This window comes from Phascolarctos cinereus, unplaced genomic scaffold (assembly GCF_003287225.1).
Source record: "Phascolarctos cinereus isolate Bilbo 61053 unplaced genomic scaffold, phaCin_HiC Scaffold_9;HRSCAF=440, whole genome shotgun sequence".
Lineage (NCBI taxonomy): Eukaryota > Metazoa > Chordata > Mammalia > Diprotodontia > Phascolarctidae > Phascolarctos > Phascolarctos cinereus.
This window is the reverse complement of record NW_027556402.1, coordinates 256188706-256255608: the sequence shown is the minus strand read 5'-3', so window position 1 is coordinate 256255608 and position 66903 is coordinate 256188706. Positions and strand designations below refer to the sequence as shown.

At 54.9% G+C, this 66903-nt stretch overlaps 5 protein-coding genes and 1 long non-coding RNA gene across 21 annotated transcripts; 3 read left to right on the top strand and 3 right to left on the bottom strand.

Annotated features, from left to right (window-relative positions):
• Window positions 1–8938: 8938 nt before the first annotated feature.
• FRMD8 (FERM domain containing 8) lies at window positions 8939–27231 on the bottom strand. 6 transcript variants are annotated; one of them, XM_020968181.2, is made up of 11 exons: window positions 27102–27231; window positions 26310–26403; window positions 21570–21737; window positions 18327–18428; window positions 17717–17775; window positions 17393–17559; window positions 16383–16601; window positions 16185–16308; window positions 15542–15685; window positions 14442–14643; window positions 8939–10922 (listed from the first exon to the last, which is right to left on the bottom strand). In XM_020968181.2, exons 1-11 carry the CDS (start codon window positions 27225–27227, stop codon window positions 10804–10806), a joined length of 1524 nt encoding a protein of 507 aa, XP_020823840.2. In that variant the 5' UTR covers window positions 27228–27231; the 3' UTR covers window positions 8939–10803. The 6 variants fall into 6 exon arrangements, with proteins under 6 accessions (XP_020823840.2, XP_020823839.2, XP_078004548.1 ...); XM_020968180.2 differs by having other exon boundaries at window positions 10829–11519; XM_078148422.1 differs by lacking the exon at window positions 8939–10922 and adding an exon at window positions 11429–13931.
• A 3770-nt stretch (window positions 27232–31001) lies between these two features.
• SLC25A45 (solute carrier family 25 member 45) lies at window positions 31002–46554 on the top strand. Of its 5 annotated transcripts, none has more exons than XM_020968444.2 (7): window positions 31002–31732; window positions 33173–33216; window positions 33499–33570; window positions 34361–34546; window positions 42861–43107; window positions 43516–43655; window positions 46399–46554. In XM_020968444.2, exons 1-7 carry the CDS (start codon window positions 31696–31698, stop codon window positions 46552–46554), a joined length of 882 nt encoding a protein of 293 aa, XP_020824103.2. In that variant the 5' UTR covers window positions 31002–31695. The 5 variants fall into 5 exon arrangements, with proteins under 5 accessions (XP_020824103.2, XP_078004559.1, XP_078004561.1 ...); XM_078148433.1 differs by having other exon boundaries at window positions 42861–43119; XM_078148434.1 differs by lacking the exon at window positions 33173–33216 and having other exon boundaries at window positions 31003–31732; window positions 42861–43119.
• On the bottom strand, window positions 44830–49454 carry TIGD3 (tigger transposable element derived 3). Its single transcript, XM_020968438.2, has 2 exons — window positions 49373–49454; window positions 44830–48441 (listed from the first exon to the last, which is right to left on the bottom strand). The coding sequence occupies exon 2, from the start codon at window positions 48423–48425 to the stop codon at window positions 47010–47012; it is 1416 nt and encodes a 471-aa protein (XP_020824097.1). The 5' UTR covers window positions 48426–48441; window positions 49373–49454; the 3' UTR covers window positions 44830–47009.
• LOC110195511 (uncharacterized) lies at window positions 49179–53074 on the top strand. Of its 6 annotated transcripts, none has more exons than XM_078148443.1 (3): window positions 49179–51671; window positions 51756–51817; window positions 52567–53074. In XM_078148443.1, exon 1 carries the CDS (start codon window positions 49218–49220, stop codon window positions 49899–49901), a length of 684 nt encoding a protein of 227 aa, XP_078004569.1. In that variant the 5' UTR covers window positions 49179–49217; the 3' UTR covers window positions 49902–51671; window positions 51756–51817; window positions 52567–53074. The 6 variants fall into 6 exon arrangements, with proteins under 6 accessions (XP_078004569.1, XP_078004568.1, XP_078004564.1 ...); XM_078148442.1 differs by having other exon boundaries at window positions 52387–53074; XM_078148438.1 differs by having other exon boundaries at window positions 49179–50289; window positions 51073–53074.
• Window positions 53075–53172: 98 nt separating this feature from the next.
• On the bottom strand, window positions 53173–64614 carry DPF2 (double PHD fingers 2). 2 transcript variants are annotated; one of them, XM_020968439.2, is made up of 12 exons: window positions 64528–64614; window positions 60936–61096; window positions 60540–60647; window positions 60177–60340; window positions 59703–59795; window positions 59396–59474; window positions 58828–58869; window positions 57545–57682; window positions 57321–57449; window positions 57008–57120; window positions 56741–56822; window positions 53173–54436 (listed from the first exon to the last, which is right to left on the bottom strand). In XM_020968439.2, the coding sequence occupies exons 1-12, from the start codon at window positions 64557–64559 to the stop codon at window positions 54360–54362; spliced, it is 1218 nt and encodes a 405-aa protein (XP_020824098.1). In that variant the 5' UTR covers window positions 64560–64614; the 3' UTR covers window positions 53173–54359. The 2 variants fall into 2 exon arrangements, with proteins under 2 accessions (XP_020824098.1, XP_020824099.1); XM_020968440.2 differs by lacking the exon at window positions 58828–58869.
• Window positions 64615–64825: 211 nt separating this feature from the next.
• LOC144455287 (uncharacterized) lies at window positions 64826–65506 on the top strand. Its single transcript, XR_013484015.1, has 2 exons — window positions 64826–64917; window positions 65294–65506. It is a non-coding gene; the product is annotated as an uncharacterized LOC144455287 (long non-coding RNA).
• Window positions 65507–66903: the final 1397 nt, after the last annotated feature.

Sequence of the window (66903 nt, the reverse complement as noted above, 5' to 3'; positions counted from 1 at the left end):
GTCTCTGTCTCTCTGTCTTCTCTGTCTCTGTCTCTCTCTCTGTCTTCTCTCTCTCTGTCTCTCTTCTCTGTCTCTCTCTTCTCTCTGTGTGTGTGTCTCTCTCTGTCTCTCTCTCTTCTCTGTCTCTCTGTCTCTGTCTTCTCTCTCTGTCCTCTTCTTTCTCTTTCCCTCTCTCTCTTCTCTCTCTCTGTCTCTCTTCTCTGTCTCTCTCTTCTTTCTCTCTGTGTGTGTCTCTCTCTCTGTCTCTTCTCTGTCTCTGTCTCTCTGTGTGTTCTCTCTCTCTCTTTCTCCTCTGTCTCTGTCTCTGTCTCTCTGTCTTCTCTCTCTCTGTTTCTCTCCTCTCTTTCCCTCTCTCTCTTCTCTCTCTCTCTTTGTCTCTCTCTCTGTCTGTCTCTCTTTTCTATCTCTCCTCTGTCTCTATCTCTCTCTTCTCTGTCTCTGTCTCTCTTCTCTGTCTCTGTCTCTGTCTTCTCTCTCTCTCTCTCTCTCTCTCTCTCTCTCTGTCTCTCTCTCTCCTTTCTCTTTTCCTCTCTCTCTTCTCTGTCTCTCTCTTCTCTCTCTGTCTCTCTCTTCTCTGTCTCTGTCTCTCTGTCTCTCTTTCACTCAGCTGTTGTGGGGAAGTCACTTTGTAAACTGCAAACTGATGACAATGTGACTTGCTCTGGGATACTCAGCTCCCCAACTTACTATGCCTCCAAACCTTATGCCCAACATCACAAATGTGCAGAAGGCCTGGCACACAGTAGGCACTTAATAAATGTTTGTAAATTGACTAATGTGTAAGCAAAACTGGGAACCCTTTGGGGGTACTCCAGCATTATGGAACAAGAGTTTTCCTCTGCTGGAATCACAGTCCGTCGGGATCTAAGCCTTGACATCGACCCAGCTCCCAGAACACTGAGATCACCAGCCCCATACAGCCTGGGGCCCGGAGCTCTCAGAAAACCCCTCTTCTCTGCCCCCCCCCAATGGCAGGTGGGATATTCTGGGGGAATTAGTCAGAGGCCTTGGAAAAAGAAGGCATCTGTGTCCCGGATTGCAGACTTAGTCTCCTTGCCTCAAATAACGCTCTGTCCCCTGGTTAAAAATAGACCTGTTCCAGGGGAGGGGGGTGCGGGGGGGGGGCAGGAAGAGGACAGAGGCAGAGACTGGCCAAGAGGGACAAATGAGGGCTCCAGATGCTTTAGGAGTAGGATCTCATTTGGTCCTCGTGACAACTCTGGGAGGTAGGTGTTATGCTCATTTTACAGATGAAGAAACTGAGGCAAACTTGCCCAGGGTCACACAGCTAGGATGTCTGAGGCTGGATTTGAAGTTAGGTCTTTGCAACTCCAGGTGTGTCCCCCATAAACCCTGACATCAACTCTGCACCTGGAAAAGCCACAGAGCCCCAGTGTTAGTGGGCAGGGTAGTAGAAGGCCCGGCCTCGGACGTCCAGGCCACTGACCCACGGTCCTGCCCCGGTCCCCTCTGCTGCCCTTCTGCTGCCCCCCACCCAGGGTCAGCGCAGGGCAGGAAGCCCCCCCGGCGCCTCCGTCCTGCCCCGGACCAGGGCTCAGGGACTGCCTCCAACGCTCAACCCAACTCCCCCAGCCTCAGTTTCCTCTTTTGTAAAACGAGGGGCGTGGACTCGCCGCTCCCAGAGGCCCCTTGCTGGCTCCAGGACTTTGGTCGTGGTTCTTTTTTGGTCCCCACGGGCCCCTCCCCCCACCTTGCTGCATTGCAGAGGAAAGGGAAGCCGGAGAAAGGAGAGTGGGGCTCACCCGCCATCTGCTGGTCAGACGCAGCGTAGCAAGCCCTGCTGCTCGCTCCTGTTCTAGTCTACCTTGAACTGACCTCTGGGCCAGTCTCATGCAGGGAGGGTCTCTCTGTGTGCCAGGCGTCACAAAACTCATCTGCGCAGAAAGCCCTCCATGCCTCCCTTTCCCCTCAGAGACTCAGGAAGGGGCCGAACCATGCAGCCCAGCCTGTCCTTGGATCAGGGGCTCCTCACCTGGGGTGGGGCCATGAACTTGTTTTTAAAAGATTCTGACCCCTGTGCCTCAATATTTCTGGTTTCCTCAGTCATCCTGGGGCTTTTGTCTCCTGCTTTTAAAAACCCGGTTCTGAGAAGGAGTCCCTAGGCTGCCCCAGAGCACCCACACTGAAAGGTAAACACCCCTTGGTCTCCACTTCTCACCATGGGTATGTTTGGAGCAAAGCCTCTATTATCCTGCCAGGGTATTGAGAACGATTGATCTATCCACCCCCGCTGAGTTCCAGGCACACTGCAGCACCCAGCAGAGGCAAAGAAAGAAAGGCACAAACACAGACCCTGGCCATAGGGAGCTCTCATTCTAGTGGGGGAGCCCAGAGGTAAACAACTGGATGTGTACGAGATAGAAGCAGTGGAGGGAAGGTCATCTTGGAGGGTGGAAGGCTGTGTTTGACCTGAGTCTTGAAGGAATCTGGGAGGCCAGTGAGGGGAGGGAGGGCGTTCTAGGTGGCAGAAACAGCCGGTGTGAAGGTATGGAATTGTGAGATGGAGGGTCGTGTGGGAGGAATAGGCGGGAAGCCAGCATCACCAGATCGCAGAGCATATGGAAAGGATTAAGGTGAAAGAAGACAGGGAAAGGTAGAAAGGGACCAGGTTATTGTTTTTGTTTTTGTTTTTTGTTCAGTCATTTTTCAGTCCTGTCTGACTCTCTATGACCCCCTTTGGGGTTTTCTTGACAAAGGTACTGGAGTGGTTTTGCCATTTCATTCTCCAGTTCCTTTCACAGGTGAGGAAACTGAGGCAAACAGGCTGAAGTGACTTGCCCAGAGTCACACAGCTAGGAAGGGTCTGAGGCCAGATTTGAACTCAGATCCTCCTCACTTCAGGCCAGGCCTTAAAAGCTAAGCCCAGGCTTTTGTGTCTGATCCTAGAAAAGGTAGGGGTTACCTACCTGCCTATGGAGGTTATCCAGGGTGTGGGCCCTTACACTCGCACATGTGATCTCTCTCTGGCCTTGGAACTTGAGGCGCTGTCCGTGTTTCGGGAAGCGTGTTCCTTTTCTTGCACTGACCTCTGTCTGTAACTTCACGGCAGCCGAGATCTCCGGAGTGGGGCTAAGCTGCCTCGGTGGGCCACACAGGGGCCCGCTCACCTCAGAGAGTCGCAGACCAGGGCGCTGGCTGGGGGGAGCAGAGCTGCCTTGCCCGGAGGAAGGGTAGCGAGAGAGGTCACGGAGGATCCTGGGAGAGCTGGAATGGGCCTCAGAGACCACAAGGCCACCTCCCTCATTTTACAGATGGGGAAAATGAGGCCCAGTGATTCACCCAAGGCCACATGGGTAGCATGAGTAGCAGAGGCATGATTTGAACTCAGGTCTTTTGACTCTAGAACTGGGGCCCTTTGTGCCATACTATTATAGGAGGTTCTGGGTGAGGGAGGCCCCTCTTGTTTTCCCATGGGCTGCCTCTGGTTTTGTTCTCTGGGGCCAGACAGGACAAATCAAACATATCAGGGAGGCGGCGTAGGACGGTTTTGGAGTCTTAGGCCCTGAGTTCAAATCTTCACTATTAGTTTAGTTAAGCTAAAACTAAGCTTTACCTAAGCTTCCCATCTATAAAATGAAGAGAATGACCTCTCCATTCCCTTCCAGCTCTGTGTCCAGATTGTATACATCTCATTTCATCAGCCCTTCCCATGACATTCCTTTGGATAATCGCAGATGAGCAGCAGGTTCTACAGCCCCCAGCCCCCTCCAATCATGGCATTTCTTGTCTAACTGTTATTAAAGAGGGGCCCCCTTAGGCCTCTAGTCCTGCGGGAGCTATGTCTGTAGCTTCTTCTATGCCTACATAGCTCTTGTGGTTAGGAAGGCCCTTCTGCCCCATCCCAAGAAAATGGCGGCCAGGGAGGGGAATCTTGGTCTGGAAAGTTATAGGGATGGTAAGTGGGAGCCTTTGGGGAGTAGACTGACCCATCCCATCCAGGAACAATAGTAGTGTCGATTCAATTTTAGGTCATGGTTCATGGGCCCAGAGCTTGGAAGGGGGTGGGGAGGAGGCAGGGAGAAGGATGGTAAGGAGGCTGTGGAGGAGGGGGGTAGGAAGAGGGGAGAAAGTGAAGCGTGATGGGGCCTTCCAGAAGAGGCACTGAATGACCAGGAGAACCAGCCCTTCCCCCACCTCCTCCAGGAAGCCTGGCCTGGGTAATTCAGCCAACCCAAACCCCTCTCCTCTCTCAATGAGGGTATTGTCTGGAGTAGGCCTTTGGGAGCCTGGGAATGGTGGAAGCTTTGAGTCAGTAGGTGTGTTGTGGTCATCTGGTCCATCCCGGAGGCATGAGTCATCCCAGCAACATTCTGGACAAACACCCCCGGTATACACCAGAGCCATCTCGGCCTGCTCTGCAGCAGCCCACCTTGTTGGGAAGTTTAATGTAATTTGGCAAAGCTTTATTAAGCACCTTGCGCTGGGTGCTGGCCACTGCCCTCAGCCCAAACCCCACCCTCCTAGGACATCTTTCCCGGGCCCCCTCCCCAAACCCCCCAGGGCCTTCCCTCGGACTAGCTCCTATCTGCACTGTACAGATGTTGTGTGTGAATGTGTGTATTCATACATACGCACATACGTATGTCTTTGCACGTTACCTCTCCCGTTAGAACATGAGCTCTGAGGGTGAGCATTGTGTTCTGTGCCAGCACTAGGTCAGCTCTTGGGTGTTCACTGAGGGAAAGAGCTGAACAGCTGGGGATTGGGAGGGCCAAGGAAGGCTCTGTGTGGAAGAGGAGGGCGCTATGGCCATGAGCAGGAGGGGACTCCTATATAAAGTCACTGAGGCACCGGTGGAATGTCAAGGCTGAGGGGAAAGGAGAATGGTGGGCAATCAGGCTGGAAAGGCACGTGGAGGGCCTTCAAAGCCAGGCTTTGGAACTCGGACCTTACCCAGGGGAGTCACCCAACCTTGCTGAATGAGGAATGAGAAGGCGCGAGGCGGCTTGGAAGCCATCCTGAACCCTGGGGTCCAGAAGACGTAGAGGATGGACCCGGCAGTCAAGGGGCTTAGGAAAGGATGGGGATACTTAGAAGGATCCAGGTATTGAAGCTTGGGACTGTTTGCTGCTGACAGAGGGAAATGTGGCTTCTGGTTGGTGGGGAGATAGCTGAGTGGGATGCTGCCTGTCTGTGTGAGGTTCTGCCCTTCTTGGGGGAATCAGAGAACACACTGGGGAGCTGGAGGCTCTCCTCCAAGCTTGGAAATAGTAGACATCTAGGCACTCAGTGGCACAGTGCCCACCCTGGAGTCAGGAAGACCTGAGTTCAAATCCCACCTCCACCCCTTCCTAGCTGTGTGACTCTGGGCAAGTCACTTTACCCTAGTTGCCTCAGTTTCCTCATCTGTTAAGTGAGAGGGTAGGCTTAGATGTTCTCTGAGGCTCTCCCTGGCTCTGAGTCTTTGTGGTCTGGGTGTGTGTGATCGCATCAACACCAGCCTCCGTGTTTCTAAAGGAGCGCCTCAGAGGACCCCCTCAGTGGGCTCTGTGGACCGGAGCTGGTGTTTGGAGCCAGAAAGGGTGGGCTGATGGCTGGCACCTTTCCTCATGATTCCAAGATGCTTTTTTCCAAACCCTCCACAGTATGAGCTCATCCCTCAGATAAAAAACAAAGGCCCAGCTGCTGCTGCCCCCTCAGCTTCCTGCTCTGAGCATGTGGGGGTTCTTAACTGGGCCTCGACTCCGGTGTGTGAGGATAAGCATGAGCTCAGAGACTCAGAATAAATCTGCCTCCTCCCCCAGAAAATGGGAGCTAGCTCCAGGCTTCCCAAGGGCTCAGCCTCCAATGCATAGAATTCAAGCCCTCCCTCCCTCCCTAGTCCCTTCTCTGTCAGATCGCCTTCCATCTGCTCTGTCTAGATTCCACAAGTAAACTCCTCTTTGTGCGTGCCCCCATTAGAACATGAGCTCCTCGGGGGAGTTTCTGCCTCTCTTTGTTGGCCCTTAGCTGAGGGCCTGGAACACAGTAAACACTTAATAAATAGTTACTGAGACAAAGATGAGATTGTCCCTGGGGCTTCAGAAGAAGAATAAGGGCGTGGACACAACTGGTCAGTGATTCAGGAAGGAAGCTGACCCTTGACTCTAGGGTCTGAGCAGTAACTGTAGCTAGGGTGGGGCCTGAAGGAAGCCCAGCGTGTGTGTGTGTGTGTGTGTGTGTGTGTGTGTGTGTGTGTGTGTGTGTGTGTGTGTGTACATACATACATGCTCGAAGGGGAGAGCCGGTGTTGGCGTGGACGGGAATCCCAGACCTGACCAGCACTCAGCTTGAGGGGCAGCCTGGGAAAGGACCGTAGAAGCCACTGAGAGCAAAGGAGAAGACTGAGGTGCAGAGCACGTGAAAGTCTTGGTCAAGGCCACTGGTTGTCCACAGAAGAGGCAGACCTGGACTCTAGGTTTTCTGATGACTCCAGCAGTCTCTTCGATGGACCACACTGCCTCTGGGAGGCACAGTTGTCAGGCAGGGAAAGAACGTAGCTGCCAGTCTCCTTCTGCCAAGACACAAGCTTTTTTCTAGGCTTAGCCTCATGAGGTCTATCTGCCCCCCAAACCAACATCCCATAGTGCACTTCCCACCCCAAATTTGCATGTATTTTATGTATATTTTGACAATAATAGATGGAACTCACACACTGCTGGCAAGGTTTGCAAAGTGCTTTCCACAACCAGAGATTAGGCTCTCTACTTAGCAAGTGAAAAAAGGGACTCAGAGGTTGTGGGGTACTAAGTGTGGGTGGATAAGCATCAAGCATTTGCTCTGAGGCCAGATTTGAACTCAGGTCCATCGTGGATCTGGGGCTGGTGCTCTATCCACTGCACCACCTAGCTATCCAGGGTTTCTTGATCCTAGGACCAATGTTCTATCCACTAGATGGTGCTGCCCCATTTCCAAGCTTGCATTCCCAGCAGCCTTTCAGACATCTTGAATGGGATATCCAGTAGAGATTGTAACCCAACCTATCCCAAACCCAACTCATGATCTTTCCCTTTTAATCCCCCCCTCCCCTTGCCCCCCCTTCTGTTACTATAGAGGGCACACCCTCCCCCGGCCCCTCAGGCTCACAACCCAGGAGTCACCCCTGACTCCTCCCCATCTCCCCCGCCATCCAATGTGGTGCCATCTTTGTAGCATCTCTCGAATATGCCCCCTCTTGCCTCCCCACTGGTGTGCGTCTGGACTATTGCAATAGTCTCTCCCCATTCTAATCTATCCTTCACCCAGTCTAATCTTGTCGCCCCTGCCCCCCACCCCACCCCATTCCATAAACTTGTGACCTCCAGGATCAAAAAGAGAATCCTTTGGCTTTTGAAGCCCTTTATACCTCGGCCTCCTCTTGTCTTTGCAGTCTTCCTATAATTGATGCCCTCCACATCCTTCGCCACTCAGTCACACTGACTTCTTTGTTGTGTCTTGCTCAACCCTCTCCATCTTTCCCCTCTGTTCATTTTCCCTGGATGGCCCCCCAGGGCTGGAACTCGCTCCCTCCTCTGTCTCTGACTCCTGGCTTCCTTCAAGTATCAGCCAAGATCCCACTTCTGCAAGAAGCCTCTGCCGATTGACAGCACGCACACTTAGCCCGGTGTCTGGCACAGCAGGCGCCCCGTAAATCTCTGCTGATTTGACTTATTCCCTCCTAGCACCTAAGCTTGAAGGCAGGGGCTGGTCCCTGTGCCTAACAGATAGCTTGTTGAACGAGTACCTCACCTGTCAATTGACCGAAAATACCCATTTTAGAAGTGAATGCCTGTTACTGGCAATTTGGTTCAACAAGCATGACTCGATGGGCAGGACTTCCAGCATAGAGAAATCAGAGACGGCCACATTCTGGAGCGACTGGCTTCCAACAGGGCTGAGCTTCTAGGGCTCTGGAAATTGTGGGGAGTTTCCTTGGTCCTGAACAAACACATTCTCTTTTGTTCATTTTTAATTTTTAGGCAATTGGGGTTAAGCGACTTGGCCAGGGTCACACAGTTAGTGTCAATCAAGCGTTTGGTCTGAGGCTGGATTTCAACTCAGGTCTGCCTGACTCCAGGGCCGGTGCTCTATCCGCTGTGCCACCTCACTGCCCCTCCACAAACATGTTCTAATCCAGTACCCAGTAGCTGTGTGATTGGGACCAAAGTCCGAGATTTCCTCATCCACAAAATGGGTACAAGACCCAGCTCACTGGGCTTCACGGGTAAGAGGGCTCCGGAATCCTGGGCCTTCTTCGTCTTGAGGACTTGAGGATTTAGAGCTGGACCGCTCTTAAATTTTGTAGACAAGTAAACCAAGGCCCAGATTTAAGACGACCATGCAGTCCTCTCATTGTTCAAGGCCTCATGTGTCACGGACCTATGCTTGGAAGGCACTTCAGCACCATCCAGCTTACATGAAAGGACTCTCTGTGAGAAGCTCCAACGGGATTCTGGCCGGGGGCGGCAGAGCCCCGATTCAAAGCCAGTCTTAACACAGTTTAGGAGTGTGAGCTGTCATTACTGATGCTATGAGGAGGTGAAGGGTCTTAGCAAGGAACAGGACTGGCAGGCCCTAGACTTGGAGGCCCGTTTGGGAGAGGCCACAGCGGCTCCAGCCTCCACACTGGCCCTGGGCTATAACACATTCCTTCCTCCTTGGGCCTGGTCCAGACGGGCAGAGCCCTCTTCTCCACTCAGGCCTCAGGCACAGTCTTCTTCAACCTCTAGCCAAAAAAAAAAAGGGGGGGGATGGGGTGGGGTGGAGGGTGGGATAATTCTGTGACTCCAGCCACACACCAAGGATATATCATTTTGGTTTTTAAACTGGCAAATGTCTGAGCTACCCAAGGATCACCGCACCTTGGATTTCTACTTAATAAAAATTCTATCAACAGCCTCTAATAAGTTCCCAGAAGTACAATACTCTCATATTTTGTGTCACAAACCACTCCGAAATGTGCTAGAAATAATCTTTATTATTATTAATGGTTATTTATAGAATACAAAAAATTAGTATGTCCATTTAAAAAAGAGTAACAATAATTAGTAAAAACATCACTTGTTGTCTTAAGAACAGGAAGGAGAGAATACAGAAAAACACACAAAATGATTAAGAGAGTTATATCACTGACCTGCATCCCTCCCTCTGCCCAGGAAAAGACCCAGAGAATCCCCTCACTCATTTACAGCATCTTGGCTCCAAGCTGCCGGGCAGCTTTTGCCCACAGGCAGCTCAGTACGAGGGATCTCTTGGTACGCTCCCTGCTTAGAGCATGACAGCTGCCACCGGTGCCACCGAGGGTGGGCACCAGGTCCTGCCGGCTCATGAAGATCTCGACATCCTTCATTCATTTTTTAATAAAGAAAGCTCCCACTCAGAGAAGGCAGCACAATGCCAAACATCTGGGAGAGGCTGAGAGAGCACCGGACAGCTTACATCGGGTCACCTTTCCCAGCAGCATGAAGGGAATGCAAAGTAAATTCCAGTGATGACACTTGTCCCTTTCCCTTAAGACACATTTCCTTTAAAATATGAGACTAGTAGTGACAGTAAAGTCTTGAAAGAAATCCCAAACCCAGTTCTGACTGCAACAGGGACATGTTCTCCCCTGTTGAAAGGTTTGGGCTGTTGGCCATTTTTCGGGGGGGGGGGAGGAATCAAACAAAATGTGACTAGAAAACAAGTGTTTTCCTTAAATTAAAATTTCCATTCAAATTGTGCTTAAAAGAGTTATGGTGTGGCGTTAAGGCCTTAAGTGACAGTGAATTCCTCCAGCTGTCCAGTTTGAATACAGGGTGGCAGGGAAAGCTCTTTGCTGACCAGCCAACCACACCAGCTGGACCCCCAACCTAAGGGAGGTCCCTGAACCAGCCTGGGGAATCCCAATGCTCTCGGCTCTGTGGGGCCCTGGTGCCACTGATGTAGGCCCTGGCTAAAGTGCTGGAGATCCTGGTGTTCCCAGAAGCCTCTGGTAGACCAGGCGGGTACGTGGGCCTAGGGCCCATGGGTGGTACAGGCTCAACCCAGAAAGCGAAACCTCCTTAGGGTTGAAAAGGAAATTGCCTCTTGGTTGACAACAGGAATTCCAAGCCCACCTGAATCTGCCCACCAGAGTTCCATCAACCCACCCTTGTCCCAGTCTTCTGTCACACAACAGCTGGCAAGCAGAAACTTGCCCGAGGAAAGGCTGTGGCATCCTGGAGGAGCTGATGGAGAGCATATGTGCGGGGGACTGCTCTCCCCAGCCATCCGGCAGCGGCAGCGAGGGCAAGCGGGGCGTGAGCTGAGAGCATCCAGCAGCAGCCTGGGGGCCTGGTTCCTCCCCTTCCAGGAGCCCCAAGAGGGAGTGTGACAATGTGTTTAGCAGAAGGAATGTGGATGATGTAGATGCCAAGCCCGCTGGGGTCAGAGAGGGGGATCTGAACCAGCTCTACTGCTCTGATCCCCCCCTGGAGGATTCTTTGGAGGCTGCTTCTCTCAGCTGGCTTGTTCAGACGGTAGCAGGCACTTTGGGGAGGCACAGAGGCCCGGGGCACAGGACAGCAGACGACACTGGCGGAGACCCTTACCCTGCCCAAGCCAACCCGGGTGGTGAGGCCCCACAATCACCCAAGGTATTGAACACCAAGTCCCAAGTCACCCGGCCACAGACGCACAGAAGAGGGAATCACATACATAAATTAGAGGAATAACTTAGCAGAGCATGGGGCTGTCCGTGCGTCTCTTGGCTGCTTCCCCAGCCAAGGGTGGGACAGACAGGAGCCGGGCCCCAAACACAGTGCTGGCTTCGCTTCAGGCAGGGTGCTCTGTTCTCTCTCCCCTTCAGCCCTGCTCCAGACTGTCCGTGGGCTGGACCGCAGCATATGCTGCTGGGCCCAGGGACAGCTGGCGACTGAAGAAGGAAGTTGTACGTTTGGGTTTCACACGCTTGATCTCCTTGCCTGGAAATTGAGAGGCAGGAAGAGATTTGGCTCAGCGGGGGCCCAGGATGGAAGAGCATTTGCATGGGGCCGCTGGCAAGGTGCCAGACCGCTGTAAGCAGGAGGAGCAGGAGTGGTCTGAAGGTCATTGTCACAGAGCACTGCGCTCAGACAGAACTGCCTTGGACCAATAGCTTAGCTCAGTGCTACTCCACGGGAACACGCCGCCCCATCCCCCTTTCCTGTCTCAGCTTGGGGAGAGGGTCCACAGAGGACTGGAGGTGACAAGCTTTAAAAAGGAGAGGAGACAGGTGTGGAACTGAGGTTTGGCTGAGAGCAGGGATTTGGAATATTCTGATAAAATCCAGTCAAGAACGGTACATTGTCCCTGCACCGGCCTGGGTATGCTGAGACTGGGGTGAAATCAAACCGAGAAGCCTTTCCACTGGTGAGGGCTAATTAGAGCAGCAGCCATGGGGGACTGTGGCGTCTACTTCCCTTCCATGGGTTCGGTGGAAACCAAGGTTACTGCAGCGGGCGTCTGAGAATGAGATGGGCTTTCTAGAACACACCTCAAAATCCAGGAACAACAGGCACCTGACCAGGGATGGAGTGTACCTGACAAGGGGCAGTTAGAATATGACTGCCGGGGGTGTCCCACCAAAGATAATTAAAAGAGACTTAAAATGAAAGGGAAGGAGAAGGGAGAAAACTGACATACCCAGACCCCACCCGGCCCCAAGAGCCCGGGGGGGGGGGAGAAAGCAGGAAGCCCTTCTCCTTTCTCCGCCCCAGATGGACACTGACCCCCTCCACGCCCCACACTTGTAGGAGGGGAAGCCGATCAGAGGCCCTGGTCTCCTATGACACTCTAGCCCAATGGGCCTCCCAATGGGTGGGAGTCAGGAAGACTAGAGCTCAAATCCAGCCCCAGGTACTGTCTGTGTGACCCTGGGCAAGTCACTTGACCTGTATCTGCCTCTGATTCCTCAAATGTAAAATGGAGATGACAGCAGCACCCAGATGAGAAAACATCTGTAAAGCGCTCAGCACAGTGCCTGGCACACAGCAGGTGCTTCATAAATGCTCGCCGACTGACTGTTCTCACCCATACAGAGGACCTGGTGGCTGGAGCCCTGGGATCGAATGACTAATCACTCCATCTTAAGACTCTGGGATGGGGGAGAGGACAAGCAGGCCCTGCCCCCCCAGACCTAGCCTGGAGAAGGGAGGCCTGGGAACGGAATTAGGGAAAGGGGAGGGTGCGGACCGGCCCAGGCTTCTTAGAAGGCAGGATCAGGAAATTTCTTAGGGGAAATTGTGCCTTGTTCCTGTTAAGTGAAAGGGGAGTCCTTGAGCACCAGGCGGCCGAGGCTGAGGCTGGTACGGGGACTGAGAGCTGGCAGAAGACTCGGCAGCAGTGATGGGGGCAGGAGCAGTCAGGTGACAGAAGGCTTCAGCTCAGATTCCCCAAAGAGGATTGCCACACAAGCAAATGGCATGGTATGGAGCAGCAAAGTGGCACCATGGATAGAGCACCAGCCCTGGAGTCAGGAGGACCTGAGTTCAAATCCGGCCTCAGACACTTGATACTAGCTGTGTGACTCTGGGCAAGTCACTTAACCCCAACTGCCTCACCAACAAACAAAACCAATCAAAGAAAAATATGAATGTGAATAGCATAGCACCTTTCCAAGGCCCCTTTTAAGGGTGACCAACTGTCAGTTCGAAGTGCCTGTGAATGATGTGGGGCTCCAAGTAATAGGCACAGAAGCTGTGTGTGTGTGTCCCCGTGTCCATTCTCCCCCTCAGATGCTGCGGCCACTGGTTAGAAAGTGACCCAGAGGGGCAGTGAGGTGGTGCAGTGGATAGAGCGCCGGCCCTGAAGTCAGGAGGACCTGAGTTCAAATCCGGCCTCAGACCAAACACTTGACACTTACTACCTGTGTGACCCTGGGCAAGTCACTTAACCCCAATTGACTTAAAAAAAAAAGTGACCCAGGCTTGGGTGGACTGTTAGGTCCTTCTCATTACTGCACTGGCTTTAGTGAGTGCCTAGGACATCACTACTTATTTTGTATTTCATAAGAGCAGCTAGAAGCCCAGGGCAGGTGACAGAGGATGAAGATGAAAGCACGGCCAGGCTCAGTAAAAGCGATCTGAAGTGTGAAGACCCAGAGGTACCGGGGGAGTGAAGAGAAGGTCCGCCAAAGCAGAGATTTTGTTTGAGCGCCAAGAGGTGTGTGGAAGGGCTAGAGCGGCTCAGGGTGGAGGGCACGAAGAGGAGGCGAGCCGAGCGGCCTGAGGCCCACTTTGCTGCCAAGAATAATTTTCACACTGAACAGAACAGAACAAAAATGGCCAGTTAGGAGATGCTCCCCAAGACAAGTATGGCGATGGGAAGAGAGCCCAGCAGCCCTCGAAGATGGCTAGGCAGGGATAGTGGACAGGCAGGGATGGACCACATCCTCAGATCCTGAAAGAAGTGACCAAGGGGACCGCGGAGCCACTGTCTGCGAGACCGTTACGTCTAGGCGACGCGCCACAAACACTGCATGCAGGTGACCAGTGAGAATGGAGGCTGCTGGTGGTAGACCGGCGAGCTCTGCCCACCTCTGGGATTGGGAGGGTGGAGGGGCTGTGGGCATGACAGAGAGACAGAGAGAAAGGAGAGAGAGGAAGGAGAGGAGCAAGGCCGGTGTGGTCAGGCTCATCTGGAAGAGGCCGAAGGGCCCGGCTTAATGGGGGGAGGGATGTGAGCATGGCCCAATGCTGTTCATCAATGGCTCAGACAGAAGCTGGGGGGCAGGTGCGCTCCTCAAATTTGCAGATGCCACAAAGCTTGGGGGGGAATGGCGACCCTACCAGATGACAGTCAGAATTCAAGAAGATCTCGTAAGGCCAGAATATTGGGCAGCATCTACTCGAATGCAGTTGAATAAAGGCACATGGATAGCCTTCGACTTGGGCTCAAAAAGTCAAGCTCCCCAGCAGAGGATGGAGGTGGGATGGCAGTCCAGGACCCTACGCCTGTGTTGGACAAAATCTGGACATTGCCCTCTCCCCGCCAGTGCCAGGCATCCTACTTTAGAAAGGCCACTGGTGGATGAGGAAGAGCAGATGGGGAACATGCTGGGGACCCCTTTGACGGTGCCACTGGAGAACTGGGAAAGGCCTGGGGACATTTACCTGGGAGAAGAGAAGACTCTGGGGGGGACACAAGGAGGTGAGGGTGTCAGAGGGAGGGGGCAGCTCTGTGTGGTCACCAGAGGGCAGAGCTCGTGGCAAGGGAGGCAAGTCGTGAAGAGGGAGTCCTGGCCTTGGCCCATTGGCCAACCCCAAGTGGAAGGGGCTGCTTTGGTAGGTCAAGACTGACCCTTTACATGGAGCTAACAAAAGCTGAAGAGGATGTGTGCCTGTCCAGCTCCCTCCCCCCACTGCCCTGGATGCCCACGTGGCTTGGCTGCGGTTCACTGGTCTCTGTCATCCTCTTTCCTCCTGGTGGTGGGAAGCCCACCCCCCACCCCTCCTCCCGCTCACCGTCATCCACATAATCGATGGTGGCCAGGTGCTGGGTCCGGCTGCAGACTACACTGCTCTGCCTCTGGAGCTTATGGCGCTGAGAGGCGGTGGGTGGCTGGGGGCTGGCGGCGGGGCTGACCTTTGTCTCCTGTGCCAGGGTGGGCTCCTTGGCTAGGCTCAGCTCGATGCAGTACTCGATGAGGCCACTCATCAGCTCTGCCTAGGAAAGCCGAGGAAAGGAGAGGGCAGAGCAGGCTGGGAGACCATGGGAGGTGGAGGCCTGGGCTAAGGACACCGAGCCAGGTGGGACTTGGGAGGCACAGAGGAGACCCTGCACCATTCACAGCTCTCCGAGCCTGTCCCCATCCCTGCCCACAGGGACTCAGAGGAGCCTGCTCTGTGACAGGAGCCAAGTCAGCTCATGGCCTCTTCCGTAAAATGGGCCCGATCACAGTTTCACTGTCTACTTCACAGGGTTATAAAGCTATGCAATCTTGGTTATAAACCCAAGTGTAAGTTAGTATGATTACCACCTTTTACAGGGAGGGGGACTGAGGTGAAACACAGAATAAACAAGATCATGAAAGGAGGGAAAAAAACTCACAAAACCTCCCAAACTGCCGCAGACCAAAGTGGTCTCCCATTGGGCCAAGGCTTCCTCCCCTGGCTCTGATGGAGCCTCCTCCAAGCTGGCAAAACAGCCAAGAGGCCGGAGAAGGGCGAGGAGCAGGACCTGAGCCCTTCAACACCCCAGGGCTCCAGAGGCAGGAGCCACTGTGAGCGCCAAGGTGACCCAGAGCCCTGGCTCGGCCCGACTTTCCTCTGGGTACATGTGAGCAGGCCCCCAGAAGCGGAGCCCCAGACATCACAGCTGCCAGGCTGGGCTCCTGGCCCCAGAACCCCAGGCCACCTTCGAGTTCCGGGTAGCCTTGCCCTGACCCTTCCAACGCTCTCCTGGAGCGGGGCTGATGCCACCCAGTGAGAGGCAGCCTGGCCCTGGCAAAGAGCCAGAGGCCCTGAGTTCCAATCCTGGCCGGGGGAGGGGGACTTTGCTGTGGGCCTGCCGGAGGTTTAGCTACAGAGTGCCGTGGCTCTGCCCCCTCCGCTGAGGCCGCTACCTGCTTGGAGTAGACCTTCAGGAGCCTGTTGACAGGCGTGCCCTCACTCTCCCCATCGAACTCCAGCCACAGGATGGGCTCCTCATCGCCCGAGCAGGTGTAGTCCCAGGACAGCTCCTGGAAGCGCAGGCCCAGGAGGACGTGCTGGCAACGAGACAGGGAGGGAACGGTCCGAGGTCACGGCCACTGACTGGGGACAGCCCGGGAGGCCTATGAGGAAGTGCTCTCCTTGCCAGTGGCAGGGTGAAATTTTGAGTTAAAAGAGAGGAGAGCCCTGCGGCTCTGGGAGGGCTGTGTCCTTCAGAACCTTCCGCAGGATAGCAAAGAAGAAGGGGGGTAGATGTGCGAGGGGACACAAAAGAAGCCGTGAGGCAAACAACAAAGGCTGGGGAACGGACTGATGCTGCAAAGGGTCACGTGATCTCACCTGAGCCCCACAATCACCCTGGGGGTCAGCAATGCGGCAGTGGGAGGGAATGTCCAAGGCCCGTCAAAGTGTCGGACAGAGCCCAGCACCGTCGGCTGCCGTGGAGCGATGGGCAGAGCACTTTGTAAACTACACCGGGGAGGCTGTCTCCCCGGGCCCACTCCAGATCCTGACAAGATGCAGGGACCCCCAGTGTGGGCCCCAGCAAAAGTGTACCTTCTCCTTGGTATCGATGACGTGGACGCCCTCCAGGTTGATGGCCACGGTCACGGCCTTGCGCCCACCCCGGTGCAGGAAGCCTTGGGCCGGCTTGTCGACCTCGCCACAGAAAAATGCGCACCTAGGGGGCACAGGGGTGGCCAGCATTAGTCTTGGAGCCTCGCCACCTCAGAAAGGCCCCTCCCCGTGACTCACCCATAATAGGGCAGCTCGTGGCACTTGAGTAGGTAGGCCCGGTAATGCCTGGTGAGCAGCTCAGCCTCTGGGCCCTCCGCCTCTTCCTTCACCTCCTGGTAGGCACTCAACAGGCCCTGCTCCCCGGGCACCAGCTGGGGTCCCCGGCTCCGGAAGGCTGTGAAAAGGCTGTGAGGCCGCTTGCAGAGATGGGCAGGCAGGAAGGAGTCAAGCTTCTCTCTAGAGGGCAAGATGGGCACTGTCGGGGTGGGGCCACACCTGCAGCCTTGCCAAGGCAGCAAGCCCCCAAAGCCCTTGTGGGCATCAGGCCACGAGGCTTCCGTCTGCCACAGCAATACTGATATCCTGTGCAGGACAGCTTTTGGCCTCTGGTGGTCAAACTGAGGGCACTGCCCCCAGGCAGGACTCCTTCCCCCCTGGGGAGGTGACCCCCCGGCAGCCCCCAGGAAGAGAAGGCTTTCTGAACATCCTGTTGTCATCAGGGCCGGTCTCTACTTAGAAACTCTGGTAAGCGGGTGGGACATGGCCCAGGCTTCTGCAGGTGGGGAGCAGATGGCTCATCAGAGGGAGAGGGGACAACGTGGAGAAAGGCAGTGGCCCACAACTGGAGAAGGCCAAGGGTTTAGGGAGTACAGGGCTAGGGACAGGCAGGCCGCTGCCGGAGGCCCAAGGTCCCTCACTGAGCTGGCCCGGCCTTGGAGCCTCAGGTGTGCATTAAACTGAGGAGACAGGCAGCCCCTCAGACCGTGAGCGTCCAGACCCCAGCCAGGGCACATCTGATCCTGCCTCCCTCAGAAGATCAGGGTTCAAGTTCCTTGCTGGGGTCTCCTCTGAGCCTCACTACTTCACCTAGGTCAGACCCCTCTGGTGGTCTTTCTGGCGAAGCCTGGGGGCCTCTTTCCTCAGAATGCTTTTAAATACTTGAAGGAAATGCTAAGTGTCAGTTAGAGTGGGTTAAGAGAAAGTATGTACTTCCCCTTCAAGTTCAATGAGCCCTGATCAGTCCTTACTTCACGGCACAGGCCATCTGCTGGCCTTGGCGGTAAGGCCCCAGTTCCAGCCGGCACACCAGGGCCCCGAGCTTCTCACAGTCCTCCACGTCACAGGGATAGCGCACCTCCAACACATTGAACTTGGCCTCTTCATACAACAGCCTCAAGATGTCCTCATTGTTGACCTAAGAAGCAAAGGGTCCTCAGACAGAGGCCTGGCCCGGGAGGCCAGAGCAGGGCCATGGGAACATAGGAAGAGTGGAGGGAGATGGGAGAGAAGGCACAGACAGAAAGCACCTTGGGGAGTCTGTTCTGGGCTCTGTTGGGGCCAGGCAGTCTCACCTGCAACTCCTTCCGCTTTGGGAAAAAGACATTCCTTCGGAACTGTAGCGAAGGCTCATCTGGGGACAGAGACGAGAAAGTCACTGGCTCTGCCCTCTCCCCAGATGCCCCAATTCTTTGTCCAGCCCCGTTTCTCTTGTTCTGCCTTTGCTCCCATCCCACATTCTTGCCTCACGTACCACGATTTATTAAGGGGACTCATTGGGGACACTACGGGTGATCTTTTCCTGAGGCTCACCTCAGGGGGAAGGGACGATGGCTAGCCTTTGAAATCATCTGCCAGCTGCAGGGGCAAAGAGCTTTCTGTTCATCTCAGGCCTGCTCCACCAAGCCTAGCCCGGCTGTGGCCTAGCTAACCAGCTGGCCGCCAGAATGTCCTGGGCTCTGGAAGGTTTGGGGACGAGGCCAGGAGGGACTGTGGGGTTAGGCTCCACAGCTACAGGTCCCATGACGTGGCTTGGGCTTCACTCGGGCTAAAGGCCAACACTCCTGCATTAGCGCATTGGACTTATTTCAAGAGGAAACCTGCCCCTGCTAACCTGAAATGGAAAAAGGAGGAAGGGAGGGCAAAGAGAAGTCCAGGGGTGTGAGGAAGGGAGGTGCTACAGACCCACAGCCATGTCATCCTCTGGGGCGTCCGTGAAGCGAAACAGCAGGTCTGGCCACTGCCGGCACACCTTGTATGGCTGGTGTTTGGGTTTCAGCTGCACCTCTGCCAGAGAAGCAGAGAAGGGTACTTCAGTGGGGTAGCAGCAGTGCCTCCGGAAGGTGCAGACCCCTCCCTCCCCTCCCAGCTCCCTCCTGGCTCCTCAGGATGCCTCCAGCAAGGCTGAGCTGTGAGGAGAACAGGACAGGCCTGGGTGGGGGGTGGGGGGGTGGCTCAGGCCAAGCTGAGCCGAGCCAAACCCTGCAAGGCCCCGCTCTCCAGAAACCAAAGATCAGGCAGGCCTTTGAAGGAGCAGCTCCATGTTAAATGTATTGGCCCAGAACCCCCCTCCTCCGGCACCTGTCTACACTGTCTACATGGGAGGCAGCTGACTCGAAGTCCTGTTGACACCTGGTCAAAGTGATTTTGTCGTCCAGAATTTGGGCGCAGTGGAAAAGGGCTTGGATTTAAAACGAGAGGAACAACAGGGTTCAGATCCCACTGCTGCCTCTTTCCTGCCATGTAAGCTCTCGGGCCTCAGTTTCCTCCTCTGTAAAATGAGGGGCACAGACTCAATGACCCTGGAGGCTCTTCTCCCCAGCACCCCTTCCCCGCAACATTTTACTCTGCGGCACTTCCTCCCCCAGGGGGGCCCTGTTCAGATCCTCAGCTCTGATCCGCTCTCCCCAGCCCTCTTTCACCTCCACCTGCTGCCCTGCTGCAGCTGCCCAGGCACGCACAGCCTTCCTGGGAATCTTCCAGGCCTCCAGCTGGTGGCTGTCCTCTCCTTGGCCTTCAGGGTCCTGCCCCTGCCCCCAATTCCCCCTAACATGTCCCCAACCCCCTTCTTCTTCTTTTTTTTTTTTGCTTTTTAGGCAACTGGGGTTAAGTGACTTGCCCAGGGTCACACAGCTAGTAAGTGTCAAGTGTTTGGTCTGAGGCCGGCTTTGAACTCAGGTCCTCCTGACTTCAGGGCCGGTGCTCTATCCACTGCACCACCTAGCTGCCCACCCCAACCCCCTTCTTCAGTGCTTTCCGATCTCCCCAGCCAAAAACTTCTCTCTAATGGCCTCGCTCCCATATTCCCCAGCTCTAACCTTGTTCCTTTTCCCAGGGGCCCCTAGGGTCAAGCTGCCAGACTTAGTTCTGTGGTTCTGCCACCAGCATCTCCCTGGAGAGGAGGAGCTCCTGGGGGCACAGCCCTGTACACAGTGGGCCCCCTATGGCTGAGTCATCGGGACACCTGGGCCCTATGCTGGCTGCCCTGCCCGGGGCCCGAGGCTAGGAGGTGGCCGGGTCTGATTCCACTGTCATCATCTTTCTGTCTTTGAGTGTTCAGGCTTTCAGGTGCTAGTTCTTTTCTTCCCACCATCCCCAGGGACCTTTGCCCCCGATGCCTCACTTGGCCTCTCTGAGCTGCTGGGCACAGCCAGGGAAGCCTGCTGATGCCACACTGGGCAGTCAGTCTGGGTCTCGGCTTGTCGGGCCATGAAGTTGTCTCAATGCTCGCTGTGAGCCTTCCACTCTCTTTGGTATGCCCAGAGCCAGGGAGGAAAAGGAATTCCAGGGGGAGCAGAGTCAACCCACGCCAGGGTGCCTCAAGTCAGACAAGTGGTGGATTCCCACAGCTGGAGAGTCAGGAATGTGCCCAGAGCTGGGGAGGGGGAGGAAGGCAGAGAGGTGCAAGACAGCAAGGGGAACGTCAGCCAGCGATGGCACGCCCCCACTTTTCCCTCATGGTACTGTCTATGTAGGGGCAGAGCGGAGAGGGGAAGGGGTTGGGCGGCTGGCAGGGGGAAGCCCCACCCCCAGGGCCTGGAAGATGGAGACAGGCCATGGGGCAGGTAAGGATGAGAACTGGGGCTGTTGAGGAGGGCAGACCGGTGGGCAAGGCCCCAAGGAGGGAGCAGGGGGAAGAGAGCGTCTGGCCCGGCTAGCCGCCAGCCAGGCTGCCTGACTCCTCCCAAACGACTTGGTCCCTGACAGACGATGGCCCCCGCAAGGTGGCAGCCCCCCTTTCTAATTCCATGCTGGTCTTTGGGGCAGGGGCCGTCAGCCTCAGAATCAACAAAGATGACCAAAGTTTGAGCTCCAGGGCATGGTATTATGAAGGCCCCTGCGGCCCCTGCTTTGAAATGGGTGGCTTATGCCTGCTCTACCACCTGGAGGGGCTGAGCCCGCCCCCTCAAGGGGAGGGCAGGTCTTCTCTAGTGCTAAGGCTCCATCAGCTCCTGCCCTCCTCCCTCAATGGAAAGAAGGGCAACCTAAGGGTGCCGAGACGGGGGACCTCTGAGATCATCTGGTCCCCCTCTTTGGGTACAGATGGAGAAACTGAGCCTCAAAGAAGTGACGGGAACTGCGCAAGGTCATATATCAAAACAAGAATTTGAACCCACATCCTTGGACACCAAAACCAGAAATAAAGCAGACCTCCGACTTCTAAGGCTCAGGCCTGGCTTCGCCCTCACAACAACCCTGGAGGAAAGGGCTATTGTTATCATCATCCCCATGAGTCAGACAGAGTTCAAGTATCTTGGGCAGTTCTTCCTGCCTCTGGGTCTGTTCTCTGCATAGCCCCAGGACCTTGCAGATCGGGGCTGTGGAGGCAGTAACAGACTTGGGAATATGGCCCTTCCCAGGCTGCTGAGAGGCTCGGAGACAGAAGTCTGGAAAGTGCTTTGCAATCCCTGAAGGGCTCTGTTAGCACCCAAGACCTTCGCTGTATTTCCAGTTCCCACACCTGTGAGTCATCCATGCCCCTACCCTGGGTGCCCGCTCTCTGTCCCACTGTGCCCCTGGAAGTGGGAGTGATTACTTTCGCAGCCACTTTGGGCTTCATTCCTGGGTCCAAAGCACCCTAAGCTCACCTCCAGGCTCCCCACACAACACTGGCAGGGGCCTGGGAAAGGCCTTCCCTGTTAGCTGATTTGCCGAGGTCTCCACCTGAAGCCCGAGAAAATTACATCCAGATACAACACTTTGTTTCCAGAAATAGCCCTTTCCATGTTCCAATTCATAAGATCACAGGTCTAGGGCCTGGGAGACCTCAGAAGCCACAGTCTTCCCCCTCATCTTACAGAGAAGGAAACTGAGGCCCAGAGAGGGGGAGTGACTGGGCCCCACAGGCAGTGAATGCCAGAGGTAGGATTCAAACCCAGGGCCACTGACTCCAAAGCCATCCAGCTGATAATACCCAAGGGTCCTTACCAAGCAAGGGTGAGATAAGCCACAGGGCAAAGGCCTCTACTGCGATGTCAGGGAGCTGCAGGGCCTCACGGATGGTGCGGTGAAGGTCCTGGGCAGTGATGGAGGCCACATTCTCCACGGCCAGGGGCACCACTGTGTCGTCCATGAGGTACACGAGCACGTCAGCCGCTGTAACACAGACCAAGGTCATGCTGCTGCAGCCCCAGCCTCTTGGGGGCAGCCAATCCCTGAAGACACCCGCCCCGCCCCGCACCCTGTCAGCCATGCAGCTTCCAGCTGCACCAGCTTCCAGCTGCACCAGCCTTGGAGACCCGGGGCCTGCTGGGTAGAGAGGGTCTCTGGGCTCTTCCGTGAAACCAGCCCTGCTCCCCAGAATGGGCACCTCTTGCCAAGCACCCCCAGTGTTTAGCATGGTGCCTTGCATATAGTAGGGACCTAATTAATGCTGGCTCACTGATCAAAGGAGCTCAGCCTGTGCCTGCAAAGGCCTGATGTCTGCCAGCCGTGTGAGCCTAGGCAAATCCATGAACCTTCCTGGGCCTCAGTTTACTCATCTGCAAAGTGAAGATCTTTGCAGTCCTGACCACGCAGAGCAAAGAAACTACTCTGTAAGGCTTACAGTAGTACAGCAACGTCTGCATGTTTGGGAGGGCCACAGCCCCACTGTGTGACCTCAGCAAATTCACTAGCGCCCCTGAGCCTTTACCTCTTCCCCCATAAACTACGAGTGATGTCAACAGTCAGTGATGGAGGGGTGCTGGGGAGATAGGCAAACACATGCAGTCTTGAGGGAACTTGGGCCCTGGCCCCTCAATTCTGGCAAACCCCGTGGTGTCGTACTAGAAGCCGCTGAGTTGTGTGGCCTGTCTGCCCCGCTGACGCCAGTCTGAGCCCCCACCCCAAGCGGCCGACAACAAGGGAGCCTTGAGGGCAGGAGAGCAACAGCAGCAAACAGTAAGAGGCAAAGTGGGCTCCGTGGGGGGCAGCTCCACAAACCGTGAGGATGGTACTGGTGATGTAAGAAAATGTAAGTTCAGAAGCCTGAGAGGTGGAGGGAAACCGTGGGTACGGACACCCAGCAATATGGGGAAGGACACAACGGGGAAGCTGCCAGCTGGTCACAAGGAACAGCAGAACTCTGGTCTACATGGTGGCCAGTCTGCCAGGCTGAGGCTTGGCCTGTCCACTCCTCTCCAGGGAGGCTTCTATGGGGGAGGATGGTCACTAGCAAGTGAGCGGGACGGAAAGGAGAGATAAATACTCCCCCTCACCCCAATCATGTCCAGGAGAAAATACGAGCCCTGTGTTTGGGCTTCAAGGCCCTTCATCAGCTGTTCCCTCCCACCTCCCTGCCAGTCTGGCCTCTGAGCTCCCTCTCCCAGCTCCAGGCCTTCTCTCTGGCTGTGCCCTCCCCCAGGCCCTCCTCTCCTCTGCCAACTGACCTCCCCCAGTCTCCGGAAGCCCTCCCCAGCCACTCTCAACTCCAGGGCCTTCCTCTGCTCCTTATTTCCCGCCTGTCCTGTCTGTAGCTGATTTGCATAGGTCAGTTTGCTCATCAGCCCCCTCCTCTGATTCTCAATTTTTACCTTTCTTTGTGCTGCCAAGGCCTGGCACACAGTAGGTGCTTAACTTAATGACCTTTAAGTATCATTTCCATCCAAGCTTTCCTTTTCCTTAATAGCATAGTCCAAGTCTCAGAGATGGGGTGGGGTGGGGGGCAGATGCCCCATCTCCAGCCCCCACTCACCTCAGTGGGAGTTAAGTACCTCCTGCCAGGGGCCACTGCCTGGCCTGTGGGTGGGGATGCAGCACATGGACACCAGATGATTTGGGGGAGACAGCACGAACAGCTGGCAGGCAGGGATACTCAGAAAAGCTTCACAAAGGAAATGGCCCCTGAGCTGACTCACCGAGGAAGCTAGGGATTCTCAAAGCTGGAGGGGAGGAGGGAGGGCATTCCAGGGTTGGGGTTAGCCTGTGCAAAGGTGTGGAGATGGGAGATAGCACCAAATCCAGGGACCAGTAAAGAGGCCAGTTTGGCTGAAGAAGCCACACGTGAAGAAAGTGTGGCCAGACTGGTGGGCGGGAGCTGAGCTGCACGGTCTGCAGTGGAGCCTGGGCCTTGGGCAGTGGGGGAGGATGGAGAAGTCAGAGACTCAAGGCCGGGTGAGGGGTCATCAGGGTTTGGATCCCGAGTGGAGACAACGAGCCAGAGGCAGACAGGCTGAGAGGGAAGGAAGGTGACGGGATGATGGAGGCACTGAAGTGGGATGAACACAGGGATGAAACAGACCCCTGGAGGCCAGGAACAGTGGCCGGGGGAGAGATGTCCATCGGCCCCCAAATCAGCCTGTCCGCCAGCCTTTGGGAGAGGCCTCAGTGGGCTGAGGCTGGGGGTTGGAAGGAGTGCAGGAGCTGGCAGAGATGACACCCTCCTCCTCCTCCATTTTCTGCTTCACTTCTCGAGCTCCTCGGGCCTATTCCAGAGTCTGGCCCTCTGGGGGCAGTGAATAAATGCTTGTCTGGTTCAATTGGTCCTCAGGGCCAGGGGTGGGATTCCAAGCCAGGCTAATGCTCTACTTGGGGTTCATCTGTGGGGAGCAGAGGAGCTCACCAAGACAGAGTGAGTGCAGGAAGAGCAGGGGCCTAGGGGCAGGCATTTAAGACACACGCCCCAGGTGCCTGGGCAGAGCCCCATCCATCAATCCTGGCCAAATGTGGAGTGTCTGAGTGCCGAGTCAGCTCACAGAGGCCCCAGAAGATCATGGAACGAGCCGTGTCGGGAGCCGCACAATGCCCTCCATTCCCCTGGCTGGGCGGGAGACTTCAGCAGCTCAGGGACCTGGGTTCAAACTGCTTGTTATTCACTGCTCACGTGACCTTGGATCAGTCTTTCATCTCTCCGGGCCTCAGGTGCCTCCACAGAATGAGAAGCCTGGATGGCCCTGAAGGCCTCTTCTAGCTCCAGATGTGACCCTATGACTCGTTCCACTAAAAAATTCCCAGTAGCCGATAAAGGGAAAAAAACCTTGGCAAGACAGGAAGGGTCAGGGAAAGAAGGTGCCCTCTTGGAAAGCCAGCTTTCCCTACAAAGGACAGGGCAGGACTGACCAATGACACAGGCCAGCAGAAGCCTTCCAAATCACCACCAAGAGAGGAAAACAAAGGAGGCCCTGGAGAGCTGGCCGCCTGGAGGACACAGAGAACGAGGGGGGAGAAGAGCCAGGCCCAGCTCCCCAGATGCTAAGCCTTGCGATGACTCAAGTTCTCCTGTAAAATGGGGACAATCCCAGCTTTGTGAAGCCCCACTAGGGCCTCTATGTAGACATGCCCACGGCTAAGGGGGGGGGTCAGCCTGGAGGATGCTTGCAAACTGGACTTTTAAAATCTTACCCGACCATGAGATGATGGGTAAGTAACGACGACGATAAATAATGATGAGAGCATGCACCGACACGGCGCGTGAAGGTTTCCCAGGTGTTTTACGTTTTCTCACTGATTCTCACAACCACCCTGGGAAAGAGGTGCTATTACATATATCTGTTACACATAAAGAAACCGAGGCAAGCAGAGGGGGAGTGACTGGCCCAAAGGTCTAAGGCAGGATATAAACTGAGGTCAATCAAGAAATGAACATTTATTAAACACCTCCTATGTGCCAAGCCCTGTGCTAAGCCCCAAGGATACAAAAAGAGGCCAAAGATAGGCCCTGCCCTCAAGGAGCTTACACACACATACGGGACTCCAAGGGCCATCCCACTAGCCCCCCATCCCCAAACTTCCTCCCTAGTCTCTCTTTTTCCAGCAGACGGACCCCACTCCTGGCCTCTGCCTCATCTCCTCTCCCCTCCCTCCCTCACTTCTCACCCGCTGCGGTCACTGGTCAGACCCTGCCCTCTCCCAAGTCGCCCCCCTCAGCCCCTCTGGGGCCTCAGGCACTCCTCTCGGGAGATTTCGTGACCCTGCGTGCCCCTTGTTCTCCTCCCACCTTCTGGGCCAGTTCTCATGCTTCTCTGCAGGCTCCTCGATCATCACAAGACTCTCTCCTGGGCCTTCTCTTCCTCTCTCTGTGACCTCATTAGCACCTGTGGGTTCATTCCCATCCCATGCAGATGACTCCCAGATCTCTGCATCCAGCCCTAACCTCTCCTGAACTCCAGGCCTGCCCATTAATGTGAACTGGATGTTCTAGAATCATCTCAAACTCAACCCGTCCAAAACAATTCGTTATTTCCTTCGTCTGGACTCCTCATCTCCCATCAGCGGCCAAGGCTGGTGGACTCCCTCGCTTCACACTGTCTCTCCTGTCTGCCCCCTTCCCTCGGGTCCCTGGCCTCTCCAATCCCCTCCCCACAGGTGCCAGGCCCTCTTCTGCCCAAGTTGCTCCCTGTAGTCTCTAGAATCAAAAAGAATTCTTCACAACTGGCCTGACCCTCCCAGACCTCCCACGCATCACTCCCGGTCACACACTTCATTGTCCAGCCTGACTGGACACGAGCTCCCATCACTGCCAGGGCACGCGCTCCCCACCCTCCCCTCTCAGGACCCCCAGTCTCTCTCAAAGCTCAAAGATCCCTCCTACCGGCCTTTGCTCATCCTCCCAGCAGCTGGTCCCCACCCCCCACAAGCAGCTCTATTTAGGGACAGGGATGGATTGGGATTTGGAGGTAAAAGGACTTCTGTATGAAGAACTCCCAGAGTGAAGGCTTGATGCCAAAGGAGGAGGGGAAGAGGACCCACCTCGGGCTCCCACGGAGGACACGCTGCTGCGATGGGAGCGCTCTGCTGGTCCGGGCGGCCCCGAGCCCCCCTCGCCTCCTTCGCTTCCCTCCATCTGCAGAGAGAGGAGCGGGTTAACAAAGCTAATGGCCAGCACTTATGCAGCGCCTACTGTGTGCCAGGCTGTCACCGTCCCTTCTCACAGAGGAGGCACGGCCTTGAACCCGGGGCTTCCTGACTCCAGGCCCAGCCTCTAAAGCTACTTCCCAAGCTGGGGGGGGGGCGGGGGAAATGGCCGGTCCAGAAACCGTGGGGGGGGCGGGGGAAGGGCCAGGGCTGGGGCGGGGGGAGGGGGGGCTCAGGACTCAGTCAGCCCAAGCCCCTCATTTGGCGGGGTGGAGCTGAGGTCCACAGAGCACTGGGAGGGAGGAGGGTCAATGCCAGGCTGGGGAAGCTCGAAAGAGCCTTTGGAGAGGATGGGGGGGGGACCAGAGCAAGGCTGAGGGCTGGGGGTGGCGGTGGGACAGATCGAGGCTGAGAACTGGGAGGGGGAAGAGGAGTGGGACCAGAGCGAGGCTACGTAAGAAGTGAGGCGGGGGAAGATGTCAGAGCGAGGCTGCAGAGTGGGAGGGGGACCACCGGGAGGGGGAGAAGAGGGATGTCAGAGAGAGGCTGAGGCGGACCGGGCAGGGAAAAACCAGCTCCCCCACCACGGAAGCGGGCAGTCGACAGTTGAGTTGGAGGTCGGGGGCTCCCACCCCAGGACGCCGGGGATCGGTCTCCCCGTCTGCCCCACTGGCCCCAGAATCTCACCTCAAATCGGACCGGGCGGCTTCGGGTATACGGAAGGGACTGTAGCAGGAAGCGCCAAGCCCAACGGTTCCCGCCCCCTCGGCTTAAGGGAGCCAATCTGAGGCCAGAGATGCAGCGCGTGCGCATCTCGCTGGCGCCTTCGGGAATGTTGGGTCCCACCCCTTAGGCCTCCCACGTGATTCTGCCCGCAGGGCACTTTGGGTGTTTTGAGTGCTGACTCTGGTCTGGAACCTGTGGGAAAAACACCATTAGACTGGGAGCTAGCTCATCCTTTATCGTTCTGGGTTTTCTCAGCACCTCTGGTGCAGTGGATAGAGAGCCTGAGTGTGATAGAGCTGTGTGACCCTGGACAAGTCACTTCACCCTGTTTGGCTCTGTTTCCTCATCTTTAGAATGAACTGGAGGGACAGCTAGGAGGCGCAGTGGGTAGAACGCTGGCCCTGAAGTCAGGAGGACCTGAGTTCAAATCCGCCCTCAGACCAAACACTTGACACTTACTAGCTGTGTGACTCTGGGCAAGTCACTTAAACAAATTGCCTAAAAAAAAAAGAGAATGAAGTAGCAAATCATATGACTTAGGCACAGGTTATATGAAAAGCATACATTTCCTGGTTTATGATCAGAAAAGGAAGTGGACTGATCCTGTACCCATCAGGGTAGGGGATAAGAGATGGATAGCCCACGTGCTGCTTGTATAGCCACAAGATGCTGAAAGACCTGCAGAAGACTTCCAGAGTGCTGGGTAGATCTTTCATGGAAGATTTGTGAGAAGATATGGACAAGACTCACATAAGATTAAAAAAAAAAGAAAGAAAGCATGAATGAGAGCAAAGAGATAAGAAGTCAAAGAAGATGAATGGTTCTCAAAAGAATTGCATACCATCAGCCACCAAATGAAAGACCTCTAAGACACTAATAAAAGAAATTCAAGCTAAAGCAACCTGAAGTTTCATTTCATACATCCCGAGATAGAAAAGACGATCAAAGATGTTAGTAGTCAATGCTAAAGGGCTGTGGGAAGACAGGTACTTAAATATATTGCATGGGTATCATCATTATGGGAAATAATTTTTAATTGTGTGAGAAAAATCACTACAATTGCAAAGGGCCTGGCACACAGAAAGCACTTAATAAAAGTTGACTGATTAATTGACTACTACTGAACTTCTGAAGTGCACCAAGGTATTCAGAGCAGCCGTTTTTGTGGTAGCAAAAAACAAAAAAGAAAATGGGTGTCCATTAATTAGAGGATGGCGAACAGGTAAGCCCATGTCATTTCTATTATTGTTTCTGTTTCCTCACAAGTCACAGAAGAACGTCTTTAGCTGTTCAGGAAGGAGCTGTGCATGGTTCCAGTACAGTTGATAGTCAAGAAACAGGAATTGAGGAAACTTGGGGCAAGAGACAGAGTCACTCCTGCCTGGAAGCTACTGGCTGGACTGGATGAACCTCTGTCCTCCTTCCACAGTACAAGTCATTCTCTCTCCTAGCCTTCCCTAGTGGATGGGTGAAACATCAAAGGAAATACCCGGAGGGAAATACCCTAGTCTTTGTTCTCAGCTCCCTGCCGCCATGAAAGGTCTCAGTGTAGACACTGAGCTATTTCACCAAACAAGCTCTGAGGTAAGTGGTATCTTCAGAGGCAGGATGAAGTCAGTCAGCCCTAAGGGAAGCCAAGCACGGGAAAGTCTTTGATATCAGCCTTCAGCTAAGAGGAGGCTGCAGCTCCCTTAGTGGGACTAAAGCTCTATGGGGGAGAACCTTTGGGGTGAGGATTAGGAGAAGGCTCAGAAGTGGGCCCATTCCTCTACCCATGAATATGAGATCTTTGTCCCTTCCTTCGTGCTTGTCCTCCCATCTGGAAGACACAGTGGCCTAAGAGAAAGTGTGTAGGGGTATGTGAGCAAGGAGAGACTGGTGAGGACAGGGCTGGACCACAGGTTGTAAAATTGGAAGGGACCCCAGAGACCATCCAGGCCAAGGATTTGTAACCTTTGTTTGTGTCATGGACTCCTCTGGCAGCTTGGAGAAACCTGTGGTGAAGCCTTTCTCAGAATCATGGTGTTTTTTAAAAAAATTTTTAAATTAATTTATTTTGATTTATTAACAATCACTTCCATAAGCTTTTGAGTTTTAAATTTTTCTGCCCCTCCCTCCCCACCTTCCCCCCCAAGACCTCGAGCAATCTGATATAGGTTCTACGTATACATTCCTATTAAACGTGTTTTCACATTAGTGATGTTGTAAGGAAGAAGCAGAACCAATAGGAGGAACCACCAGAGAATCATGTTTTTAAATGCATAAAATATACTATATAAGATTACAGAGAAATCTTATTATATTTAAAGTGTTCAAATTATTTTCAGAATACAAGGTCAGGGGTCCTAGCTCAAGAACCCCTGATGTAGTCCAACTTTTTCATTTGTAGATGAGGTAAGAGGCCCAGATTGGCTAAACGGTTCACTCAAAGTCCCAGCTAGTAAGTGGCAGGGTCAGAATTTGAACCCAGATCTTCTAGCTTCCCGTCCAGCCAGTGCTCTGGTCCTCAGGGCCAGTTCAAGCATTCAGCAGAGTTCTGATGGAGAGCTAACTCCCCTCCCTCTTCAGCGTGTTCTAGGCGAATCCGTGGGCCCTGGGAAGATGGGGAAGACAGTGCCCCCTTTTCTCCCCATCTGTGTAGAGCAATAATAATGTTCATAGCTCGTGTTCACAAAGCTGCTTTAAGTTTTCCCCAGCAGTTTACCCACATTAGCTGATTTCAGTCTCATGACACGCTTGACGGTGTCTTATCCTACGGGTGGAATCCTTCATGCCCTTTTTATATCGCACAAAAGTAAGGTTCAGAGTGTGACTTATCATGATCACACAGCAAATGTCAGACAGAGGGTGGACCCAGGTCTTCCTGAGTCCACGTGTAGGGCTTTGTCCCAACACGGCCTCCTTGTTCAGCTCCTCATCCATCCGTGCTATTCTTAAAGCACAGGTCTGACCAGGTCACTCCCCTATCAAGAAGTCTCAGTAGCTCCCTCTTGCCTCTGGGATGAAATATGAACTCTTCACAGTCTGACTCCTGCCTACCTCACAGCGGGGATCCCATTTATCTCTCTTTCACCCCTTCTCCCTTCAGGCCAATGCAGCCTTTTTGCCATTCCACATTCCTGGGGTTCCATCTCTCCGTGTCCCTTGCATCTCCCTCCTAGAATCCTTTGCTTCCTTGGAAGCTGAGCTCAAGGCCACCTTCTCCAGGAGCCCCCCCCCCCGCCCCGGTTGCTAGTGCCCTCCCTCATGAAATGGCTAGTTTGCATTTACTTCTGTGAGTGCCATTGTGCAAAGAACATGGGTACACCAATGTGCACCAGTGTCCTCCAAAGAACAGCCCTAAAAGAGGTCATCCCCAAACCATGTAATCAGAAGAGAAGACAGGTTGACGTGTGGTAAGGGCAAGGGGTGGCAGGTGGAGCTAGGGTCCATTAGGAAAAGCCATGGAAGGCCTGGTTCTGTCCCTTACTACCTGGGTGGCTTAGGACAAGTCTCTTAGCCTTTCTGGGCCTCAGTTTCCCCATCTGTAAAACTAGGGGGTTTGACCAGATGGGCCCTTAGGTCCTTTCCAGCTTCAAAGCTATGACCCTCCAGGCAAGGAAGCAGGCCCAGAAAGGTTTGAGGGAGGTCACATTGGCAGTGGTTGGCAGAGCTGCCTGGCAAACAGGGTCAGGGCTCCTCGTCCAAAGTATCTGGTCCGGGGCTTTTGGGGAAGAGAGGTTCTCTGAGAGCCTACTATCTGGCTACTACTCCTCAAGCTTCTGGGAGGCCCTCCCCCTTGTTTTGGGCTGTGGCTGTGCAAAGGTCAATTGGGGAGCCTCAGCCTCTGCATAGAAGGTCCTTCCCCCTTCCAGGGCCTCCTTTCTTGCACAAGGCCTGTGAGGCAGGCAGGCTTCAGACTCGAGAAAGAAAGGTTGAGTCACTCCGACCTCTGGTGGGTGACTCCAGTGGATGTCCCACCCTCTGTGCCTCCAGTGAGTTGGCATTGCCATCTAGTGGCTCTCTGCTCTCTTGACTGTCCTGGTCAGTCCCCTCGAGGTGAGCCTCCACCAAGCTGCTGATGACCTGAGGGGAGAGCAGGGTGATGTGAATGGGGAAGCGGAGCCTCGGGAGGCAGAGGTCAGCTTCCGGGCTAGCCTGGGATGGGCCTGCCACGTGGCTAACTCCTTAAGGATTTCCCAGGCAGGAGGCAGGATAATGCCGAGCACAATTGTAACCAGATATCCGGTGTGCTTGTGAGGAAGAGGGTTGCTTCCCTCGTGGTTGAGAGCCTGGAGCCAGGAGGCCGCTGGGAAGCCTGATCATCTCTCTGTCCCTGCCTCTGAGAACATCTCAGTTTTTCCTTCTCTTCTTGAACTTTATCCAGGCTTTGTCCCTCCTTTCAAGGTCCCTGGGCCTGGGCAGTGGGCCATTTCTCACCCCCCTCTGCACCTAGGTTTAAACATTAGTGAGAAGCTATCAGCTCAGGCCCAGGGGAGGAGCTGAGTTACACTTGGGCCAGCTTCTCCCCCCTTCGCCAGAGCCCCCTGGTTCCTGGCCCTGTGTGCCTTGGAAAATGCCTGTGGAAGAGTTTGTGGCTGGCTGGATCTCTGGTGAGAAGTTTTTTCTTTCTCGTGTGTCAGAGTACCCTTCAATGGGGCATCACTGTGTGGGGTTTGGGAGAAAGAGAGAGAGAGACAGACAGACAGAGACAGAGACAGAGGAAGAGAGAGAGAGACAGAAGATGAGAGAGGAGAGACAGAGAGAATGAGAGAGAGGAGAGAGAGCAGAGGAAGAGCGACAGAGAAAAAGAGAGAGCAAACGAGAGAGAAAGGAGAGAGAGAGATTGGTGAGGGCTGTGTCCCAAGGCCAGACCTAGTGTGACAAGCGCGATTAGACAGAGTGCTGGCTGGACTCCCTGTGTTAAAAACGGAATCCACCATTAGAGAAAAGGATCGCCCTGTCCTGGGCCCCTGCAGTTCTTCTGTCTCCCCAGCCACCCCCTCGCACCACCTGAAGATGGCCCACAAGAGGCCTTCTGGACAGGTGCCCCTGAGGGCAGGCTGACTTGGGATCTTTCTATGTTAGAGCCACAGCTGTTGGGACAGCAGGAAAAGGTGGCTGCTTTTCCAACTCTGAACTACGTTCATCGTGGCATAGATCGGCTCTCCCCAGTACCTTGGTGAGCCCCCAGGGCTTCTCATTCCACTCTCCTGCTCAGTCTAGATGGACTCTGGGAGATGGGGAAGGTAGATTGGACCTCAGGCTCCTGGCAGCCCTGCCCCCAGAGCTGTGGGCATCATCCGTGAGTGCCAGGGCCCTCCATCCACTTTCCCTGCAGGCCTGTTAGCAGTCTGAACCATTAAGGGATTAATCGAGGGGGGAGACCTGCTCCCGCCCAAGCTGTCCCCTCCTCTTGAGAATCAGAGCTTCTTACTGACTCCCGGCAGTAGGTTTTGATCCCACAGTCCACGATGCCCCCTACGCGGTCTGGGTTGGCAGCCGCACCTGGAGGCAGACGAGTCGCTGGGCTCACCGTTAGGAGGTGAAGGGAGGACAGTTGAATTTGTCAGAGGGAGCCAGTCTCCCCAGGGTCCCAAAGTCAATGCCACTTTCAAAATCTGACTCCCTATGTTTTTAGGAGTCCAGGTGCGCTCCTCAGAATCTCCCTGCCTAAAAGAGCAGCCTCTGGCGGGGAGGAGAGGGTTGGATGGGAGGAAAGTCAAGGTTGGAAAGCTGGGCTTCTTTGCCTACTTGGCGTTTCTTTTTCTCATTCCTTCCAGATCAGGAATTCCATGAAGAAGAAATCCTAGCTGGGGAGGGGTCAGGCAAACCCAAGGTGCTAGAGTCAGAGGCAGCCGAGTGAGAGCACCCAGGAGTGAATTTGTCCTCCCTGGGCTGCAGAAGGGGGGAGATGCACCTCGTTCTTCACGAGGAGGAAGGAGCAGGTTACGGCTTTGCTTGGCTCCCTTCTCTGAGCTCTCAGGAGGGATACTGTCTTTCTGGGTCTGGTCCAATAGTTCTGTGGCCTAGCTCTTTCTCCTTGTCTGCAGGAGCTGCGGGCTTGATACTGGGACACCCCCTAGACACAGTGAAGGTGAGAATAAGAAAAGCTGGGCCAACGTCTGGAAGCAGGGGCTGCACACTCAGGGTCAGGGTGTGGATTCCCATGCCATCTGTGCAGTAGGCATCCTGCCCCCAAGCAGCAGTTCTAGCAGCTGGGCTGGCTCCCAGGCAATGGAACACCTCTTTACTTGTGGGGAACAGCTGAAGGTCTCTCCCATGGCACACCCCCTTTCCTTGGCCCTCCCCCCATGACAAATTCTACTGTCCTCCCTCCACCTCCTAATGCTGAGCTCAGTGTCTCCTCTGCCGGCAGGTGCGGCTGCAGACCCAGAACGTGTATCGGGGCATTGTGGACTGTGTGATCAAAACCTACCAACGGGAGTCTGTAAGAAGCTCTGATTCTCAAGAGGAGGGGGGAGGGTGGGTGCGAGCAGGTCTCTTCTCCCCCTTCCCCTCCCCTAAGCACCTGCTCCAATCTAACTTATGCAGAGATAAGGCAAGGTTTGGGCTGCTAGTGAGGCAGGGGTGAGGGCCATGAAAGAGCTCCCAAAAGATCTAAGGACTTCACCTGGCAAACTCAGAAACCTGGGCTCTTTCTCAGCAAGCTCGTAGGCTCGCATGATCGAAGTTTCAAAGCTGGAAGGGGCCTTAGATGTCATCTGATCCCACCCTCTCATCTTACAAATGAGAAAACAGGCTCATAGAGCTCGAAGCCGCCTGCTTGAGGGCATCCAGGTAGTGAGGGGCCCAGGTGGGATTCAAGCTGGGACTCTCCGGTCCGGGGCAGGCCTCTCTCTTCTTTACTCTTCTCCCTTGCTGGGCCCCACTTTCCTCACCTGTAAAATGAGGGGCTTTGGACCAGATGACCTCAGGATTATTTCCAGGGATGGCATTCTGGAAGAGTTAGTAGGACTTCCAGATTTCTACCTGTCCTTGTAGGCAAAGAGCAGGCTCTATTTCAAGTAGAATGTCAGCCTTTTGAGGGCAGGGGCTACTTGTGGGGTTTTGGTACCCAGCCCCTAGGACAAAGTATGGTCCATAGGAAGCCCTTAACAAATGCTTGTGGGATGAATGGAATGACTGACTAGGAGGAGAGCTGTCCCCCATCAGCCCCATTTGAGCACACCCACCAAGGCCCATCTCCAGCCCAGGCCAGACTCTGTCTCTGCTTACAGGTCCTGGGCTTCTTTAAGGGGATGAGTTTCCCCATCTGCAGTGTAGCCGTGGTCAACTCTGTCCTCTTTGGAACCTACAGCAACTCCCTGCTCCTGCTTAGCTCCACATCCCACCAAGACCGAAAGGCCCAGCCCCCCAACTATGGCCACATCTTTGTGGCTGGCAGCATCGCAGGGTTTGTGCAGGTAAGTGTGACCCACTATTCTGGCCACCAGGGAAGGCTGGACTTCCTCCCTCTGAAGGGTGTCAGTGTTAGAGTACACACACATAGGTGGCCACATCTTCTGGCCATCCCTTCCTTGGGCTAGGGCTCAGGACATGTGATGATGCCATATTCCATGCTGTCATCACCACAGATGATCAGAAAAGGAAATGTTTCTCTTCAGGGCTTCTTCTCTGGCAGGTAAGGTCAGAGTTTCTCAGTAGAAGGCAACCTGAACCTCCACCCACACCCTCTTACAGAAGACCCCAAAGCCCACTGCCACTTGGGATAAATGAAGAATTGTCAAGAGAGAGCCTTGTTTCCAGCTTCTAGAGGCTGTCAGTCACTTGGAATACTGGTCAGATTGACAGTCTGCATAGGCCTGGGGTCTGGACACGCTAGTGGTGAGGAGCGCCAGCGAGGGGACAGAGGACACTGAGAGGTGGTTAGAAGGAACTCAGAGGTGGTGAAGGGGCTCAGGGGAGGGTTAACCCTAAGGCTGACATCCTGGCAGTCTGAGCTGCTAGTGTGGGACCACCTGACCTCTGGAAGGGTTTCCTTGACTCCTAATTAGGGAATATTTGGAAGCAGTGTGGGGCCCTGGAATCAGCCAAGCTGGGTCCACACCCTCCCTCTGTGTGACTCTGGGCCAGTCCGTGATCTCCCTGGGTCTCAGTTTCCTCGTCTGTAAAATGAAAGAGTTGAATAAGAGCACTTTTGGCTCTGGGTCTGTGCTCCAGTGAGTAACGCCCACGCTCTTCTCGTTCCTCACCTGCCTCCACTTCTTTCTTCTCTCCAATTCAGTGGCCTGGCCCTCTCCTAGCTTGCCTCCATCCACCCCCAACCACGAGTGGCCTTCGGGGTGCTGCTCGGAGCCTCGTGGTTCTCCTTTCACACTCACTTCCTTGGCAATCTCGTGCCCTCCCATGGAGTGAATCATCTTCTGTATGCGGATGATTCCCATCTCTAGATTCAGCCCCGCCCCTGAGCACCATTCCCTCATCACCAGATGCCTTTGGCATCTCCAATTTAGCGCGCTGCCAGCGACTCATTTTCTCCCCTAAACTCACCCTTTTCCCAGTCTTCCAGTTCCTAGTGACGGCAGCACCATCCTTCCCGCCATCTGGGTGTGCAGCCTGGGGGTGCTACTCAACTCTTCCTTCCCCCCTCCATGTCTTGTGGGTTGCCGAAGGTTGGCGATTCAAGCTCTCCTGGGCCCCGTATCCCGTCCTCTCTCCGCTCGTGGGGTGCTGCCCTCGGTCAGCAGCTGCAGCCCCCTCATTGCTCTCCCCTACTTGTGCTATTTTCTCTACCCAGTTGCTAATATGATCTTGGGCCTGCCCAAGTCCGTCTCCAGCTCCAGAGCCATAAGGGGACCCCTCTCGCCTTTTTGTATAAACTGCTCAGTCAGTCAATCAATAAACACTTATTAGGCCCCTACTCTGTGCCAGGCACTGTGCTTAGCACTGGGGGATACAAAAAGAGGCAAAAGACAGCTGCTGCCCTCAAGGAGCTTACGACCTAAGGCTCGGCTTTTTCACGGTCAGCCCATTCACTATCTGGCTCCAGTCAGACTTTCTTTTTCATCCTACCACATACATTCTGTGCCAGCCAAACTGGTCTATTTGCCCCCTGGCATCCCACCTCTGCACCTTTGCCCTGGGCAACCTCCGGGCCTAGAATACCCTCCCTGCCCACTCCCCCCCTTCCACTCTTTAGTTTCTTTCAAGGTTCATCTCAGGTGCCCTCCCTGTGGCCTCCACCCTTCCTGATCCCTTGCTACCCCCCAAGATGATCTTGTACCCTTTTATCTATGTGCAGGCTCTAATCCCCAAGAGTTTGAAGTCCTGGCATTTTTGTCTTTGTACCCTCGCACTTAGCACAGTCGTAGGCACACAGTAAGTGCCTAATAAATGTATTTTTAAAACACTGAATTGTGGAACTGCTATATCCTGTTATAAACCTAGACTGAGAACCTTCTCCTTTCCACGTGACACTGACAGCCACACGCCCAGCACCAGGCTTGAGGCCTCGCTGAAGGGTAACCCTGATATCGTTCCCTCTCCTTGCCCTAGTCCCAGCCCCCTCCTGGCCGTACCCAGCAGCCCTGGCGCCGTAGCTCTGCCGACTTATTAATGAACACTTAGTTCTATGGGTCCGGGGATAGAGGTGGTAGGGCATTAATCATTAAGTAACTTAGGTAACTTTGTCTTGGTCTTTGTCCTGGATCTTTATTTCATGAGCCTTTTGGAGGGAGTCAAGATCTAAGAGGGAGCGAACATCAGTCCATCATCAATAAATGTTTATTGAGCCCCTGCCAAGTGCAGGGATAGAGCTGGGCCTGGAGTCAGGAAGATTCATCCTCCTGAGTTCAAATCTGGCCTCAGACACTTACCAGCTGTGTGACCCTGGGCAAGTCACTTCACCCTGTTTGCCTCAGTTTCCTCATCTGTCAAATGAGCTGGAGAAGGAAATGGCCAACCACTCTGGTATCTCTGCCAAGAAAACCCCCAGTGGGGTCACCAGTAGGCGGACAGGACTGAAAAACAGCTGAACAGCGACAACAGCATCTGCTGTAAGTAACTACCAAGTGTTACGCCATGCCAGGTGTGCAGCTCTTCCCATTGGGTGAGGGAGCAAGTGGAAGAGCCGGCATTTAGAGAGAGAGCACGTCGAGCTTTCTAAAAGCTTTTCTCACCTCCAGACCATGAGTATTATTGAACCCATTTGACAGATGAGGAAATTGAGGTTCAGGGAACTAGCAAGTCTTCTGCCCCCCACTCATGGCATCTCCTGGCTCCATCCCCAGGCACCCTTCAGCAGGTCTCTGTTTAGCACCACACTTCTCATTCCTAACAAGGATCACAGTCCGCGCTGATGACAAAGGGTGCGGTTGTTTGCCGAAGTTAATGATTAATGACCCCCCAAAAGGTCCAAGTTTCTCTTCATCCCCAGCTTGGCTGGGCGTACACACCTTCATCCTCCCCAAAGCCTCCAGGCTGGCATCCTCCCGAACAAGGCTGGGACCCTAGATTTGGGCATCCCCTGCACTAGGCCAGGTGTGAGGGGATGAGGGCCTGCATCAGGGGAGGGGCCGTGTCAAAGAGAAGGGGCGTGTCCCAGAGATGCTATAAAGGTGACCTAGACAGGCTTTGAGAACAGCTTGGATGTGGGGGGTGAGGGAGTCCAGGAAGACCCTAGCTTGGGGTCCTGAGGACTGGGAGGATGGTGGGAGTGGGGAGGGGCCGCTAGGGGGCGCCACAGTGCACAGAGTGCTGGGCCTAGAGTCAGGAAGACTCATCCTCCTGAGTTCAAACCCGGCCTCAGACCCTTACCAGCTGTGTGACACTGGGCAAGTCACTTCACCCTGTTTGCCTCAGTTTCCTCATCTGTAAAATGAGCTGGAGAAGGGAAATGGCAAATTCTCCAGGATCTCTGCCAAGAACACCCCCAATGGGGTCACGGAGAGTCAGACGGGAGGGGTTGGGGGCTGGGACCCTATGGCATGTGTACTAGACAGTTTGGAGGGGCTAGGTAGGGGTTGGCTATGAGCAAAATTGTGACGATAGAAGCCAGTGTTGTGTAGTAGATATGGAGACAGAAGATCTGGGATCTAATCCTGACCCTGTAGGTTATTTATCTGTGTGACCTTGGGCAAATTACTCTCTGAGCCTGTTTTCATCACCCCCAAAACAAAGGGGTGTGACTCAGTGACCTCCAAGGGCCCTTTCAGCTGTGTGATCTAGGCTCCAAGTGGAGGCCGGCCTCCTTCCTTGAGAGGTTCCCCTCACTGCTCAGCCCCTGCTCCTCACTCTCAAGGTCACGGGGATGGAGCCTTTCTTAAGAAAAGGAGAAGGGCCTTGGCATGAAAACAAAGGTGCCCGGAGAGGCCCAGAGGGATCCCGAGCTGTGCAAGGGAGGCTGGCGGGTAGAAGGAAGAAAGGCTTTGTAACAGTGGGAGCTCAGGAACGGGTGAGAGGGGCCTGGCCCTCGGAGGAGGTGACTGCTTGTCTGGTGTGGAGTGGTTTCAGTCACGTCCGACTCTTGGTGACTCCATTTGGGGCTTTTTTGGCAAAGATGCTGGAGAGGAAGACACTCATTCCTTCTCCAACTCATTTAATAGACGAGGAAACTGAGACAACAGGGTTAAGTGACTTGCCCAGGGTCACACAGCTAGGAAGTGTTTGAGGCTGAGTTTGAACTCAGGTCTTCCTGACTGCAGGCTGGATGCTCCATCCATTGTACCACCTGTCTGCCAAGAGTCAATGATGAGGAACCATGGGTACTGTCAGGCGAGGCATTAGCTAGGGAGGGCCAGAAGAAGTGGCCCGGACTGTTGGCCAGCCTAAATAAACAGGTCCATTGTTTTCCTGACACAGTGGATAGCTTGTTGTCTTCCGGTTAAGGAGAGCTGAGGTTTTAAAGTTTTTGCAAAAATCAGGTTCCCCCTCCATCAGAACCTCAGTCCCATGTGCTATCCTTGCCTAACCCTCCATCCCCGCCCTTCTCTTGAGCTCAGGAGCGGCACAGATGTACACGCAGAAGCCAAGCCAGCTCCTCATTTCACTGTTAACCTCGCTTCTCTTTGGGGCCTGGTCTATAGGGTCTGCGCTGGCCCAGTGCCTACTGGCTGTCCCTGAGGTTTTAGCAGAGAAGCCGTGTGGGTAGTAAAGAGAGGTGAAGTCAAGGGCGTGAATTTTGTGTGACAATGAACAAGCCTCAGCTTCTTCATCCGAGACATGGGAATAATCAGTACATGTCCTGACGGGCAGGGAGGCCTGCATGAGGCAGACGCTTGGCAAACCTTCAAGCGTTCTATCAGTGAGCTTTCATGATGACTTATCAAATGGCTGAGGCCTCATCAAGGCCTCAGGTCCTCCTCCCTGCTACAGAACCTCACTTTTCTAGGTAGCAGGACAGCTTAGCAGCCATCCAGTGCGGCCCACGGCTGTGCGGCCCACGGCTGGTGTCTCCCCTCGAGCATCAGCCTCTGCTGGGGTAATCCTGCCTATCCTATCCAGTCCCAATTGGCCTCTTCAGCATGGCCCCCAAAGCTCCTGATTCTCTTCTCTGGGCCAATCAGAATGAGTATAATCTCTCGGATGTCTGACAGCCCTTCAAATATTTGAAGACAGCTACTGTGATGTCCCCCACCCAGTACTCTCTGATCCGGGCCAGACTTGCCGAGTGCCATCAGCCAATCCTTGTGCCATCATGCTGGTATCGTCACCCCGACTCCTCAAGATCTTCCCCTGCCCCATATCCAACCTGGCGAATATTTCTATCCCCTCCACTCTATCCTCTGCCCCATTCACCCACCAAAGTGATTTTCCTAAAACATGGGTCCGACGGTGTCGCCCCCTACTCCATAAACTCCAGTGGCTCCCCATTGCTTCCAGGACCAAATATGAAATGCTCTGCTTAGCATTCGAAGCCCTTCATCACCTGCCCCCTCCTCCCTTCCCATTGTCCTTCCACCTTCCCAAAATTGTGGATTCTTCCCTCCAGTGACCCCAGCCTCCTAACGGTCCCACCGACAAGACCCTCCATTTCCCTACTCTGGTGCCTCCATGCCTGCAATTTCCTCCCTCCTCATCTCTGCCTGCTGGCTTCCCTGGCTTCCTTTAAGACCCAACTAAAATCCCCCCTTCCACAAGAAGCCTTTCCCAACACCTCTGAATTCTAATGGCTTCTCTCTGCCAGTTATTTCCTGTTTATCCTGTGTATCCTGCTTAAAGCTTGTTTGTATGTATTCCTGTGCATGCTTTCTCCTCGTTAGAGTGTGAGCTCCTCGTGGGCAGGGCCTGTCTCTTGGCTTTCTTTGTGCTCCCAGTGTGTTTCATACTGGCACGTAGTAGGTGCTTAATAAATATTGGTCACCCCCCTTTGGACACTCTCCAGCATATTGGTGGCCTGTGGTGTCCAGAGCTAACCCCAGGGTTCCAGCTGAAGTCGGAGAAAGGCAGAGGACTGTGGGATTCTCCCCTCCCTTTCTTGGCAGCTCAAGGTCCCATCTCTCCTGGCTGACACATTGAGGTTGCTGTCTGCTAAAACCCCAAGATCTGTTTCAGACAAACTGCTGTCTAACCAGGAAACTCACCCCTGCTCTTGGGTACCCAATTGTAAGACGTTTTGTGTCTGTTGAGTTTCATCTTCCTGGAGTGTGACACTTTGGCCTCCAACATCTTTTTGGATCCCGATTCTGCTATCAAGGGTGTCATCTGCAAATATGAGGAACGTGCCTTCTGTAACTTATATAGTTCACTAAAATGTGAAGCGTACCAAAGCCAAGCAGAGCCCTGGGGCACTCCACTGGAGACCTCTTGCCAAGCTGATATTGATCCATTAATGACTGCTCTTTGTAGCTGCTCATTCAGCTAGTTCTTAATTCATCAAACTGTGTTATTGATAGCCTGCATTTTTTTCTCCAAGAATATTTTGAGATACGTTATCAAGCACTTGGCTAAAATCAAGGTGTTCTGTCACAAAAGGAAATGAGGTCAGTCTGTCATGACCTGTCCTTGAGGAAGCCAGGCTGGCTCTGTATAGGCACAGTTTCCTTTTCTCAATGTTTGCCAACCACCTCTTTAATGATCGGTCCCAGGGTTTTCCCAGGAATTAAAAGTCAAGCTCACTTCTTCCCTTTTTTGAACACTGGGACATTCGCCTTTCCATCATTTTCCATGACCTTTCACATTTCATTGATGGGGCTTGGCAGTCATGCCTGCCCTTTCTCTCAGGACCCAAGGATAGAATTCAGCAGAATTCATCAAGGGGCTGCCAGGTATGCCCTGACTCGTTCCTTTCCTATCTTTAATATCGACTCTTGGTGAACCACTTTTCTCCTTGGCAGAGAAAAGAGAAGCAAACTCCCCCTCTCTGGTTGGTTATCATCCCATCTCTTTGATCTTCCCTGGTACATCTCCTCTCACATCCATCCCTTTTTCAGTGTCCTTAGCTCCCCTCTTCAGCCACAGCTGCTCCTAAGTTTCAGCAGTCTTGACGCCAGTTTTATAGGACTGTTCCAAACTCTCGTACCCACCTTGGGATCCCTGACCTTGCTTCTCTCTTCTAGGCAGCTAGGTGGCATAGTGGGTGAGAGTACTGCGCCCCTAGCAGCAGTCAGAAAAGCAAGAGGAGCTCAAATCCATCTCAGACACTCAACTAGCTGCCGAAGCCTGGGCAAGTCTTCTTCATCTGTAAAATGGGTCTAACCTTGCAGCTTTGTAAACCTTAAAGCACTATGTCAATGCTAGTTATTATTATGTATATGTTTTAAAAATCTGACTTGGCTAGGGAGTCCTCCTCATTGGAATTGTTTTCCTTTGTGCCATCACTTTTCATTCTTGAGCATTTCCTCTTCCTTCTGGTCTGACTTCCGCTGTAGAATGTGAGTCCAGAAGACTCTCCCTATTGTATACCCAGCCTTCCTCCGAACCCTCTAAAATCTGCTTTCCTCAAACGTAGGGTGTACGTCATATTGTTTCTGGATTTCCTTTCCTCCGTCACACACTCCAGGAGGAAGTAGTTGCTCCCCACTAAGGTTCTCACCATTTCCACCCCATTAACCATTTCCTCCCTGTTAGTTAGAATCAGATTCCACATGCATTTTCCCCTTTTGAAGGATGAAATGATCATTAAGGCAAATCAGGAACTTATTGGTTGTCCTGTTTTGGTCAGAGAGTGCTCCAGTTATTTCTGGATAACGAAGCCCCCATCACTATTCCCTCCCTTTGGTGCCAGGCTGGTGAGATTCCCACATTCTAATCTCAATGATTCCAGTCTACAAGCTTCCACAATCTTCTCTCTAATTCAACCTCCTATTGAAGATTTCTAGTACTGCTGATTGCCAAGACTTTCACTTGCCTGCCACACTCAGAAGTGTGGAGCTAGGAGCAGGAGGGGTTGTGCGAGGTCCTGCAACCTTGGAGGCCACGGAGGTTACCATGGGAGGAATGTCATGAAGGCATGTCACTGGGAGTCTTTGGGACTGATACAGCTGACTACAATAGCACAATGCTGAGTGAGGTGAAGGGTCAGGGGTTCAAATAGGAAGAACCCTGGACTTGGGGTCAGAGGACTCATCACTGATTACTTGTGTGACCTGAGGGGAAGTCACTCACTTTATCTGGGGCTCCTTAGTCTGTCATCCTCCTAAAGCGTAGTTCACACACCTTCCTGCTTTCTCTACCTGGTTCTCCCTTGTGTGCTCCACTGATGAGTGGGAGAGTGGGTCTCTCATCAGGCTGCTGTTGGCCAGCTTCCCCTCCCAACTGGTTTCCTTTGCTTCCCTGTAGGCCTATTGCTTGGCTCCTTTTGACCTCATCAAAGTTCGACTGCAGAACCAAACAGAGCCCCGGGCCCGGCCGGGAGTGGCCCCATCCCACTACAGGGGTCCCCTGCACTGTGCCAGGACCATCCTCCGGGAGGAGGGGCCCCGGGGCTTGTTTCGGGGAGCTTGGGCTCTGGTGCTGAGGGATACACCCTCTCTGGGCCTCTATTTTCTCACCTATGAGGGTCTCAGTTGGTGGCTAACTTCAGATGGTAAGGAACGTGGTAAGTAAAGGCCCAGTAGGGAGGAGGAGGGGCAGAAGGGGCTGAACACCTTTTTTTTTTTTTTTGCTTAGGCAGTTGGGGTTAAGTGACTTGCCCAGGGTCACACAGCTAGTGTCAAGTGTTTGATCTGAGGCCAGATTTGAATTCAGGTCCTCCTGACTTCAGGGCTGGCGCTGTATCCACTGCACCACCTAGCTGTCCCTGAACACCTCATTTTTACAACATGGCTTAGAGGATGTGGGGGTGGGGATGTGCAGGGGTGTATAGGGAAAGAGATGTGACACTTTGCTGGTTCCATGATGGGACAGGAAGGTGAATGCCCTCATTCCAAGATGGCAGCGCTCAGAGGAGGAAACATTTGGGCTCTCAGGTCTTTCTTCTGTTTCTCAATTACAGGCTCAGCTACAATGCTGGTGGCTGGGGGCTTTGCAGGGATAATATCCTGGGTCGTAGCCACTCCTTTAGATGTGGTCAAAGCACGGATGCAAATGGATGGGCTTAAGCAGCAAGAATACCGGGGGCTGCTAGATTGCATGGTGAGCAGTGCCCGGCAAGAAGGGCCAGGTGTCTTCTTCAGGGGATTGACCCTCAACAGCGCCCGGGCCTTTCCTGTCAATGCTGTGACCTTCTTCAGCTACGAGCATCTCCTCCGGTTCCTGAGCTGAGCCTCTTGGGTAGTGTCAGCTGCTCCCCCAGCAAGTTCTAACTCTGAGAGACTGAATCCCAATTTGGTACCCAAAATCTGGTGTCAGTAGTGGAAGAAGGTGGTCAGCCAATCTGCCTTCACTCCCTAAACTGGGCAAAATGACTTGTTCCTTGGGTGGCAGGAGTTGGGTTCCAACTGGCTTGGATAGAAGTGACCCACCAAGAATGGGATGAAGGGGAACACAGACATGCATAAAGGACGAACAACAGACAGCTCTGTGCCTCAGCTTCCTTATCTGTACAGTGCCAGGGTGGGGGTGGGGGGCAGGTGATGGTGGCCCTTCCAGTTCTAGATGCGGATCCTGAGAAAAGGAGGTGATGCGTGCTTACCTGGATGCATGATCTGGGTCTGACCACTGCCTCACATCCCAATCCCTCCCCTAGGGTTTGAGAGAATATCATCAAAAGTTGCCAAGTTTGATGGCAAACATCTCCCACTGCAGCCAGCCAGGAGACAGGCCTGCCTGTCCTCAGGGGACAGCAAGCCTAACCCTGAGTTCACACCTGAAGCCTTTCTAGCCTAGTAGGCCCTGCTACAGCTGATGTACCACAGCTGAGAACCCAAAGCCTCCTCTACCCCACTGGAGGTTGGCATAAGTGGTGGGGGTGGGTCCTAAATAAAGGCTCATTCCCTTCCCCTTCACTTCTCCTCCTGAGGTCTTAGTGGACCAGAAACCGAACGAGCCAGTATCTTTCCTGCTAATGTATGAGCTGCATAGTAGCTCTTCCTTACATTTGACTCGGCCTTGGTCAAACCCTGTGTCTGATTTGGGTTTCCACATTTTAAAAATGGTAAGGAAATCAAAGGGTTAGAAGCATAAGCCCTGAGGAACAAGACTAGCGGTATGGAAGCTCTTTGGAAAACAGAAGGTGCCTCCAGAAATATAAGGAATTCTCATGAGCCTAGAACATTAACTAGGACAAAAGGAGAGGTCGAGGCTATTGCTTCAGCAAGAAATTAAGATTAGATCAAAGGAAGAACCATGTGCCTGTAAGAAAACTCAACACTGGAAAAGCTCCCGAGGGAGGAAGTAGAATCTTTATTCTTAAAGACCTTTTAAAAATAGAAATCCTAGAGGTAGGGCCAGATAAGATGACTTTCCAGCTCGGTAACTCTAGGGGAAAGATTGCTCTGATTCTACCTGGAGAGCACTAGATGCAGGGTCAGAAGACTAGGGTTCAAATCCTGGCTTGGCTAATTGCTAGATCTGCTACTTCCTAGCTATGTAACCTTGGGCAAGTCATTGCTGAGCTTCCCAGCATTCCCCGCCCAGGGAACAGTTGCCCCCACGGCTCCTTGCAGGTTTTACTCCCCTGATCTCAGTATTAGTTCAGAAGACACTCCTGGCTATGGTTTTCCTTTGGGTTCCTCCTCCTGAGCCCTGTAACAAAGGGGGTCAGTGACAGCAGGGCAGATGCCTCCACCGCCTAACCTAAAGTCTGAAATGGAAATTTCAAGGGGATGGCTCAAAATCTTGGGGAGAAAAGAGGAGGGATGAGGAGGAGAACCGTACCTGTGCAGTCTTGAGGAGGGTAGTTGAATCCCGAAGTTCCCTCGAACAAGGGACTCAAACCATTGAATGCTTCCCTCCTCCCCCCATTCCAGCTGAATAACAAATTCGTATAAAGTTATAAATGAATATTCATAAGTTCACTTATTGCTTTAAAAAAATGAATGAGCTAAGACTACCATACCCATAGCCAAACCCAGTATTAAGGGTCAAGTAGATGCTGGTGTCAAGTAAGTGCCAAGGGCAGGCTTTTCTCAGACTGGCTCATCCCTGAAACTAGGAACCTCTCCAGGGCCCAGTGCATCATTTGGGGTGATGGACCACTCCCTGTACGCAGGGAGTGAGGCTAGCTGCAACCCTAGGCCATGATTTCCTCCCATACTCTCCACCTTGCTTTCCTTAGTCATTTACTACCCCAGGATTGGCAAGAAAAACACAAAAAATCCCTTGAAACTCTGCCCTTTACAGCTGGTACCTTCTCTTTGGGCTCTTGGTTTGAGGTAACCTTAGAAACCCAGACTGCCAGAGCTCTAAGGTGTGGAGGCTGATGTGCCCAAAGTCATCTGGCAGAGCTCTCCCAATATCAGTCGGACTCAGTGATTTTTGTGTGTGAATGTACTTCCTATACAGGTACCAATGCACACCTCAGCCTTTAGGGTAGCAAAGGAAGTTTGGTATTTTCCCTGACCCACGGTGACTTTGGAGACCCAGGTCAAGTTACAAGGTCTCTCTCTTCCCTGGTGACCAGTGTCCTCTCCACTAGTCTAGAAATTCTGAGCTTTGAAACAGTAACAGGACTGGCCAGATGTCCTCATCTGACCTGACCTGTTTCTTCTAGGGAAAGGAGATGTCTACAAAAAACCAAGTAAGAAGCAAGAGCAAAAAACTTTTTTTAAGGAAAATTAGGGCCCTGGCCTTGATATGCTAAAGGACCACTCACTCTTGTTTTCTCTGGTACAATGCTCCTCTCCTTAGCCACTTGCCAGTTATTTCTTGGACTCGATCTTTTCATAGTAGGGATAGATGCTACAGAGCGGTTAATGCAGCTTCCCCTTCACTTGAGGTGCTCTGGGATCCTTCTGAAAGGAAATTCCTTTTACTTGTCCTGAGTGGAAGCCCGAGCTGTAACGCCAACCACCATGATCCGAGGGGGAAGAGAGGCAGCAATCTGGAGTCAATGCTGAAAGGCTCGGCCTGGGAGACGGGAAGGCATCAGTGAGTCACCCTCTGCCGACTGCCCAAAGCCCTCTGGTCTTGCACAAGTGACACCCAGGCTCCCTGCTTAAAACCTTGATTGCCACCAGCAGAATTGGTTTTAAACACAGAATTCATGGAGTTCTCATGCTGGCTGTAAAGCCTAGATTCCTCATACCCAAGCTCTCAGTTTCCCTGTCAATGGTTTCTCGTCTAATACCCTAGAATTTCCAAAAGGGTTAAAGGATTACTAGGCAATATATTCAGAATTCTCTGCCCCATCGATGGTGCTGGTTTAAAGCCCTTCTGCTCAAGGATGAAGAGGCCTTCATAGCCTGGCCTTGGGTGTCCCAGCTTCTCTCCTCTCAACATGAAGCAGTCATTTCCATGGGAAGGAAAGCCCCAAAGTGCCCTCTGTTAGCGTTTCCATGGGAAACAAGAAGGTGGGGACTCTGATGGGCCCGGGGGGTGGGGGGGCCCTCACTGGTAGCACATGCGTTCTACCTCCTCTTCACAGTCATAAAATTTCCCAAAAAGTTCAGGGGAAGCGCCGTTGCACTCAAACCATCGCCGCAAGGTGCCCAGCGCCCGCAAGGCATCTGCTTTGGTCGGCAGAGGCACCAGGCTGTCGTCCCTGTTCTCTCCCTCGCCCTCACTGATCGCTTCTTCCTTGCATCCTCCCTGGCCTGCCTCCTCACCCTCCAGGTCCACGAAGCGGGAAAATTCTTCGGGTCTCAGCCCGTCAGGCAGCGGGGGCATCCTGGGCACTTCTTTCATAGACGGAGGAGTTCTGCTGGGCCACAGGCCAGCAAGGGCGAAGCTGCTCCTGATGAAGTTGGCGGGCACTCTGTCCCAGGCGGCTGCCATCATATGCAAGGCATCGAGCACCGTGATGCCCGCCCCAGCGGCGGCCAGGGACGTGCCCTCGGTCTCCCCTCGGAGAGCGGCCAGCTTACTCAGGAGGCGGTGCCGGTAACGGGTCTTGAAGTCCCGAACCACAGGAGTGGGTAAGCAGGGCATGGTACCATCAGCAGGCAGAGGCAAGAGCCTCACGTGCTGAAGCTCGGGCAGGTCTGCGCCCTCCCTGGCCGGGGGGTCGGTCAGCAACAAGGCCACGTGTCGGCCTTGCTGCCCCATGTCCTGGTCCAACTGGGCCAGCCAGTCTGCCCAGGGGATCCCTGGGCCTGGGCGGTAGAGGACAGGCAGAGCCTCACTGCTGACCCCAAAGAAGCAGCGGGGAGAAGTCTGACGGCCTCCCGCAACCATCAGCCGACGCTTCTCTGTCCCTCCACTGTTGGCGCACAGTAACACCTGTAACCGATCGCCCAATACCACCCCACCTGGGACCGCCCGATACAATAAGGGCACTTCGGTACAGCCAAAAATATCCTCTGGGGAAAAGTCTTTCAGGGTAATGGGAGCATGGGGGTCGAAGCCCGGGGGAGGAGGCTCCGGGGAAGTCCGAGGAGGAGGGAGGACACGCCGGGCCCCCAAGCCTACGTTGTTGCGGCGCTTCCAGCGCACCAGCCAGCCGATGCTGGGCACGAAGTGCTGGCCCATGAGGTCGGCCAGCTCCTTGGCCTTGTGCAGTAGCATGGGGCCCGTGACGTCCCAGGCCTTGGCCCGCGCGATATGGTACCAGCACAGGAGCGCCTCGTCGATGCCGCTGTACTTGGACTCACGCTTGCGCTTGCGCTCCCGGTTGGCTGTGCCGCTGCACCAGTCCGCCAGCAGTTTCTCCTTATTCTTGCAGATCCGGGAGATCTGAGGCTGAGAGACCTGGAAACGGCGGGCCACCTCCGACTGGGACATCTTGGACTCTTCCAGGAGCTCGAGCACCTGGATCTTCTCTGCCAGGGACAGGGCGTGAAGCTTCTTCTTGCCACCCAGTTCCATGGCTCCTCTGGGGTACCTGCAAGTAGGGAGCCACGTGAGGCAGGTGGGCAGGGCCAAGAGAGGGGAAGACGGAGGTGGGGATGGTGGGAGAAGGACCAGTGTGGGGAAGCGATGGGAGAGAGGGCCAAGAAGGCAGGGGGGAAGAGGGGAGGAAGAATAAAAGAGGTAGGGAGAGCGGGAAGAGATCTTACAGGGCAGCAGAAGCCTTTATTCAGCACCTACTAGGAGCCGCTGTGCCTACTGTGCACAGCGCTATTAGCAATGCTATCTTGACTATGCCCTTCACTTCGTGTTAACATTGATTATTCACACTATCCCATCTGACCTACAATCTAGTCCAACGTTCTTCACAGATTTCTCCAAAGTCACCTGGATCCTAAAGGGCAAAGCAGGGAAGGGGCTGGAGGAAGAAAGATGGAGAGGGGCTAGATGGGGTGAGGAGGAGATGAGGAAGAGAGGGATGGCAGAAGGGCTGATGAATGGCCCCAGGGGAGAGGAAGATGATGCAGGGAAAGAGGCGCCCGCCACCGCCACCGCCGGGAAGCTACGAGGGAGGCGGAGCTGGGGCAGGTGGGGACACAAAGGGAGCAGATGGGGAAGCCACTGAGTGGGGGAGGGGAGGGGCAAAGGGGGCACCCTGTGGGGCGGGGGAGGGTGGCACCAGACTGCGGGAGTGGAGGCCGGGGGGGAACCCCCCAAGAACGGGGAGGGGGGGCCAAGAGCTGGGGGGAACCAGAGAAGGGGAGCGGGGCCAAAAGTAGGGGAGGGGGACAGGAGTGGGGGGGAACAAGAATGGGGAGGGGGGACAAGAGAGGGAGAGGATGGAGCTCAAGAGCAGGGGAGAAGGGTCAAGGGTCGGGAAGGGCCGGAGGACCCACAAAGGTGGCGGAGAGGAGGAAGGGGCACGGGGGTCCCCCTGGCATCCCCCAGCAATCCCCGTCACCCACTTCTCTGGTGCGCTCCTGCCCCCTGGGCCCGGTCCCTGCGGCGTCGGGCTCGGGGGACCTTGTGAGGGGCGGGGGCGCTCCACGAGATGCCGACGCCGACCCCGGCCCGGCCCCCGCTCGGCTCTGCCCGGCCCGGCCCAGCCCGGTCTGGCTCGGTCTGCTCCCCGCTCCGGGTTTTCCCGGGCTCCGGGACGAAGGGAGGGACAACCACTCGGGTACCCAGAAGCCACAGGGCCCTTCCCTCCAGAAGCAGATGATTGGCTCTCAGCGTGGCCCAGTCCCGCCTCCAGCTGGCCTCCATTGGCAGCCGCCGAAGGGACGGTTTAGCCCAGCCACAGCTCGACGGCCTCGGTACAAAACGAGCATTGGCCCCGCCCCCTGGGGGGGCTGGACGGAGGAGCGGGGAAAAGCAGGTGCTGGAGGCGGGCCCTCTGGGTGTTGGGCGGGGCCCGGGGAAGGCCTTTGTGCGGATAGACCAGACCGGAGAATGAGGCGAAAGGCAGGTGCCAGGGGCGGACCTTCGTGGTGATGGACAGGACCAGGAAGTGAGGAGGAAGGCCGATGCTAGGGGCGGGGCCTAAGGGAATGGGGGGCACAGGTAGGTGCCAGGGGCGGGCCTTCGTGGTGATGGACAGGATAGGGGCGGGATACAGGCAGGTGCTGAGGGGAGGGTCGCGGGACGGGGCTGGCGGAGTAAGGGAGTTAGTGGGGCGAGGCGGAAGTACTCCGCCAGACCCCCCCGCTGAGGGCGGGCGCTTCCCTAAAGCTTTTGTCCGGGCACAGGGGAAGACGGGGCTCAGGGCCGGGCACCCCTGGGCCGGCGGGCAGCTCCGGAAGAAGGCGCTGCCAGAGGACGGTCCAGCCTTGCTCTGCTGGGCCCCGGGGGGACGTTGCAAAGAGGCAGATTTGGGCTTGAGGTCAGACCCCTACCCCCCGCCGGGGCTTCTCGAGGGTCTTGTGACTGACCACTTGATGGGGATGTTGTGTTGGGAGGGTCTCTGAGGGCTCCGTGTGAGGACACGGAGCTAAGTGAGGGTGTCTGAGTAAGGGGGTGCCCAGATGCCTGAGGGAGAACCCAACCAGGCCAGATGGGGGGGAAGGCTGAGCTGGGGGTGCAGAGGGATGAGTAGCCGGGAAGAGGAGAATGGGGCAGACAAGAGCGGGGCTCTGATCCGGGGGCTGCTCATTCCCTCTATTCAGAACCGTAACCAGGGCAGGACAGTCGGGGCTTTATCCAGGGAGCTCGAATTTAGTCTGGGGCACTTCTAAGATAGCTGCACCTTGGAAGAGATCCTCCTCACCTTGAGTGATGGCAGCTTTGCCCTAGAGCTAGATTCTTGCCCCCAGGCCATTGCACCTGTGGTCCCCAACCAACTTGCGGCTTTGCTTCCTCAGCAGGGGTGCACTGAAGCTTTGTAGTAAGTCAGGGTTCACTTCCTCCATCCTAGAAAACACCTCGGGTGACCTTTCTCCCCCAGCTTCTCCTTGCCCAAGGTGCAAATAATCCTAGTTACAGCTCTACCTGCTGGCTCACCTATATTGATAGCCTTTTTTTTTTTGGTGAGGCAATTGGGGTTAAGTGACTTGCCCAGGGTCACACAGCTAGTGTGTGTTATGTGGCAGGCTGAATTTGAACTCAAGTCCTCCTGACTCCAGGGCTGGTGCTCTCTTCACTGCGCCACTGCCCCTTTTATTGTCAGCTTAAACAGAAAAATCCTTGCTGATGGGGAGCCAATCCAGGGGTGGCTAGGTGGTGCAATGGATAGAGTGCCCGTCCTAGAGTCTGGAAGACGCATCTTCCTAAGTTTAAATCAGACCTCAGACACCGTTTGCCTCATCTGTCAATGAGCTAGAGAAGGAAATGGCAAACCACTCCAGTATCTTTGCCCAGAAACCTCAAACTGGGTCATGAAGAGTTGGGCCTGACTGAAAACAACTGAACGGCCACCATGCCCTCCAAGAGGCTCCAGCAGCAAGGCCCAAACCAGGCCAAGCCTGTTTGTGCATTTGCACCCACACCAAAAGCCCATGGTGTGGCACACAGGAAACCCACATACAATCTGAGCCTTCAAGTTCCAGGCCGGGAGTGAGCTGGACAGGGGTCAGCCACCAGCTTTCACTCTTGTCCATGGGTTTCCCTGGATAGAAGAGAGCCCAGTGACCAGCGAGGGCTTGAGAAGATTTCTGTCCTGAGGTCTTCGGGTTGCCCTCGCTTGCTCGTGACTGGGGGAATGCAGAGGGAGGGCAGAGAAAGACCCTCAAGTCTTCCACATGCCAACATAAGATACCGCTCTCCAAGGTGAACATTCACAGAATCCACCCAAGACTGGCCTGGGTTTTGGTGCCCTGGGCACCATCTTCAACAAGTTATGCCTTCCCACAGAAAGCTTTTTCCCACCCTCCGGGCAGTCAAGAACCTCCTCAAATATCCTACATTCATGCCTGGTGAGTACCCACGGGCAGGTTCTCCCTTGCTGGCAAAGCTTGACACACGGCCCTCAAGTCTGGCCAAGGCCTAGCCTAGCCAGTTACGGACAGGCGTCTCACCACTGCTCAACATTTGGGTGGCTCCCTATCCCCCCGGGATGGAAACCAAACCGGACTCAAGATGCCTTTCCAAGCTTGTTCCGTGCTATTCCCCTTCACACACGTGATAAGATATGCTTGTCTACCTCCCCTGTCTGTGCCTTTACCCGGGCTGCTTCCCCACCCATCCAAGGCCTAGAGCCCACATTTTCCTCACCCAGAATCCCTAGAAATAATAAATCAAGCCCTGATTTGTAACAGTTGCTGATTTCTGAGGTGTAAATGCTCAAACTAACAGTTCAACAGTTGGATCTGGCTCCAATGAGCATCCCCCACTCCCAGCCCTTGCCTCGTATTTTGTGCTTGTTTACGTCAATCCTGAATGGGTGGAAGCTCCTCAAGAACGGGGAAGGCTTCATTTTGCCGTTAGCGTCTAGCATGGTGCCCAGCACACAGTAGGTACTTAATGCTTGGTGACTGGTCATCAGGAGGCTGACCACTGGATGACGAATTCTTTGGCTGGGAGAACGCAAGAAACAGATGCAGAATGACCCCTGGGCCTAGCGGCTGCTTCTGCAGAATCGGGCAGTGTGCAGAGGAAGGCTTTTTCAATGCTACCCTGGCTCTGCCCTCTTCAACCAGGCTGAACAAGTCCAACCCTTTCATAGGACAGACCGACGGACCTCCCCAGTACTGAAGATGGTCCAGCTTCTCTTCTTACTGCTCCAACCGATGTCACATGGCCTGACCTTATGGCCATCCCCCAGGCCACTTTCCACTGTGACCCCGTCACCATGGTCATCAAGGTAACTGCAGCTCAGGTGCCAAGATGTTGCCAAGGCTGCCGAGCCAAAGGGGAACTTCACGAGGTGCTTGGGACCAAGTTAGCAGATGGTTCAGCAGACAGAGGGAGATAAAACGCTGGGAGTGACAGATGAGACGTGCTGAAGGGTTCCCTCCCTGCCCATTTATTAATGGCTGCCCCCAATAAAATCCAAAACATCACAGCTGTGTCTGGATATATTTTTCCTTCCACTGACCTCAGCCTTGAAACAAAGAAGATGCAAAGTGTCAGACAAAACAGCTGTGCACCCAGCTGCCCCCATTCAGAACAGGCAGTGTCCCAGAACACTTTCTTCTTGAAGAGTCAGGAGGCACTGGATGTGAAAGGGGTGGGTGGTCCTGACAAAACCGAAGCACCAGTCGGACCTGGAACAGTCCCATTAGCCACCAAGTACAATCCCCTTTGACAAGCCCAATAAAGCGGCAGAGGCTCCATGTAAAAATGTTTATTGTACTAATGTCTGGAGTACAGGAACTTAAAAAAAACACCTCAACTCCAAAGTGACAGTGGGAGAGAGGCCCAGCCTCAAGGCCAAGCAGAAAGGGCTCCCCAGGGGCACTGCCACATACTGCGTCCCTCCCATACCGCCACCAGTCTCGCCCGGCAGAAGCCTGAGGAGCCAGGGGCATCGAGGCCTTCCCAGCTGCTAGTAAGCGTGCGAGGAGAGGAAGGGATGGCCAAGGGGCCCTCCTGTGACTTAGGAGCTTGGGTGCATGGGGTGGGGGCCTGGGGGCTCCCAATTCCATTGAGGGCAGAAGGCTGAAGGCCCAGGTAAGGAGGAGGAACAGAAAGGGGATTTTGGAGGTAGGCTTGAAGTAGAGTTAAAAAACAGGCACATTATCCAACTTCTCCCTCTGGCCCCCACACTGCTTGGATGGCCCCCTGATGCTTCCCTTCTCCCCACAAAACAAAAGAAGAACAAGGAGAAGGGGAACTGAGGAAAGAGAGCGGACGCACAAGGTAGAGAATCACTTTCGCCACTAAAGAGGGCTATGGAAGATGAGCTGGGAGGGAGGAGTCAGGCTGCAGCTGCGGCAGCACCAAGGGGCCAGGGTGCCCCAGTGCGTCACGCCCTGCCCCAGGCGCCTTCTGGCAGCAGGCACAGAGCGCCACGGAGAGCCTCCCTGCAGGGGCAGAAGGGGGCAAAGTGGAGAGGCGGGGGGAGCCAGAGAGTCCCCCAGACTTGCCCAGCTCATGCAGCCCCTCCTGGATGCCCTCCAAAAGGAGGGAAGGCAAACCCTAGGGGCAGAGTAGGCAGAGCTGGGAAAGAAGTGAGCTGCCCTCCTGCTCCGGCGTGGAGGGCATAGCTGAACCCTGTGAGAACCAGGGCCTGGGCCCAAGGCAGGCAGAGTGAATGCACTTTATGGAGAGAAAAGGAGCAAGGAGAAGCCAGGGCCTGTTTCTTCCCAGGGGCACCTTCAGGAGGGGCTGGGGCCAGACGGAGGGATCCACAGCGTCAGCTGCCAGTTCAGCCTGCCCGCTGCCCCAACCTGGCACTACCCGCCCCGGGCCCGCCAAAGGGGAGGACGGGAGAGGAGACACTGGAAAACAAGAGAGAGGTTCCAAAGACAGCCCCGGATGTGGGAGGGGATGGGGGTGCCCGGGCTCCTGGCCACATCAAGAAGAGTGCTGGTTCTGGTAGATGGAAGCCTTCTCCTTCAGCAGGTCCAGACACAGATGGCAGCTCCAGCTCCCTGCAGAGGAGAACAGGGTTACACAGGCAGGCAGCGAGCCGGCACGGGCGCCGAAGGCTAGGACTCCTGGTAAACAGCGCAGGGCCGCGGGCTCTGGAGCTGGAAGGGACCTCAGAAGGCTCAGAGTCCTACCCCTTTATTTGTTGTCGTTCATTCACGTTCAACTCTTCGTGATCCCATTTGGGGTGTTCTTGCAAAGATACTGGTTTGCCATTTCCTTCTCCAGCTCATTTTACAGATGAGGAAACTGAGGCAAACAAGGTGAAGTGACTTACCCAGGGTCACACAGCTAGTGTCTAAGGCTGGATCTGAACCCAAGAAAATGAGTGTTCCCGACTCTGTGCCCTGTAGTGCACCCTGGCTGCCCAGAACGGGCTCCAGGTCAGGCAGCCGAATGGCACCACTGGACCTGCCCCCACATCCTCTTTGGGATTCCCTCCAGCCCTGTCTAACTCAGTCAAACCCCGCCATCTGACCTGTAAAACTTGGCAATAGTTAGGAGCCAAAATTAAAACAAGCTAAACTCCTTCGGCCTACTGACAGGTTAGATTAGAGCCAGACTGACTATGACTGGTTGCCATGGGTCACATGTCAAACAAGAGTACGGCAACCCTACATCTCTTTTCCACGAGGTGACTGGGGTTAAGTGACTTGCCCCAGGGTCACGCAGCTAGTAAGTGCTAAGTGTCTGAGGCTGGATTTGAACTCAGGTCCTCCTGACTCCAAGGCCGGAGTTCTTCACTGTACCACCTAGCTGCCCCAGCCCTACATTTTTCGAGGGCCGCCTGAAAGCCTTGGGCAGCCACAAGCAGCCTGCCAGCCGCATCTTGTGCAGGCCTGCCCTACATCCTTCAGAGCAGAGACTCTTCACCTTCCACGGACCTCTTCTCAGAATCATGTTTGTAGAAGTATAAGAAGACAAAGGAAAGCAATTCTATTGCAATATAGTTAGTAAAATATTTAAAAACATCCATGGACCCCAGGCTGTCGGTTTTGAAGTCCTGGCTTGTGACAGTCCCATGTCAAAATCACAGCCAGCAGATCCTGCCCTGCACTGTCCCCACTGTGGGGAGTGACCTCGGAAAGACCCCAGAGGCCCAGGTCAGCTGCCACGCCCTCCCTCAGCTCAGGGAGCCCCTGGAATCTGCTGAGAACAGTGATGAGGACTTCACTGAGACAGGGACCCATCCCTTTCCTGGAACTGCCTCTCCTCATTTCCTGAGGGAAGACGTTCCACTCGCTGGGGACCATTGATTTAGAGCCAGAAGGGACCCTGGAGGCATATAGGCCCATCCTCTCGCCTCCTACATGAGAAGACTCTCTGAGCTAAATGGCTGGGCTGAGGTTCGCAGCCAGGTCCTCAGCCTGCAGACTGCTGTGAGACAGTTCCTCTCCTTCCCTGCCCTCCCCCATCCCGCTCTGGTCAATAACCACCCTCCCAGGGGCTGGGCAAGAAACAAGAGCTCCAATCTGTTTCTTCCTTTCAGGACTGGGTGCCCCCCTTGCCCCCATAAGGGCTGGCTGCTGGGTCCCCCCAGTGCTTAGCATCTCTCCTGTAAGATGCCACATTAGGGGCCCTCTCCAACCCCGAGCCCAGCTCCAACCCGCCACTGTTCTCTTAGAGATTCCATCCTCCTCCCACGTTGTAGTTTTGGGGTCTCCCTCAGGCCACAGACCTCCTCAGCTGGCAGGCTGAACTCTCTGAGGACCTCCCTCATGTACACTTTTACTCTGCTTCCTCATCATACAGCTGTAGGGTGAGGCCCACATCCCTTCATACTATAATGGCCTCCTAATGCTCCCCTTCCAACCCAGCCTCCACAAAGCTGCCACAGGGATTTGGTTACAACAAGTCTGATCATGTCGCTACCCTCCTCACTAAACCTCAGTGACTCCCTATTGCCCATGGGATGAATAATCTCCGTCTGAAGTCCTTCACAACCTTACCAGATCCACACATCACTCCCCCACCTCCTCCCTTTACTCAGGCTGTGCCCCACATCTGGAATGCACTCCCTGTCTCCTCCACTTCTCGGAATCACGCGTTTTAATTCAGGGAGAAGCCCTGAAGCCTTTCCTGGCCCACTTCTCTCAGCTGCTGGGGCCTTCTTCCCCAATCACGTCCAATTTACCGTGTCTACACTTTTATGTGTGTGCTACCTGCCCCAAGACAATCTAAGGTCCCTGAAGGCAGGGACGATTTCTTTTTTTGGGGTCTTTGTACCCATGAGAATCGTGCCCAGCACACAGTAGGTGCGGAACAAGCAGCTGCTGACGGGCCCAGGCCTCACTAGGGACACTCACCTTCAGGTGGTTCCGACATCGAGGGCGTGAGACAGTACATATGGTAGCCACGATCACAGTCATCACAGAAGAGCAGCTGGTCCTGGTCAGTGGGGGTGAAGAGAACAGGGGGCAGGGAACTGGGGTGATTAACATGCCTCCGTGCAACCACGAGCGCAGGGGATCGGGGGAGCCTGTGCCGTGAGCAGCAGGGGGCCTCGGGCCCACCCCGGGGAGGGACCCCGAGGGCAACTGCAATGGGGAGGAAGGCGTCAGGAGAGCACTCACGTCATTCTCCGAGGTGCCGCAGATGTTGCAGCATTTACACTCGATGCACTGCCAGCGGTAGGTCTTCACAGCAGCCATCATGACGGGGGTGAACTGGAGGCAGGATGGGTGCCCTGGGGGAAAGAGAAGAGCAGGACGGCTGAGAGGTTACCCTTCTCCAGACACACAGAGCTAGTCCGGCCTCTGGGCAACAAACAGGCCAGAGACCTTTCCTGCTTAGTGGGACCCGAGCAGCGCCATGAGGGAGAAGGGGTGCCGGAGCAGGGGAGGCTTCCCTCAGGAGCGGCCGCCCCCCAGCTGCCCGCGGAGGTACCTGAGCGGCCACAGTCGGAGCATGACACCAGCTCCTCAGGCTGGCCTGTCTTCTTGTTGATCTTGGAGTCTCCCAGACAGAAGTCACAGTAGTTGTTGGGTAGGGCCAGACCATCAGGGCCCTTCTTGGCTACGGGAAAAGAGCAAGCGTGGGGCCGACTCCTCCAGCCGAGGGCGACGATGGCCCGTTCCGCCCTCCAACCCCTGCCTCAATGACTGCCTTACATTTCTGCTCCTCAGACCTCTGGGACACAGGGGTGGGAGGCTGAGAGTCCTCCTTGTCTTCGCCCTCCTCCTCTGCCAGGTGGGAGTGCGCGTAGTGGTAACTGAGGCCCGGACGGTTCTTGTAACGCTTCCCACAGACTGGGGAGAGGATGGCAGAGAAAGGTGTGAAGATCCAAGCACCCCTTCCTTGCTCCCTACAGAGTTTGGGGCTCCATCGGGGGCAAGGAGACACCCCCTCCTCCCTCCCCAACACGGAACATCAGCTTGTTTTGGGGACAGGGCTTCAATGGATGTTACTGACGATGGAAAAGGGTAGGCCCGGCACGCCTGCTCTCCTCTCTCCTTCCTCATCCCACCCTCCATAGCAGGCCCCATTTATGGCCAACTGGCTGCTCTGAAGCCTGGGCCTCTCGCCTCATCCTTACACACAGCCAAGTGGTGCCCCAGGCCAAGAAGGGAATGGGAAAGAGGGAATCTCTCTGGCTGGCCGTTGGAAGAGGGAAGGGGCAGGAAGCAGGAGACTGTTTCCCAAGCATGCTCTCAGAACCAGGGCCCAACAACTCACTAAATTGTCGGGGAACCCACCAAACTCCCCACCTAAAGTGAATGGACCCAAGTGGTCCCAGGCAACACAACTGGGAGAAGCTATGGGCAACTGAGCGGAGTCCTGGGAAGGTAGAGGGTAGGCGGGAAGGCCAGCAAGGTGAGCGTGTAGGTGACAGGGCTCAAGGGGGTGCAAGGAAAGTCAGACCCATTAAGGGCACTGCCTCGTGGTCAGCCAGGACTCGTGTGGATGCCCAGATGAGAGAGGTCAGGAATTCCCCCATCTTCTCCCACATTAGGTTTCTCCCATGCTATCCCCCAGCCCCCCAGCCCCAAAAGCTTGTCCTCATTCTCATGGTGGAGGGAGGGAGGGGAGAGCAGGCAAGGAGGGAGGGAGACACAGAGAGGCATTGATTCCCCACCACCAAGTGTTACTTCAGGGGGACAGGAGGCCCCCTTCCACCCACCGTAGCCCCCACTGTAACTAGTTCCCTTAAACTCTCTTTAGAAGCCATCCAATGCTAGGGCCCCAACTGCCAGGGGAGCAAGTCTGTGCATGACACGTGGGGGCAGAGACAGGTGCAGCAGAGCAAAGACTCCCTCCCTGCCTCCCACCCCCCTGCCATTCCAGAGGTTTTCAGACTAGCGCTGCAGGAGAAGACAGAGGCAGGAGGAGCTTCGGAGGAAGGAGGCAAGGAAAAAGGAAACACAAAGGCAGAGTGCCGAGAGAGGACGGCTACCTCTCTGGGGTGCTTTCGAGGTATGCTTTTGTTTGAAACTATCTGAAAGACAGAAAGAACAGTTGTGAGAGGAAGGCACACACACACACACACACACACTCGCCCATGCACACATGAGCAGACACATGCGTGCACGCGTGCACAGACACACACACACACACACACACATATGAACGACAGGAGCAGCAGCTGCAGCATAAGAGCCCAACAAGGAGAGAAGCCTCCGCGCGTGGGGGTGCTTGGAGGGACAGAAAGGGGGGCAGGAGAAAGAGAGAAAACAGAGAAAGGAAGAGAGAAAAATTTGCATCCAAAAAACTGAGGTGGGGGCTCCAGGACCAATGGGCCCCACTGTGTGGCCAGCGGGATGCCTCCCAGAGTGTGCCCCCTTGGCACCGGAGGCCACCCGGCAGCTACAGGATGGAAGCATGTCAGAAGGGGGGATGACAGCTTGGGCCTGCATGCCAAGGTGGGCACAGTTCAGGCAGTGAATGCCTTCTTCCCTCCCCCCACCCCACAGAGGGCCTGCCCCGTCCTCCCTGCCCCCCACCCCCCATGCCGAGGTACTCACTGTCACACGCGTAGGGTTTGTCCCGATCCTCCAGGATGGCGGCGTCCAGCTTCTTACGGGCGTTGCTCACGCCTTTGCCCTGCCAATGGGAACAAGGAAGATTCTGTTACCCAGGATCTCAGGGCCTGGTTGGCTAAGCTTCCTCTGAGGTGGCCCAGAACCTCTCCACACTCAGTTGGGCTCCCCTTTTCCTGTGCTGAGCGCTGCAGGCGGCTGATAAGTCTCTGTGGGAGGAATGGGCTGGACCCCCCCCCCTTCTCATGCTGGGAGGGGAGGCGGGGGGGGGAGGGGGCCTGCTTCAGCTCACCTTGGCTTTGCCCTTGCCCCGGCGCTTGGGCGTGTCTTCTTCATAGTCCTCGTCGTCCAGATCGTCCAGAAAGTCCTCAGGCTCCAGGATCCGCTGGGGGAGGGGAAGGTTAGGATGGGCGGGGAGAGCAGCAAGGACCCCAAACCAGAGGGCCCGGGGGCCGCCCAGCTGAGGCTGCTGGACACGGCACGTGCCCCCTTGCCCGCTCAGCTATTCCCCTGCCGGTGGGAGACGGGCGTAACTGGGACGCCTCCCCCTCCTTTCCCAGGGTTCCCACTGAATCAGGGAAAGAACAAGCAGAAGTGGCAGCTGAGAGCGTCCGTGTTCCTGGACGGCTCAGGGAGGGACGTGACAGACAGACTCTATTGGCCTGCCCACCTCCCGCTGTGGAAGTCCCTCTGGCTGGTTTGCCCCAGGCTGCCCCAATGGCCTTCCAATGAGGGGCCACTTGTCCCCTGGGAGAGAAGCCGGTACCTTCCTTGCTCGGCTGTTAGTAACCGGGAACTCTCCCAGGCTGTCGTCATCCGCCTGGGGGTTGGGGGCGCCCCGCTTCTCAAGGGGGTCGGTGCGCAGCAGGGCCTCCAAGCTGCTTCCATCCTGGGAGATCAGTCCTTCCTTCTTCAGGGTCTGGTCTGTATCTGGAAGGGGAGCCAGGCTATACTGACATACGGACATAGCCCCGAAGTCACGCCCACTAGAAGTAAAGGGCCCTCTGCCCTCCACCTTCCCGGGACCCAAGAGTCTCCAGGTTTCCGACACGCTCTCCCCCTTCAGCCTGTTTCTCGGCCCCAGACCATGGCACTGCCCTGCTGGTCCACAGAAGAATACTGCCCCTACCTGGCTTGATGGACGGGAAGGTGAGTCGCGGGTCTTCAGGAGGGTGGGCTCGGCGCTTTTTCCGCCAACGCCGGGCAGGATAAGAGTACAATTGCCCTGAGGCCAGCCCTGTGGGAGATGATCTGGGTCAGTAACCTGAGAATAAGAACGCCTTCTGGGCCCAGAAGACTCCCTGCTCACTTTGAGGCTGGGGGGGGAGGGGGGGGACACAACAGGTAGGATTGCTGGGAGCTGGGTGGGAAAGGGAAAAAGTGAAGCAGAATCAGGTGTCGTCTGTCCACAGGAGGCCAGACTGGACATGCCTGAGCCTCACAGGACAGAGGCCTTATAAAGGAAGCAGAGAAGGGCCAGGAAAACCTCTCTGCCCCTCAGCCCACGCCAGGAGCCGGCCCTCACCTGGCCCCCGGTGTCGCTTCTCCATCCAAATGTAACAGTTGCTCTGGGCCACTCCAGTCTGGGAGTCCAAGAAGGGCAGGCGCACGCTCCGTTCAGCACACAGGCGAGCATTGTAATTGTGGCACTGCTCCATGGCATCTCGGTAGTACTGCTCCCCCAGGCTGTGGGGGGAGAGGAGAGGGGCAGGAAGCAGGGCTCACAAGCTGCCTCAACTCTTTCCCCGGCTCTCTGCTTCAAGGGAAAGCTCAAAAGGCACCTGGGACCCTTCTGACCTGCCTGCTCTCTCTTCTGCCTTAGAGGACACCGACTGAGCCGATTCAAGTGTCTTCCCGAGGAATCTAAGCTGGGTCAAGTCCCACCTGCCCTACCGGCCTCTGTGATGTTCTGGTTGTGGAGGCCCACAGCAGGAATTGCCTTAAACTCCATACTGTGATCTGATGAGCTCTCGACAGCTTGGTGCTTTAAGCAACTGGAAAAAGTCCCCAGCCCCAAACCCAAACAAACAGAAAGACAGCGGCAGAAATTCGCCAGCCTGCTTAGTTCAGTGAGCTGTAATGACTGTGATTTGAGGTAGGCCTCTTCTGTGAGGAGGAGGCAATGGGTCCACGTTAGCCTGCTTTCAGAAATCGCCACCGGTGAGGAAAACTGGATAAACAAAGCTGAAGAGCACAGCTCCTTTGTCTCCACTGATGGGAATTGAGAGCGACATTCAGAAGGAAATGGAAGGAGAGCCGGGAGATCCTGGGGCTGCCATGTAAGATGCTGGGGGCCGGGCTGCTTGCCTCCGGCACACACCAGGACATGGGCCACACGGCTTTTTAAAAGAACACCATGTGTTCGGGAAAGGGCAGAGAATATAGCTCCTAATGACTGGGGAGGAAGAGGGGAGAGAGGGCTCCCTGGACAGAGAAGGCTCAGGCAAACACAGATTCCCAGACCCTCTGTTAACCAGCCAACAGAGGGAGATGGGGGCCGGTGGGCAGCTCCCTTACAAAAGCCCTCAGAAGGAGATTCCCTTTTCATGCCAGGCTGGGGAGAGACCCAGCTCATGAAGCCCATCAGAAATGAAGCCCAGAAGCGTCCTGTTTCTCAAACTAAGACTGAACTCCCCTCCCCTCTCCCCCCCCAAACAAAAACAAACAAAAAACGGACCAGCCCATTGATGGCAGGGGAAGAAATAAGGCAACAACAGTTGCTTTGCTGAGTGGGGATCAAGAATAGGAAAAAGGTGGAGTTCCCTTCTTTGGAAGAGAAGCCTGGGCTATAACAGACTTCAACTGTCATCAGCAACCCCCAGCAGATGGTACTGAGGAGGAGGTAGCTGGCTCCCCACTGCAAGGGGACAAGAAGCTCAAACCCTACCTCCCAAGACTACCTGAATCCCAGAGGTGAGATGGAGAAACCAAGGCCTGTCTCAGGAGGTCAGCCAACTGCAGGAGGTGCCCTGACCACCCCTCGAACCTCACCTGAAGGTGCCTGCCGCCACCCCGCCAGAAAGGACGGGTCAATGCCAAGAACCTTCCCTTTTCTAACTTTTCTTTCCCTCCTGCCTTCTTTCTATGCTCCTCTTAGGATCTGGAAGAGTCAGCTTTTCTCAGAACAGCAGGATTTCCCTTTAAGTCAGTATGAAATCTATGAAACCCCTCCGGTCCCAGCGAGGTGGTAGGTACAAACCCAAGGGAGAAAATGGAAAAGGGGGAAGAGAACCTGTGTCAGGAAGGACAAAGTGGGAGATTAGCACGATCATCTCTAAACTAAGGGAAACCTCAGCCTGAGGAGAGACTGAGGAAAAGGAGTGGGCAGATCAGAGAGAAAGAGAATGATGGAGAGAGATGGGTAGGTGGCTGAGAAAGACAACAAAGGAGCAGAAAGGAAGCACCCCCCCCCACCCAAACCAACCCAGGAGAGGGAGCTCACCCAGCTGAATGGCAGTGGGCATGCTCCCCCTCACCGGAACGGCTCCAGTCCAGAGGAGAGGCAGGGAGTGATTTCAGCCCACCACAAAGCATGGGTACAGCCCTGAGAGTCACCCTGGAAAAAACTCTTCCAACTCCCTGCACCCACTTAAAATGAATGGCTGGAAATCTACCTGGCATCTAGAGAATGGAAGTTCTGCCGACCCTCCACTGAGTGAGCTGCAAATTCAAGCCCCACTCAGAGCTAAGCTGCCAGGTAAGAAGCCAAGACCACTTCACCCTTCACAGCAGCTGGCACTTAGGCGACGCCTCTAACCCTGGCCAAAGGCACAGAGTGAGCTCTTTGTGATTCAAAGCAGTCCACCACAACTGCCCCCTAGGAATACAGAGGCGGATGCCTGCCACATGGCCCAGCAGGTCAGGATGGGCCCAAGAGCTTCCCCCAGCAGCATTCCCCCATCTCTGTGGCCCCTTCCCACTTCTGCTACCTTCCTCTGTGCACCTGGTTTTTGCAGGAAATTCATTCCAGAAACCCAATTAGAAGGGACCCGTTTTTGTACTCAAAACTCCCCTACTTGGGTAACCACACAGCTCAGGTACAGCCACATTTTCCTTATTTCACAAAGTGAGTTTTGTTGCTGTGTTGGGGCCAACTTCAAACGATATTCCTGGCTTCTTTCAAGAAAGGAGGTCGGGGAGTGAAGCTAATCGGCAAGGTCAGTAATGACCGCTGGGGGCTCACCTTGGTGGGTCCTTGTGCGGGCAGTGCCCAGGGCCAGTCCCTCTAGAGGAAGGGTTATGGGATGCCTTACTCTCTCGGAGGTCTCACGTCTCCTGAGGACTTTGCAGAGCAGCCCAAGGTGGGTGGGTGCTGTCATTTAAGCAGCCCCCACAGAGGTCCTCCCCAAATGTCCCCAGGAGGAAAGAAGCTCCTTGAGGGCAGGCAAGTGTCCAGATCCTCAGCATTCAGCAGGGATATCGATGGTGAAATGGTCTGAAGGGCAGCGACCTTCTGACCCTTCGTCGATGTGTGGGGGCAGGGGAGCTCTGGCTAAAGGATGGCTACCCTTTCTGACCTGGCTGGACAATGCAGTGTAATTCATCACGCGGGGGCCAGTAAGGGACCTGATTTTGCATCCTAACTCAGCTTCTGACTGCCTGGAGGGCTCTGGATAAGTCACAGTCCCGCTCTGTGCCTCAGTTTCCCCACCTGTCAAACAATGATTTGGACTACGTGGTGGTCACTAAGACCCCTCCCAGCTCCAGAGCCTGCGACCTTGAGATGCTGGCTCTCTCTGTGACCTCGGACATGGCACTGCCGGCGGTGCCTCAGTTTACCTCCTCGGTTAGATCGGAGGGACTGGGCCGGGTGGCCTCCCCCTTACGTTCCCTTCCCAGGCGCCAGAGCTCGGGCCTCAGTTTCCCCCTCGGAGGCGCGCCTGGCCGCAGCGGGCCGCGCGCGCGTCCCCGCCGGAAATGCTCGCGCCCGCGGCTGCCACGCGCCCCGTCCCGGCGCTCAACGGCCTCAGCGGCCTCGGCCAGGCCGGGCCGCCCCGCACCCGCCCCGGCGGTGCCTCCGCGCAGGCCGCCGCCACGCCCCCCCCCTCCGCGGTCCCGAGCCCGGGCCCGCCCCCCGCCCGCCCCGGCTCGGAAGAGAGAAGGCGGTCGCCACTCACAGCTTCACTACATTCTCCACCACGGCCGCCATCTTCCCTCCTCCTCTCCCTCAGCCCGGGAGCCCCCGGGGCCGCAGTGCGCAGGCGCCCAACCGGGAGCGCGCTCCTGCGCGCTCCCCGCCCCCGCCCCCGCTGCGACCCCCAGCGCGCAGGCGCACGGCCGGGAAAGCACGGCTGCTCCCTGCGCTAGCACACAAGCACAGGGGTCGTAGAGCGCGCCCGCTCCCCGGCCCGCACCGCGGACACAGCGCGCAGGCGCCGAGTCCACAGGTCTCGCCCACTCCACCCCACCCTCGGCCCAAGCACCAAACAGAAGCTCTCTCGGTCTCCTCCGCCTTTACGCCGAAGCCCGCGGGTAGTTCCCTGCCCCAACGCGCAGGCGCCAGAAAGGTCGGCCATCTTCCCCACTTTCCCTACCCCTACCCGCCCCAGCTCAATCACGCAAGCGCCGCAAGATAGGCCAGGGACCCATTTTCCTATTACCAAGAGCCTAGCCCGTACCGGGCGAGAGGAAACAGAACCAAGCCAATGCGCACGCGCTGCGTTCCAGCCTGGTAAAGTCTTGACGCAGGCGCGCTGAATCCCTAGATTCATGGACTCGGGACGGCGAGTGAGTCCATTTCCTGGGGCTCTTGCTGGTCGTCTTTCCCTTCACCTCCAGGGCTCTCTGGGGTCTCCCCAGTTGTGGAAGGGACGACCAAGGCGGGAGCGAGGAGGGAAAAATAATTGCAATTAAAAACAAGAACCTGAACTTTTCCCTCTGCAGTGGGCCGGAGTCACCAGGCAGCCAGCATTTATTAAACGTCTACTGTTTACCAGACACTGCTAAGCTGGGCACATACAGAAGGGCAAAGCCCAGTCTGCCCCCTGAGCCTGCCCCTCCGCCCACCTCCTCCTCCCGGGAATTTGCGGGCACGGTCATCGCTTTAAACTGTTGTCAGGATGCGCCAATTTAAAAAGTTACATTGTTCTAATTTTATATAGTCTCTCTAGCCTGGTTACTCTGTATCTCCTTTGTATGTTTGTATATGCGTTTTTTCTCCCGTTTTTCACAGCAATTTTATTTCCGAATATAACCAGGAGGTTGCTGGTAATGTTTAACAACAGGAGTTTCCAGGGGGGGAAAGTTTGCACAAACACTTTTAAGTTAAATCTGATTATTTACACTTTTAAAATCTAGTCAATTAAAATAAAGCAAGCACTGATTTGTAGGGATTACCGATTTCCGAGGTGTAGCTGCTCACCCTCCTCACTTTTTCCCTCCTACCCAGACAGCCATCTCTTATTAACAAGAGAATTAAAAGGAAAGAGAAGAAAAAGGTTCAGCTGTGTCTGACAGGAGCTGCAACATTCTACACTCTAGAGTCCCCAACCTCTGCAAAATCACTTAAGTCCAATTCACCTTCGTGTCCTGGCATCACCTCCCTTATGTCATGGTCGTCTCCCAGAAGGCAGGACAAACAACACTGTTGTTAACCATTCAAACCCTCTTATTTATTTAGCTTCGAGGCAGTTGGGGTTAAGTGACTTGTCCAGGGTCACATAGCTAGGACGTATCAAATGTCTGAGGCTAGATTTGAACTCAGATCTTCTTGACTCCAGAGCTGGTGCTCTATCCACTACCCCACCTAGCTGCCCCAAACCCTCTGATTTATAATTTTTAACTTTGGGGAAAAAAGCCCCTAAAGGTAAAAAGTTTTATTGATGCTCAGTGGAGAGACCAGATCTAAATTCCTAGAAATAATTAACTACTGGCCATTAAAAGCACCACTTAATGGTGATTTCTTTGGGTCTCGGTTTCCTCAGCTGTAAAATGAGGATTTGGGAAACGGATGACCGCTGAGCTCCCTTTCGGGCCTGGATCTAGAATCTTATGAACTTTTGCTGACTGACCCACTTTCCCCACCCTCTGCCTCTGACCGTGCTTCCCTACTTTGGGCTCTGGCTAGGTAGATAATGGTAGCGAAACAGCCCTAGATGCACCGGGGACAGGCTCTGGCCAAGTTTCTGCCGCTGGTATCCTCCCTTCCCCAACTGCAGACTTTTACCTCTTGTCCTGATGGGACGCTTGGGTGCCTGTGCTTAGATCCCGATTTCTCCCTGGCCTCAGCAACACCATCCCTGGCAGTTTCCCTCCAGCCCAAGGACCCTGTCTCTGGCAGTGACTCATACGTGGGCCAGTGAGGCAGACCATTTCTCCCTGTTACAAGAACGAGTTGACCACTGTAGAATTTCTCTTGTCACCAGAGCTGTCATCATGTACTGGATGCTCACAGTTATGTATGCAATGCAGAGGTCAAGCTATAGACGTCAACTCCCGAAGCTCTCTTGTTACAGACCAAAAAGACAGCCTTTAGGAACCCTCTCTTGCCCCAT

Coding starts and splice junctions, on each gene's coding strand:
- FRMD8 (XM_020968175.2), bottom strand. CDS start 27,227: ATGCGCACGCGCTGCATCTCTGGCCTCAGATTGGCTCCCTTAAGCCGA. Junction 21,738..26,309: donor GTCCTCCGTGGGAGCCCGAG/GTGGGTCCTCTT, acceptor TCTGTGTTACAG/CGGCTGACGTGCTCGTGTAC. Junction 16,309..16,382: donor CACGAGCTGCCCTATTATGG/GTGAGTCACGGG, acceptor TGTGCCCCCTAG/GTGCGCATTTTTCTGTGGCG.
- SLC25A45 (XM_078148433.1), top strand. CDS start 31,696: ATGCCTGTGGAAGAGTTTGTGGCTGGCTGGATCTCTG. Junction 31,733..33,172: donor TGTGGCTGGCTGGATCTCTG/GTGAGAAGTTTT, acceptor CCTTGTCTGCAG/GAGCTGCGGGCTTGATACTG. Junction 33,571..34,360: donor AAACCTACCAACGGGAGTCT/GTAAGAAGCTCT, acceptor CTCTGCTTACAG/GTCCTGGGCTTCTTTAAGGG.
- TIGD3 (XM_020968438.2), bottom strand. CDS start 48,425: ATGGAACTGGGTGGCAAGAAGAAGCTTCACGCCCTGTCCCTGGCAGAG.
- LOC110195511 (XM_078148438.1), top strand. CDS start 49,218: ATGGGGAGGGGGGACAAGAGAGGGAGAGGATGGAGCTCAAGAGCAGGG.
- DPF2 (XM_020968439.2), bottom strand. CDS start 64,559: ATGGCGGCCGTGGTGGAGAATGTAGTGAAGCT. Junction 60,648..60,935: donor GAAGCGACACCGGGGGCCAG/GTGAGGGCCGGC, acceptor CATCTCCCACAG/GGCTGGCCTCAGGGCAATTG. Junction 57,121..57,320: donor CTCCGACTGTGGCCGCTCAG/GTACCTCCGCGG, acceptor TCTTTCCCCCAG/GGCACCCATCCTGCCTCCAG.